At 46.5% G+C, this 72,089-nt stretch overlaps 1 pseudogene; it reads right to left on the reverse strand.

Annotated features, from left to right (window-relative positions):
• Positions 1-7,071: 7,071 nt before the first annotated feature.
• On the reverse strand, positions 7,072-44,997 carry LOC140385951 (nucleosome assembly protein 1-like 1-A; annotated as a pseudogene).
• Between the last annotated feature and the right edge of the window lie 27,092 nt (positions 44,998-72,089).

Raw genomic sequence — 72,089 nt, forward strand, 5'->3', positions numbered from 1 at the left:
GTTTCTGGGTCTTCTGCTGTAATAGCTGTTTCTAGATCTTTTGCTGTAGTTGCTGTTTCTGGATATTCTGCTGTAGTAGCTGTTTCCGGATATTCTGCTGTAATATCTGTTTCTGCACCTTCTGCTGTAGTAGCTGTTTCTGTGTCTTCTGCTGTAATAGCTGTTTCTAGATCTTTTGCTGTAGTTGCTGTTTCTGGATATTCTGCTGTAGTAGCTGTTTCTGGATATTCTGCTGTAATAGCTGTTTCTGGATCGTCTGCAGTAGTAGCTGTTTCTGGATCGTCTGCTGTAGTAGCTGTTTCTGGATCGTCTGCTATGGTAGCTGTTTCTGGATATTCTGCTGTAGTATCTGTTTCTGGATATTCTGATGAAGTATCTGCATCTGGGTCTTCTGCTGTAGTATCAGTTTCTGGATATTCTGCTATGGTAGCTGTTTCTGGATCTTCTGCTGTAGTATCTGTTTCTGGATCTTCTGCTGTAGTACTAGTTTCTGGATATACCTCTGTAGTAGCTCTTTCTGGGTCTTCTGCTGTAGTAGCTGTTTCCGGATATTCTGCTGTAGTAGCTCTTTCTGGGTCTTCTGCTGTAGTAGCTGTTTCCGGATATTCTGCTGTAGTAGCTCTTTCTGGGTCTTCAGCTGCAGTAGCTGATTCTGGGTCTTCTGCTGTAGTATCTATTTCTGGATATTCTGCTGTAGTAGCTGTTTCTGGATCTTCTGCTGTAGCATCTGTTTCTGGATCTTCTGCTGTAGTATCTGTTTCTGGATCTTCTGCTGTAGTATCTGTTTCTGGATATTCTGCTGTATTAGCTGTTTCTAGATCTGCTGTAATATCTGTTTCTGGATCTTCTGCTGTAGTAGCTGTTTCCGGATATTCTGCTGTAATATCTGTTTCTGTATCTTCTGCTGTAGTATCTGTTTCTGTATCTTCTGCTGTAATAGCTGTTTCTGGATCTTCTGCTGTAGTAGCTGTTTCTGGATATTCTGCTGTAGTCTCTGCATTTGGATATCTTGCTGTAGTATCTGTTTCTGTATCGTCTGCTGTAGTATCTGTTTCTGGATATTCTGCTGTAGTATCTGCATCTGGATATTCTGCTCTGGTAGCTGTTTCTGGATCTTCTGCTGTAGTAGCTGTTTCTGGGTCTTCTGCTGTAGTATCAGTTTCTGGATATTCTGCTATAATAGCTGTTTCTGGATATTCTGCTGTAGTAGCTCTTTCTGGGTCTTCTGCTGTAGTAGCTGTTTCTGGATATTCTGCTGTAGTAGCTCTTTCTGGGTCTTCTGCTGTAGTAGCTGTTTCTGGATCGTCTGCTGTAATAGCTCTTTCTGGGTCTTCTGCTGTAGCATCTGTTTCTGGATATTCTGCTGTAGTATCTGTTTCTGGATATTCTGCTGTAGTATCAGTTTCTGGATATTCTGCTATAATAGCTGTTTCTGGATATTCTGCTATAATAGCTGTTTCTGGATATTCTGCTGTAGTAGCTCTTTCTGGGTCTTCTGCTGTAGTAGCTGTTTCTGGATATTCTGCTGTAGTAGCTCTTTCTGGGTCTTCTGCTGTAGTAGCTGTTTCTGGATCGTGTGCTGTAATAGTTCTTTCTGTGTCTTCTGCTGTATCATCTGTTTCTGGATATTCTGCTGTAGTATCTGTTTCTGGATATTCTGCTGTAGTATCAGTTTCTGGATATTCTGCTATAATAGCTGTTTCTGGATATTCTGCTTTAATAGCTGTTTCTGGATATTCTGCTGTAGTAGCTCTTTCTGGGTCTTCTGCTGTAGTAGCTGTTTCTGGATATTCTGCTGTAGTAGCTCTTTCTGGGTCTTCTGCTGTAGTAGCTGTTTCCGGATATTCTGCTATAGTAGCTGTTTCTGGATATTCTGCTGTAGTATCTGTTTCTGGATCTTCTGCTGTAATAGCTGTTTCTGGATCGTCTGCTGTAGTATCTGTTTCGGGATCTTCTGCTGTAATATCTGTTCCTGGATCTTCTGCTGTAGTAGCTGTTTCTGGATCTTCTGCTATAATAGCTGTTTCTGGATATTATTCTATTTAAGCTGTTTCTGGATATTATTCTGTTTAAGCTGTTTCTGTATCTTCTGCTGTAGTATCTGTTTCTGGATCGTCTGCTGTAATAGCTGTTTCTGGATCGTCTGCTGTAGTATCTGTTTCCGGATCTTCTGCTATAATAGCTGTTTCTGGATATTCTGCTGTAGTAGCTCTTTCTGGGTCTTCTGCTGTAATAGCCGTTTCTGGATCGTCTGCTGTAGTAGCTGTTTCCGGATATTCTGCTGTAGTAGCTGATTCTAGGTCTTCTGCTGTAGCATCTGTTTCTGGATATTATTCTATTTAAGCTGTTTCTGGATATTATTCTGTTTAAGCTGTTTCTGGGTCTTCTGCTGTAGTATCTGTTTCTGGATATTCTGCTGTAGTATCAGTTTCTGGATATTCTGCTATAATAGCTGTTTCTGGATATTCTGCTTTAATAGCTGTTTCTGGATATTCTGCTGTAGTAGCTCTTTCTGGGTCTTCTGCTGTAGTAGCTGTTTCTGGATATTCTGCTGTAGTAGCTCTTTCTGGGTCTTCTGCTGTAGTAGCTGTTTCCGGATATTCTGCTGTAGTAACTCTTTCTGGGTCTTCTGCTGTAGTATCTATTTCCGGATATTCTGCTGTAGTAGCTCTTTCTGGGTCTTCAGCTGCAGTAGCTGATTCTGGGTCTTCTGCTGTAGTATCTATTTCTGGATCTTCTGCTGTAGTAGCTGATTCTAGGTCTTCTGCTGTAGCATCTGTTTCTGGATATTATTTTATTTAAGCTGTTTCTGGATATTATTCTGTTTAAGCTGTTTCTGGATCTTCTGCTGTAGCATCTGTTTCTGGATCTTCTGCTGTAGTATCTGTTTCTGGATATTCTGCTGTATTAGCTGTTTCTAGATCTGCTGTAATATCTGTTTCTGTATCTTCTGCTGTAATAGCTGTTTCTGGGTATTCTGCTGTAGTATCTGTTTCTGTATCTTCTGCTGTAATAGCTGTTTCTGGATCTTCTGCTGTAGTAGCTTTTTCTGGATATTCTGCTGTAGTAGCCGGTTCTGGATATTCTGCTGTATTCGCTGTTTCTGGGTCTTCTGCTATAATATCTGTTTCTGGATATTCTGCTGTAGTATCTGTTTCTGGATATTCTGCTGTAGTAGCTGTTTCTGGATATTCTGCTGTAGTCTCTGCATCTGGATATCTTGCTGTAGTATCTGTTTCTGTATCGTCTGCTGTAGTATCTGTTTCTGGATATTCTGCTGTAGTATCTGCATCTGGATATTCTGCTCTGGTAGCTGTTTTTGGATCTTCTGCTGTAGTAGCTGTTTCTGGGTCTTCTGCTGTAGTATCAGTTTCTGGATATTCTGCTATAATAGCTGTTTCTGGATATTCTGCTGTAGTAGCTCTTTCTGGGTCTTCTGCTGTAGTAGCTGTTTCTGGATATTCTGCTGTAGTAGCTCTTTCTGGGTCTTCTGCTGTAGTAGCTGTTTCTGGATCGTCTGCTGTAATAGCTCTTTCTGGGTCTTCTGCTGTAGCATCTGTTTCTGGATATTCTGCTGTAGTATCTGTTTCTGGATATTCTGCTGTAGTATCAGTTTCTGGATATTCTGCTATAATAGCTGTTTCTGGATATTCTGCTGTAGTAGCTGTTTCTGGATCTTCTGCTGTAATATCTGTTTCTGTATCGTCTGCTGTAGTAGCTGTTTCTGGATCGTCTGCTGTAGTAGCTGTTTCTGGGTCTTCTGCTATAATATCTGTTTCTGGATATTCTGCTGTAGTATCTGTTTCTGGATATTCTGCTGTAGTAGCTGTTTCTGGATCTTCTGCTGTCGTAGCTGTTTCTGGATCTTCTGCTGTAGTATCTGTTTCTGGATCGTCTGCTGTAGTAGCTGTTTCTGGATATTCTGTTTAAGCTGTTTCTGTATCTTCTGCTGTAGTATCTGTTTCTGGATCTTCTGCTGTAGTAGCTGTTTCTGGATCGTCTGCTGTAGTAGCTGTTTCTGGATATTCTGCTGTAGTAGCTGATTCTAGGTCTTCTGCTGTAGTAGCTCTTTCTGGATATTATTCTGTTTAAGCTGTTTCTGGATCTTCTGCTGTAGATCTGTTTCTGGATATTCTGCTGTAGTATCTGCATCTGGATATTCTACTCTGGTAGCTGTTTCTGGATATTCTGCTGTAGTAGCTGTTTCTGGATCTTCTGCTGTCGTAGCTGTTTCTGGATCTTCTGCTGTAGTACCTGTTTCCGGGTATTCTGCTGTAGTAGCTGTTTCCGGATATTCTGCTGTAGTATCAGTTTCTGGATATTCTGCTATAATAGCTGTTTCTGGATATTCTGCTGTAGTAGCTCTTTCTGGATATTCTGCTGTAGTAGCTCTTTCTGGGTCTTCTGCTGTAGCATCTGTTTCTGGATATTATTCTATTTAAGCTGTTTCTGGATCTTCTGCTGTAGTATCTGTTTCTGGATCTTCTGCTGTAATAGCTGTTTTTGGATCGTCTGCTGTAATATCTGTTTCTGTATCTTCTGCTGTAATAGCTGTTTCTGGATCTGCTGCTGTAATAGCTGTTTCTGGATATTCTGCTGTAGTAGTTCTTTCTGGGTCTTCTGCTGTCGTATCTGCATCTGGATATTCTGCTGTAGTAGCTGTTTCTGGGTCTTCTGCTGTAGTAGCTGTTTCTGGATATTCTGCTGTAATAGCTGTTTCTGGATCTTCTGCTGTTGCATCTGGGATCTGGAACGTCTACTGGAATAGCTGTTTCTAGATCTTTTACTCTAATAGCTGTTTCTGGACCATCTGCTGAAATAGCTGTTTCCTGATCTTCTGCTCTATTATCTGTTTCTGGATATTCTGCAGACGTAACTGTATCTGGATCTTCTGCTGCAGTTGCTGGTTCTGGATCTTCTGCTGTTATATCAGTTTCTGGATCTTCTGCTGTAGTAGCTGTTTCTAAATCTTCTGCTGTAACAGCTGTTTATGGACCTTCTGCTATAATAGCTGTTGCTGGATATTCTGCTGTAATAGCTGTTTCTGGATATTCTGCTGTAGTAGCTGTTTCTGGATATTCTGTTTAAGCTGTTTCTGTATCTTCTGCTGTAGTATCTGTTTCTGGATCTTCTGCTGTAGTAGCTGTTTCTGGATATTCTGTTTAAGCTGTTTCTGTATCTTCTGCTGTAGTATCTGTTTCTAGGTCTTCTGCTGTAGTAGCTCTTTCTGGATATTATTCTGTTTAAGCTGTTTCTGGATCTTCTGCTGTAGATCTGTTTCTGGATATTCTGCTGTAGTATCTGCATCTGGATATTCTGCTCTGGTAGCTGTTTCTGGATATTCTGCTGTAGTAGCTGTTTCTGGATCTTCTGCTGTCGTAGCTGTTTCTGGATCTTCTGCTGTAGTACCTGTTTCCGGATATTCTGCTGTAGTAGCTGTTTCCGGATATTCTGCTGTAGTATCAGTTTCTGGATATTCTGCTGTAGTAGCTCTTTCTGGATATTCTGCTGTAGTAGCTCTTTCTGGGTCTTCTGCTGTAGTAGCTCTTTCTGGGTCTTCTGCTGTAGTATCTATTTCTGGATATTCTGCTGTAGTAGCTGATTCTAGGTCTTCTGCTGTAGTATCTGTTTCTGGATATTATTCTATTTAAGCTGTTTCTGGATCTTCTGCTGTAGTATCTGTTTCTGGATCTTCTGCTGTAATAGCTGTTTCTGGATCGTCTGCTGTAATATCTGTTTCTGTATCTTCTGCTGTAATAGCTGTTTCTGGATATTCTGCTGTAGTAGCTGGTTCTGGATATTCTGCTGTAATATCTGTTTCTGTATCTTCTGCTGTAATAGCTGTTTCTGGATCTTCTGCTGTAGTAGTTCTTTCTGGGTCTTCTGCTGTCGTATCTGCATCTGGATATTCTGCTGTAGTAGCTGTTTCTGGGTCTTCTGCTGTAGTAGCTGTTTCTGGATATTCTGCTGTAATAGCTGTTTCTGGATCTTCTGCTGTTGTATCTGCTTCTGGAACTTCTGCTGGAATAGCTGTTTCTAGATCTTTTACTCTAATAGCTGTTTCTGGACCATCTGCTGAAATAGCTGTTTCCTGATCTTCTGCTCTATTATCTGTTTCTGGATATTCTGCAGACGTAACTGTATCTGGATCTTCTGCTGCAGTTGCTGGTTCTGGATCTTCTGCTGTTATATCAGTTTCTGGATCTTCTGCTGTAGTAGCTGTTTCTAAATCTTCTGCTGTAACAGCTGTTTATGGACCTTCTGCTATAATAGCTGTTTCTGGATATTCTGCTGTCGTAGCTGTTTCTCGATCTTTTGCTGTAGTATCTGTTTCTGGGTCTTCTGCTGTAATAGCTGTTTCTGGAACTTCTGCTGCAGTAGTTTTTTCTGGATCTTCTGCTTTAATGGCTGTTTATGGATGTTCTGCTGTCGTAGCTGTTTCTAAATCTTCTGCTGTAATAGCTGATTCTGGATCTTCTGCTGTGACAGCTGTTTCTGGCTCTTCTGCTATAATGGCTAATTCTGGAGCCTTTGCTGGATTGCGGAATTTTGGTTGATCCATGATGCTTATCCTTGAATGTTGTACTGTATGCCCATCAATTGGTGAGGCATCCAATGTCAGCATACTTTTGGATGCTTTTGAAGTTGTAGGCAGGTTTGCAACTTCAGTAATGATCTGCAAACCCTCGCATTATTGTATCGTAGCTGGATCAATGTCCTAAACTGTAGGCATTACTTCTTCACTTTATGTTTTAGTCTGAATTAGTGGCTCATCCTCATCTGATAGAATGATACATGCTTCGCCTGTTGCTGGAGAACTGCACGAAGATGTATCCATCTGTTCTTCCTGCAGGTTTTTTGGTGGACAGGCTTAGAATACTTGGCAATCCACTGCAGGAACCATTCCGTTGGCATAGGATAATTCACCGTACTTCCCCGGAGCCAACTTCTCCAAAGTGGAGTTTATTTCTTCAGTTATCAGTTGGTTGTTCTCAGTTGATTTGCCCTCAGCTAATTTGTCTGCTGTTGCATTCTCACTTGCACAGTGGTTGGCACTGTTGCTTCACAGCATCAGGGTCCCAGGTTTGCTTCCCGTCTTGGGAAGTCTGTGCGGTTCTCTCTTTGTCTGCGTGCGCTTCCTCCGGCTGCTCCGGTTTCCTCCCACAAGTCTTGAAAGACGTACTGTTAGGTGAATTGGAGATTCTGAATTCTCCCTCTGTGTACCCGAACAGGCGCCGGACTGTGGCGACTAGAGGATTTATTACAGTAACTTCATTGCAGTGTTAATGTAAGCCGACTTGTGACAATAATAAAGATTATTATTATTATTACTTTCAACCTCTGCACACTCCATCTTAGAGCTTTCACACTCATCGTTCTCCTGCATTGATTGGATGCTTCTTGTTATCATCTCTTCACTAATGTCAAATAAGCTAAATAACCTTTCATGCTCTTCCTCCTCTGGCTCATCATCCGCTTTTCACTTTCCTCATCATCATCATCATAATCATCATCATCGTCCGCAATAGCTTCTCCTGTGAAGTATAACTTTGCTCGTGGAATTATGTGTTCCTGCAAGAAGTGACCAATTTTGAAGTCAGCAACGGATCTTGCTGCAGAACCTTCATCCAGTTCCCCATCCTCTGGAACTGCAAGACATCTAAAAAACTTGATGAAAAAATAATTTGGTACAGTTTTCGTAGTGTTCTCCAGTGCACTGACCCTTATGCTTCTGCTGCATTTTAATGATTTTCAAAGTGATGGTTTTTCCTTTCTTCCAGTCGACCTGGCACCCTGTGCATCCCGTGATTTCCGGTTCATCAAAGTAAAAAAAACCTGACTCATCAGGCTTCATCTTGGATGTTTTTGTCACTGCTTCATTTGTGAAACACTCATTTAGCTCAAACCTAAACTCCAGAGTAAAACTCATTGGCTTTCTAGGATCTGAAAATTTCACTTTTAAGCTTTGTAAATGCTTCAAGATAGGCTCATCATGCTCCTGTATCACGTCACTGAGCAAACCCACAGTTTTGAAGACTGTCAACCAGAATTCTAGAATTCCTTTTGGCTCCTCCATTTCATCACCTCGTTGCCATTTGCATTCATCCTCAGTCACAGTGCTGTCTGGAATGTACAGCTGCTCAATGAGCTCAAGTGCCTCACACACTTCCGCTCCTATGATAGACTCGCATTCTGCGACCACAATGGGAAATAGTATGATTTGGCTTCTGTTGCGTATCCATGCTTCGAGCTCTCATACTCCCAATGTTGCAATCTCATTCCCATTGTAGTCTTTCAGTTGTCTTGTTTGATTGACGACTTTTGGTTTAACTCACAGCCCGTTCAATTCTAATAAATTGATAAGGTTGGCTCTCACTCCAGTTCACGTTGACTGATCCTGTTTGGTCCATTGTTGGATGTGAAAAACATTGTCTCGCAAAGTGATTTGTTCTGCCACACTTTGAACACACCTTCTCACACGCAGGATATTATCGTGGCCCATGCCGTTTGACGCATTGCAAGCACAAAATGGCGGATCCGAGCCAGCAGATTATAATGGTCGATCGCACTGGGACCACGTTACTTATTGGAATGCGTCACTAAGCTTATGGCGCTGATTTCTTCTTCCATGTTGGCGCCAAAATGTTTCAGGTTGAGCGTAGTAATCTGCTAGCTTCATTGCATGACAAATCTTGACAGCGTTTTCTAATTTAATCTCTTCTTCCCTCAATAGCCTCTCACGAACCTTATCATCCAATATCCCGAGCACTATCAGATCGCAGATCATCGACGACTTTAATGTACTAAAATTGCACGACCACGCCTTCAACCGTCAGTCGGTTAGAAAACTATCGAAAGATTCGCCCACCTTCTGTGTGGGTGTGTGAAAGATATACCGCTCGAATGTTTCATTTCTTTTCGATTGTGGCGTACAAAGACTCCGTGAGACAAACAGAGTGAAGTCGATGAGGCATCGACTTCACTCTGTTTGTCTCATGGAGTCTTTGTGCGCCACAATTTATTAAGCGTGTCTGTTCCCCAGCAGCCCGATAGTAAACTGGCATGCGGGGGAAGGCACCGGCTTCTTATACTTCGCCTTCAGGGCGGAGTATGAGGTCAACGGCCAACCAGGACCCGGGATCTGTCAGCCAATGACATTAGGGCTTCCAGTCCCACATGACCCCCAATACATACTACCACATTGGGGAGCAATGGTGATAAAAGTATTTTATTACTTCATCAAAGGTTTTGTTTTCTGACTAGCTTTTGAACGCAAAGGATTGTAAATTTTGATGGCTTGAGGACCTGCTACCGTGAGCCACAACACAATACGCCTCTCATCAGGCTATGTCTGCAGGCCAGGGCTGTAACATAGGGCTTGAATTGCTGCTTAAATACACGGCAATTCTCGTCTACACTATTGATGATTGAAGCTGGTGAGGTGCATTCACACTTTCCATCTCTAACTTCAGTCTTTCCGTGCGTTGAATTCCAGCTGAGGTAGTTTACCAGGTAGGTGGAAGAATTTTCTTTTTTCTTTCTTCAACCCATTTCGTCCTGTCTTCTCCATAGTTATCGTCAATTGTTCTACACACTTGGTACCACATTATGTTCTGTGTTATGGCCATGGTAAAGATGCACACAGAACACCTAGTTCTTTGACTGGTAAGATAGTTTATTAACAAAGTGAACGTGGAAAGATAACTAACGAACTATAATACAAACGATAATGAATAAGTGAATTCTTCTGGAACTGCTTCTAATGCGACTATCCTCTAGTACAACTTACTACCAATTGCCACCTGTGGACTCACATGGTGGATAACCATCCCCACCTTCTGATCAGAGGTCATGCATCCAATTATATACACTGCTTTGCATATGCGTATCACCACACATGTCGCTACCTCCAAGGAGAAGGCGAAGGAGGATGAGGAGGTGCCGGACCAAGAGGGGCTGGAGGACAAGCCCAGAGAGAGCTGAACCAGAGTATGGGGGTCAGGTGGCGAGGGTCTGGACGCCGGGAGGGTCAGGGAGGCCCTCATCGTCACATAGGATGCGGCCTCTTACATCATTCCCCCTCCCGCCTCTCCCCCGCTCTCCTCTTGCCACACCCAACCCTAAGCCTTCCCCTCCCCCTCTTCCCCCTTCCTCTCCTCTCCCTCCCTCCCCGAACAGGCGCCAGAATGTGGTGACTAGGGGCTTTTCACAGTAATTTCATTTGAAGCCTACTTGTGACAATAAACAATTTTCATTTTTCATTTCATTTTTCTCTCTTCACCTCCCCTTCCCCACCATTCCTCTCCCACCCCACCATATTCCACCCTCCCAGGGTCTGTGTAACATCACTCCAGGGCAGTGGATCTTTGCCAACGCTGCCAGCAGGTCATTGTTGAAGGCAGAGGTAATGATAGCTTGCTGGGAGCTTTGCGCAGGCTCCACTCAATCTATGCCACAGTCTGACTCATGCCTGTCTACTGACACCCATCACCTGCACATGGTGTGTCTGGGGCTGGCGGGGAGTGGGGGGTGGGGTGCTCATGGAAGAGGCATCCAGGGCCTCCATGCCCAGAGAGCTGGGGTCGGGTATTGGAGCTTGGCCCGCATTGTGGAAGAAAGTGCCAGAGGCGTCATATGTATCGAGTGCAATGTTTTTTAATGCTGTACATATGTGTCCCCAACTGCCCCAATCATCCAATGGTGTCACTCCACCTTTCCCACTCTTCACAGCACTTCCCTCCACCCCTCACCCACTTCATTGCACCCTCAACCCCTTACCCTAACCACGCTCCCCCCCACCGAGCCATCACAGTGATCCTCAACCTGCTTAGTCTTCTGTGTTCTACCGTTGCATCCAGGTGTGCTCTTTGAATGTGGAGTCGTCGGGGGTGGCGGGTCGGTGCCAGGAGGCTGGTGCCAACTCACCTGTGATACCCAGTGAAGGTCGTTAACCTTCTTACGGCAGTGGGTTCCAGTCTTCCCGGTGACGATCCACAAGCTGACAGCCGCTTTCACTTCCTCCTAGCTGGCACTGGCTGCCCTGTGAATTACCCTGAGAGCCCTTGGGGGAACAGGGCACCCCGTCTGATTTTGACCATGTCCAAAGTCTTGCCAGGTCGGCTTGGGTCATTGTCTGTGCGGTGTCTGCACATTCTCCCCGTGTCTGCCTGGGTTTCCTACGGGTGCTCCGGTTTCCTCCCACAGTCCCAAAAGACGTGCTGGTTAGGTGAATTACACATTTTGAATCCCCCCTGTGTACCCAAACAGGCGCTGGAATGTGGCGACTAGGGGATTTTCACAGTAATTTCATTGCAGTGTTAATGTAAGCCTACTTATGACACTAACAAAGATTATATTATTATTATCCCTGAATCGTGGGGCTGGTCTCTTCAGTGGCATGACTATGATCTGTGTGGGTTGGCTGTACAGAATCGTGCTGCTGTCCCTTGTTAGGTGGGGGGCTGGCGAGCGCAGTCCCGGTGAATCAGCCGGTGGGACTATAGCCCATGGGCCCTCTTTAAGTGGTCCAATTAACATTTATAGCGGTGACGGCCTCGCCGTGCCCTCGATCGCGCCATATGTTTGAAAGTGAGATCAATCAATTTGACGAACTGGGGCGTCATTCGCCGCCCCCCGCCGGGTCGGAGAATGGCCGTTGGCCACCGTGAATTCCGCCCCGCCGCCCGCCGAAGTCTCCGAAGGGAGAAAAGTCGGCGGGGCGTCAATGGCGCCGCAGACCTCAGAGAATGGCACGGGCGGGCGCAAGGCAATCGATTTTGGGCCTCCCGATATTCTCCCGTCCGGATGGGCCGAAGTCCCGTCGACGTGATGACGGGTCACGTCGGCGTAAATCAAACCGCCTTTTAATCGACGTCAACCTGTGCTCAAGGTTTACGCCGACCAGCGTGGAGGTGGGTGACGGCCTGGGGGGTTGGCCGCTGGACAGGCGATGGCGTGGCCGCAGTCTGAATGTGTGGGAGAGGTGTGTCGGTGTGTCTAGGGTTTTGTGTGTGTGTGTGTGTGTGTGGCGGGGGGTGGGGGGGTGGTTAGAGTGGGCTGGTCTCCGGGGGAGCGCCGGGAGGGGGGTTGCGTGCCGAGGAGGGAGGATGGGGGGGTCCGTGCCGGGGTGGGGGATGGGGGGGTCCGTGCCGGGGAGGGGGATGGGGGTTCCATGTCTTGGAGGGAGGATGGGGGGGGGGGTCCGTGCCGGGGAGGGGGATGGGGGGGGTCCGTGCCGGGGAGGGAGGATGGGGGGGTCCGTGCCGGGGAGGAGGATGGGGGAGTCCGTGCCGGGGAGGAGGATGGGGCGGTCCGTGCTGGGGAGGGGGGATGGGGGGTTCTGTGCCGGGGAGGGGGGATGGGGGGGTCCGTGCCAGGGAGGAGGATGGGGGTGTCCGTGCCGGGGAGGGAGGATGGGGGGGTCCGTGCCGGGGAGGGGGATGGGGGGACGGGGACCGTGCCAGGGAGGAGGATGGGGGGGTCCGTGCCGGGGAGGAGGATGGGGGGGTCCGTGCCGGGGAGGAGGATCGGGGGGTCCGTGCCGGGGAGGGGGATGGGCGGACGGGCTCCGTGCCGGGGAAGAGGATGGGGGGGTCCGTGCCGAGGAGGGAGGATGGGGTGGTCTGTGCCGGGGAGGAGGATTGGGGCATCCGTGCCGGGGAGGAGGATGGGAGGGTCCGTGCCGGGGAGGGGGATTGGGGAGTCCATGCCGGGGAGGGGAGATGGGGGGGTGTCCGTGCCGGGGAGGAGGATGGGGGGGTCCGTGCCGGGGAGGGGGAATGGGGGCATCCGTGCCGGGGAGGAGGATGGGAGGGTCCGTGCCGGGAAGGGGGATGGGGGAGTCCATGCCGGGGAGGGGGGATGGGGGGGTGTCCGTGCCGGGGAGGAGGATGGGGGGGTCCGTGCCGGGGAGGGGGGATGGGGGGGTCCGTGCCGGGGAGGAGGATGGGGGGGTCCGTGCCGGGGAAGGAGGATGGGGGTGTCCGTTCTGGTGAGGGGGATGGGGGGGGGGGGGTCCGTGCCGGGGAGGGAGGATGGCTGCTCCATGCCGGGGAGGAGGATGGGGGGGGTCCATGCCGGGGAGGAGGATGGGGGGTCCGTGCCGGGAAGGGGGGAATGGGGGGGTCCGTGCCGGGGAGGAGGATGGGGGGGTCCATGCCGGGGAGGGGGGAATGGGGGAGTCCGTGCCGGGAAGGAGGATGGGGGGTCCGTGCCGGGGAGGGAGGATGGGGGGTCCGTGCCGGGGAGGGGGATGGGGGGACGGGGTCCGTACCGGTGAGGAGAATGGGGGGGGTCCATGCCGGGGAGGGAGGATGGGGGGGTCCCTGCCGGGGAGGAGGATGGGGGGGACCGTGCCGGGGAGGAGGATGGGGTTGTCCGTGCCGGGGAGGGGGATGGGGGGACAGGGTCCGTGCCGGGGAGGAGGATGGGGGGGGGTCCATGCCGGGGAGGAGGATGGGGGGTGATCCGTGCCGGGAAGGAGGATGGGGGGTCCGTGCCGGCGAGGGGAGGTGGGGGGGGTCTGTGCCGGGGAGGGGGGATGGGGGTGTCCGTGCCGGGGAGGAGGATGGGGTGGTCCGTGCCGGGGAGCAGGATGGGGGGGTCTGTGCCGGGGAGGGGGGATGGGGGGTCCGTGCCGGGGAGGGGGGATGGGGCGGTCCGTGCCGGGGAGGAGGATGGGGTTGCCCGTGCCGGGGAGGGTGGGTGCGAGGGCAAGTGAGTTGGTCCACCTGGCCAGGTGCCAGCCTCCAACAGTTGGACCCATGCAGTCCATGCCACCTGGCTGGGGGGAGGAGGGGGTATGGGCAATGATGACATGTCGTCGTTTCCCTCCCCCCCCCACACCAGGCCGTCATGTTTTCCGGTCAGCCAGCGATGTTGGCCGCCGTGGCGGCAGCCGCTAATGTCTATGTTGCCCTGGATGAGGAGGAGAAGCGTTCCAGAGAGGCGGCGCAGGCTGCCGCAGAGAGGCAGGCGGCAGCCGGCCAGGCTGGAGGGACACCTGACAGACAAGACGAGGAGGGGGAGGAGGACGTCGCGGCCCCACGGCAACGGAGGCACCCGAGGGCGCCCTGTGTGAACCGGCCCCGGCAGTCAGACCAGGACCTCACGGACCGGGAATGGAGGAGGAGACTCCGGATGAGGTGGGAAACCGTGGCACACATCTGCCTGTCACCGCGTGGCACTGGTGGGGGACCATACCAGCTGTTACTGCCACCACAGGGCTCGCACCCTGTTGTGCGGAAGGTAGGTAGCACAGCAGGGGTTGCAGGCGGGGATGGGGGGTGGCATTGGGATGCGATGTCCGTGCCCCTGGCCAGTCCCCACCCCTAGTTTATGAACCTGGAGGCAATCAGAACGTCCCGTGGGCTCTGGCGCAAATGTCTTGCGGCCTCCCTTGCCTGCCTGGGCTCCATGTCCAGCCCATCCTTGTCCTCCCCTGCATTCTCCTTGTCAGATGAGGCCTGACGTTCCTCCTTTTCCTCCAGCACATCACCCTTCTGCTGTGTTGTACGGGAGGGAGAATTTCGAACATGTCAGGAATCGTCAAGTGTGTCAGGATGAAGGCGTCGTGCACACTGTTCAGGTATCGGCAGCAGACATGCATGATGTGCAGCTGATGATCACATATCAGCTGCACATTCATTGAGTGGAACCCCTTGCAGTTTGTGTGGAGTGGCCTGTTATTTGCAGGTGCTCGTAGGGGGACATGCATCCCATCGATCATCCCCTGGAGCCGGGGCATCCCATCCATGGTGGCAAACCCTGCTTCCCGGGCATTCTGGTGGGCTTGGTCCAGGTTGAAATGGTTGCATTGAGCTGCCTGGGCATATACGGCCGGTGTCACTCTCAGAATCAGGGACCAAGGTGGATGGTCAGTGGGGTGCGCAACAAGATGGCTGCCTTGCAGGCCGCAGCAATGGCGACCCATGTCTGGACACCGCCTCAGTCCCATGGGGGCGGGTCATCCCGGCCACTCGGCGCTTCTCCCAACACCGCGGACCCCCGGCCCAGGCAGGGCTCCCCCCCACCCCAGCCAGTGTCCAGCCCCGCAGCCCACAGTCATGCCTCTCTGTGTCCTACCTCCTCTCTCTCCCTCATCAGCCAAGACGTCGGTTTCATGATTTTTAAAAGCAAAAGTGAACCACACCGCCGGAAACTCGGCCCATCGGATAATCGCAGAGGTCCAGAAAATACTGGGTCGGGCCAGCTAATGACATGCAAATGGTATTTATTGTACACACGTTCCAGAACACACTGATGCCACTATCGAGGTGAGGGAGAATCGCGATTTGCGTCAAATCGGCGCCCGTCGCAATTTTGGCGTCGGAACCTATTCTCCGCCCAATCCCGTTTTGCAGTTTCAGCATCAGCCAACGGAGAATCCCACCCAACATATTTCAGGGATTGAGGTAGTGATCTTGCTCCATACTAGAATGTACCATGTGCCGTCTTTGGTTTTTCAACCTTTAGGGTACAATTCTGGGTTAGCAGTCGACTGAATTGTGGCACATGCTCTGAGTCAATAAATAGTTTATACTGAAGTCTAACATGTATATTGTCATGTGAGAGTGCCTTTAAGAAATGGGTATTTAAAAAATGTACCCTTACGAAATGGGTGTTTATCAGTGATGTCAGAGTGTGGGTGGAGCTGGGCTGTCTGTCAGCTTTTACTTTCGGTTTAGGCTGTTTGCTGCTGCAGGGTGTGTTTTAGTTTTGTTTTCAGTGTTGGTGCTGAAGCCAGACCAAGCAGATGTACTGTTGATCTCTCTGCCATCAAAAGACTTGATCATTTGGTGAATTCAGAATTTTAAATGTTCTCAGTAGTGAATGTAAACCTAATGTGCTTCTGTTAAAAGATGTTTATTTTGTCTTCTGGATGTTGTTTGGGAAGTTATTAAGGATTACTTAGTGTTGTATTCATTGGGGGTTGTATTTGAATTGATGGTTGCTAAGGTGTTCACTGTATGTTTTAAAAAGGTTAACTTGAGTTCACAGAATAAACATTGTTTTGCTTTAAAAAATATTTTTCGATTTCTCCTGTACCATACCTGTAGAGTGGGCCGTGTGCTCCCTATACCACAATCTATTAAAAGTTGTGGGTCAGGTGAACTCCATGATACACTTTGGGGTTCTCTAAACCCTGGCTCCATAACAAATTGGGGGCTCATCCGGGATAAATGTCTATCTATTGGATTGGCTTAGTGAATTAAAGACAGTGAAGGGTGAGCATATTGTGGTTGCTTATCAGGTGTGGTAGTATAGGTTAAGTGGGGAGTGGGTTGTGGACAATGGTTCTTTCAGAGGCTCTGAAGTTTTTGGGGGTGGAGACGGTCACACGCAGTAACTTACGGAGACTAAAAGCAGACTGTTAGATTTGGCAAAATCATTGCAGTTAACATTACCTGACAAAATGCGAAAAGATGAGGTAATTATGACGGTGGCTAAGCATTTAAAGTTGCCTGAGATACAGTTTGACTCATTGGAAATGGCAAAAAAAGTTACAAATTAAACAAATGGAACATGAGGAAGAATTAAAGCAGCTTGAATACAAAAGAGAGGAAAAAGAAAGAGAGAAAGAGGAAAAAGAAAAGGAGGGTGAAGAAAGGAGAAAAGAAAGAATAGTCCTAGCAGAACAAAAAGAAAGAGAAAGGGAGATACAGGGAATTTTTCAGGGAAAATGATAAAAAGAGAGAGTTTGAACTTCAGAAAATGACCTTGAAACATGACAGTCAGTTAAAATTGGCAGACATAAAGGGAAACGTATAGTTGGATGATAGTGATGAGGATAGTGAGAAAGAGCGTCAAAGTCGAAGGATTGGTGGGGATCTATTTAAATATGTCCAAGCATTGCCAAGGTTTGACGAGAAGGTGGTGGAAATCTTTTTCATTTCATTTGAAAAGGTGGCTGAACAAATGAAATGGCCACAGGACATGTGGGTATTGCTGATTCAAACAAAGCTGATAGGTAGGGCTAGTGAAGTGTTTGCATCACTACCGGAGGAGGTATCTGGGACGTGTGAGGAGGTGAAAAAATCCATCTTAGGTGCATATGAACTAGTGCCTGAAGCTTACAGACAAAGGTTTAGAAATTTAAAGAAATAATTTGGTCAAACATACATGGAGTTTGAAAGGCTCAAACAGAGTGATTTTGATAGGTGGATAAGGGCTTTGAAAATAGACCAAACGAATGAAGCTCTCAGAGAAATTATGCTTTTGGAAGAGTTTAAAAATTCAATTCTTGATGTAGTAAGAACTCATGTGGAAGAGCAGAAGGCGAAAACTGCGAGATTAGCAGCAGAAATGGCAGATGATTATGAATTAGTTCATAAATCTAAGCTTGCTTTCCGACATCAGTTTCAGCCTGTGAGGGATAGAAACTGGGGACATGGTAATACTCAAGTGGAAAAAGTAATGGTGATCTGATGGGAGATAATAAGGAGAGGAAAGGCCAAGTGAAGAGAAGGAGGTACAAAAGAGTGTACAGCCTGATCAAGCGGTGATCGATAAGAAGGTGCCAGATCTCTTTAAAGAATTTACTTGTGTGGGTAAAGTTTACTCATGTGTATCAGGAGGAGCAGATAAAGAAGTCACAATTTTAAGGGATACGGGAGCTAGTCAATCTTCAATGGTAAGAGATGAGGAGTTATGTAGTTTGGGAAGAATGTTGCCAGATAAGGTGCTAATATGTGGAATGCAGGGTGAGAGGAGTAGTGTTCCATTATATAAGGTAAGGTGGGAAAGTCCAGTGAAGAATGGTGAAGTGGTAGTAGGAGTAATAGAGAAATTATCTTGTCCAGGAATGCAGTTTATCTTTGGTAATTATATACTGGATCGCAGGCGGGAGTGATGCCTACTATGGTGGATAAGCCAGTGGAAAATCAGACAACTGAAATTCTGAAGGACGAATATCCTGGGATTTTTCCAGATTGTGTCGTAACAAGGTCGCAAAGTCACAGGTTAAGACAAGAGGAGAAATCAGAGAGTGAAGATAAAGGTGAAGTGCAATTATCAGAAACGATTTTTGATCAGATGGTTGGAAAAGAACAGGTGGAGGATGAGGCGGATATTTTTAGTTCAGGAAAATTGGCGGAGTTACAACAGAAAAATGTAGAAATAAAACGGATGTATCAGAAAGCATACACGGAAGAGGAATCTGAGTGTATACCAGAGTGTTATTACCGGAAAAGTGATGTCTTGATGAGAAAATGGAAACCTTTACATATGCAGGTGGATGAAAAGTGGGCAGAAGTTCATCAAGTAGTATTGCTCGTCGGGTATAGAAAGAAGGTGTTGCGAGTTGCACATGAGGTACCAGTGGGAGGTCATTTGGGAATAAAGATCCACCCTGCACTCTCCCTCCTGCAAACAGTCGCCTACTTATGTGTTGTAAATAATTTTGCCAGCTGTACAGATTTGCTGCTGTTGAGCTGGTGCACAATACCCTGCCAGTTAATCTATTTTTTAATTAAAAATTTTTTTTTTACTATTAACTATTTTCTTCTCTTTGTATGTTTTCTTCTCTTTGTATGTTTTGTGTGCCCTTCTCTTCTATATACGTGTGTAGATATATAGGTATATGTTTCTTATCCTGTGTACATAACGGTAAATATACTTTGTTCAAAAACCCAATACAAAACATTTATATATAAAAAAAGAAAACTCAATCTAAAATACAAAAACATTTTTATTGGCCTGGACTACATAAAGATGTAGTTAAAGTTTGTCAATCATGTCACACATGTCAAGTGATAGGGAAATCTCAAGCAGTGATAAAACCAGCGCCCTTAATACCCATTCCAGCATTTGAGGAACCTTTTAAAAGGGTCCTAATTGATTGCGTAGGACTGCTTCTGTTGCTAACTTTTGCCTTAGATTAATAGCTCTGTGTTATCACCTTTGGTCTTGAGTCGCCAGGTATCTTTATGATACCGCCACGTGGTTCAAGTCCGAGTAATGATCAATAATCCAATACACCGCTTAGTAAGATTTAAATCAAAGCACATTTATTATACACAGTAATCACTACTCATGTACAAATTCTACGTCTAAGCTACTTCTACAGCTAACAGGCCGTTACTTAACTTGGAACTGGCCCACCAGGTCAGGGAAACGAATGGCCTTTCGTTCGGGTTCTGAGCCTGCGGGATTCGAAGTTGGTACAGATTGGTAGCTAGGAGCGCCTAACTCGTCGCGAGCGTTGAAGTAAGGCTTACTGGATAATTCCTAAAACGAAAAGTGGGAATCAATATCTTTTGACGATAACGGATGTGTCTACTAGGTTTCCAGAGGGCATTCCTGTACATAATATTACAGCTAAAAAGATTGTGGAGGAATTACTTAAATTCTTTACTAAATATGGACTACCCACAGAAATCCAATTGGATCAAGGATCAAATTTTACCTCAAGATTATTCAAAGAAGTTATGGAGAGTTTAGGAATAAAACAATTTAAATCAACTGCGTACCATCCAGAATCACAGGGAGCGTTAGAAAGGTGGCATCAGACATTAAAGACAATGTTGAGGGCTTATTGGCACGATTATCCAGAGAATTGTGATAACGGAATTCCATTTGTACAGTTTGCAATTAGGGATGCTCCTAATGAGTCAACCAAACTTATTCCTTTTGAACTAATTTTTGGTCGCCATGATGTGGAGATGCTGGCCTTGGACTGGGGTGAGCACATTAAGAAGTCTTACAACACCAGGTTAAAGTCCAACAGGTTTGTTTCAAACACTAGCTTTCAGAGCACTGCTCCTTCCTCAGGTGAATGCCTGAGGAAGGAGCAGTGCTCCGAAAGCTAGTGTTTGAAACAAACCTGTTGGACTTTAACCTGGTGTTGTAAGACTTCTTACTGTAATTTTTGGTCATGAGTTAAGAGGACCACTTAAATTGATTAAGGAATAATTGGTGAGTGAGAAGTCGGAAATTAAATTATTGGATTACATGTCAAATTTTAGAGAACGATTAAATAGAGCAGGTGAATTGGCTTGACAACATTTGAAAGTTGCACAAAATGTGATGAAACGGGTAGCGGACAAGAAATCCAAAGTTTGTAGCTTTGCCTGTGGAGATAAAGTTTTAGTATTGTTACCAGTGATAGGTGAACCTTTAAAAGCTAGGTTTTGTGGATCTTATCAGATTGAACGGAAATTAAGTGAGAACAAAAGAACAAAGAACAAAGAAATGTACAGCACAGGAACAGGCCCTTCGGCCCTCCAAGCCCGTGCCGACCATACTGCCCGACTAAACTACAATCTTCTACACTTCCTGGGTCCGTATCCTTCTATTCCCATCCTATTCATATATTTGTCAAGATGCCCCTTAAATGTCCCTATCGTCCCTGCCTCCACTACCTCCTCCGGTAGTGAGTTCCAGGCACCCACTACCCTCTGCGTAAAAAACTTGCCTCGTACATCTACTCTAAACTTTGCCCCTCTCACCTTAAACCAATGCCCCCTAGTAATTGACCCCTCTACCCTGGGAAAAAGCCTCTGACTATCCACTCTGTCTATGCCCCTCATAATTTTGTATACCTCTATCAGGTCGCCCCTCAACCTCCTTCGTTCCAGTGAGAACAAACCGAGTTTATTCAATCGCTCCTCATAGCTTATGCCCTCCATACCAGGCAACATTCTGGTAAATCTCTTCTGCACCCTCTCTAAAGCCTCCACATCCTTCTGGTAGTGTGGCGACCAGAATTGAACACTATACTCCAAGTGTGGCCTAACTAAGGTTCTATACAGCTGCAACATGACTTGCCAATTCTTATACTCAATGCCCCGGCCAATGAAGGCAAGCATGCTGTATGCCTTCTTGACTACCTTCTCCACCTGTGTAGCCCCTTTCAGTGATCTGTGGACCTGTACTCCTAGATCTCTTTGACTTTCAATACTCTTGAGGGTTCTACCATTCACTGTATATTCCCTACCTGCATTAGCCCTTCCAAAATGCATTACCTCACATTTGTCCAGGTTAAACTCCATCTGCCATCTCTCCGCCCAAGTCTCCAGACAATCTAAATCCTGCTGTATCCTCAGACAGTCCTCATCGCTATCCGCAATTCCACCAACCTTTGTGTCGTCTGCAAACTTACTAATCAGACCAGTTACATTTTCCTCCAAATCATTTATATATACTACAAAGAGCAAAGGTCCCAGCACTGATCCCTGTGGAACACCACTGGTCACAGCCCTCCAATTAGAAAAGCATCCCTCCATTGCTACCCTCTGCCTTCTATGGCCTAGCCAGTTCTGTATCCACCTTGCCAGTTCACCCCTGATCCCGTGTGACTTCACCTTTTGTACTAGTCTACCATGAGGGACCTTGTCAAAGGCCTTACTGAAGTCCATATAGACAACATCTACTGCCCTACCTGCATCAATCATCTTAGTGACCTCCTCGAAAAACTCTATCAAGTTAGTGAGACACGACCTCCCCTTCACAAAACCGTGCTGCCTCTCACTAATACGTCCATTTGCTTCCAAATGGGAGTAGATCCTGTCTCGAAGAATTCTCTCCAGTAATTTCCCTACCACTGAAGTAAGGCTCACCGGCCTGTAGTTCCCGGGATTATCCCTGCCACCCTTCTTAAACAGAGGAACAACATTGGCTATTCTCCAGTCCTCCGGGACATCCCCTGAAGACAGCGAGGATCCAAAGATTTCTGTCAAGGCCTCAGCAATTTCCTCTCCAGCCTCCTTCAGTATTCTGGGGTAGATCCCATCCGGCCCTGGGGACTTATCTACCTTAATATTTTTTAAGACACCCAACACCTCGTCTTTTTGGATCACAATGTGACCCAGGCTATCTACACCCCCTTCTCCAGACTCAACATTTACCAATTCCTTCTCTTTGGTGAATACTGATGCAAAGTATTCATTTAGTACCTCGCCCATTTCCTCTGGCTCCACACATAGATTCCCTTGCCTATCCTTCAGTGGGCCAACCCTTTCCCTGGCTACCCTCTTGCTTTTTATGTAAGTGTAAAAAGCCTTGGGATTTTCCTTAACCCTATTTGCCAATGACTTTTCATGACCCCTTCTAGCCCTCCTGACTCCTTGCTTAAGTTCCTTCCTACTTTCCTTATATGCCACACAGGCTTCGTCTGTTCCCAGCCTTTTAGCCCTGACAAATGCCTCCTTTTTCTTTTTGACAAGGCCTACAATATCACTCGTCATCCAAGGTTCCCGAAAATTGCCGTATTTATCTTTCTTCCTCACAGGAACATGCCTGTCCTGTATTCCTTTCAACTGACACTTGAAAGCCTCCCACATGTCAGATGTTGATTTGCCCTCAAACATCCGCCCCCAATCTATGTTCTTCAGTTCCCGCCTAATATTGTTATAATTAGCCTTCCCCCAATTTAGCACATTCATCCTCGGACCACTCTTATCCTTGTCCACCAGTACTTTAAAACTTACTGAATTGTGGTCACTGTTACCGAAATGCTCCCCTACTGAAACATCTACCACCTGGCCGGGCTCATTCCCCAATACCAGGTCCAGTACCGCCCCTTCCCTAGTTGGACTGTCTACATATTGTTTTAAGAAGCCCTCCTGGATGCTCCTTACAAACTCCGCCCCGTCTCAGCCCCTGGCACTAAGTGAGTCCCAGTCAATATTGGGGAAGTTGAAGTCTCCCATCACCACAACCCTGTTGTTTTTACTCTTTTCCAAAATCTGTCTACCTATCTGCTCCTCTATCTCCCGCTGGCTGTTGGGAGGCCTGTAGTATACCCCCAACATTGTGACTGCACCCTTCTTATTCCTGATCTCTACCCATATAGCCTCACTGCCCTCTGAGGTGTCCTCTCGCTGTATAGCTGTGATACTCTCCTGAACAAGTAGCGCAACTCCGCCTCCCCTTTTACATCCCCCTCTATCCCGCCTGAAACATCTAAATCCTGGAACGTTTAGCTGCCAATCCTGCCCTTCCCTCAACCAGGTCTCTGTAATGGCAACTAGATCATAGTTCCAAGTAGTAATCCAAGCTCTAAGTTCATCTGCCTTACCCGTAATGCTCCTTGCATTAAAACATATGCACTTCAGGCCACCAGACCCGCTGTGTTCAGCAACTTCTCCCCGTCTGCTCTGCCTCAGAGCCACACTGTCCCTATTCCCTAGTTCTCCCTCAATGCTCTCACCTTCTGACCTATTGCTCCCGTGCCCACCCCCCTGCCATACTAGTTTAAACCCTCCCGTGTGACACTAGCAAATCTCGCGGCCAGGATATTTATGCCTCTCCGGTTTAGATGCAACCCGTCCATCTTATACAGGTCACACCTGCCCCGGAAGAGCTCCCAGTGGTCCAGATAACAGAAACCCTCCCTCCTACACCAGCTGTTTAGCCACGTGTTTGTCTGCTCTATCTTCCTATTTCTAGCCTCACTGGCACGTGGCACAGGGAGTAATCCCGAGATTACAACCCTCGAGGTCCTGTCTTTTAACTTTCTGCCTTTTGAGGTGAATTATGTGGTAAAAACACCAGATAGAAAGAAGACTCACCGAGTGTGTTGTGTGAATATGCTTACAGGTACTTTGAAAGGAAAGGAGAGAAAAAGGAGGAGGTTTTAATGATTCTATCTCAAAGTGATGAACCAATTCCAGAGGACTGTGAATTTGACATACCTCAAATTAAATTGGAAAACGAGGATGTTCTTAAACATTGCGATAAATTATTGAGTTACCTTCCAGAGGAAAAACAAACTGACCTGAAAGAGTTATTGATATCACATGGGCAAGTTTGTAGAGATAAATTGGGAAGTACTAAAATGGCTATACATGATGTAGGTGTGGGAAATGCTGTTCCAATCAAACAACATCCATATAGACTTAACCCTTTAAAATTGGCAAGGTTAACAAAGAGATTGAGAGTGTGCTTAAAAATGGCATAATTGAAGTGGGCTGCAGCCAATGGAGCTCACCCATAGTGATGGTACCTAAACCAGACAGTACCCAACAGTTGTGTGTGGACTATAGAAAGGTTAATGCCGTTACAAGAATGGACTCTTATTTGCCTGGCTGAATGGGCATGGTAGCATATTAATTCTCTGATGGGATTTGGCATCATTGACAAGGCCAGCACTTGTTGCCCATCTCTAATTACCCTTGAATTAAGTGCCTAAATAGGCCATGTCAGAGGGTTGTTAAGAGTCAACCACGTTACTGTCAGACCAGCATCACATGTCAGCCAGACCAGGTAAAGCAGATTTCCTTCCCTCAAGGATGTTAGTGAATTTGAGTTTTTTTTGTGTCAATCAATAGTTTCATGGTAATTGATTCCAGACTTTTTCTAATTAATTGAATTTGATTCCACCAAATTGACATAGTGGGATTTGAACTCATATCCCCAAAGCATTAGCCTGCATCACTGGATAACTAGTGGAGTGATTTTACCACGATGCCATCATCTTTCCACCATCTTCTCCTTAATAGTGTGCAGTGATTATCTTATTGGAAAAGTTATCCAGTGGCTTTGGTTAAAAAAAATCAAGTAAAAATGACTTTGAAGTTTTAATTTTTTAGAAATACCTGGAAATATTAAGACGGTATCAGTAAAAAGTGACTGTGAAACTGTTTATGAATTGTGGCACATGTTCTGAGTCAATAAATGGTTTAGACTGTAGTCTAACACAGCATAAAAAACACACCTAATTTCTAGTGTCCTTTCGACCGGGTGTCGGAATGGTCGCGGAGTGATCGGTCGTGGGGAGAAATGTCTAATGACCACCACCTGCATTTTTATTGAGAATGGCGGCCACTGCCACCTTTCAAATGAGAAGGAAATGAAGCTGCATGCAGTCTTCTAGCCAGAGGTAGCAGCAGTGAGCAGGTCACATGTTTTTGGCACCAAATCACAGCGGAGACCTTCTTCCATTTTTCAACTGTTGGCAAGCAAGAAATGAGGACTGTGAAGATGAATCTTTTTTTACAATTAAGAGACTGCCAGAGACACAAATAGGCAGTGTACCTACTGGCAGGATGCCACAAATGAATCTGATGAAGAGAGCCGTGCAGGAGAGTCCAGGGCAGGACAGAACAGTGCTAGTGTAGCTCTGTATGGAGCTCTATGGCCTTTGGTTAACAGCCTACAGAGAAGAATCTTAACTTGGGAACAAAGCAGTATAAAGTTGATTTCTTGAGGTATGGTTTTGTCAATTGTACTAATGCAAAAAAGTATGCGAAGCCCATGTGCAGGGAAGTACAGGCAAATGAGAGGAGATGTTTCAGATTTCAGTTTCAGCACAGTAGCATTGTGGGGCAGCACGGTAGCATTGTGGATAGCACAATTGCTTCGCAGCTCCAGGGTCCCAGGTTCGATTCCGGCTTGGGTCACTGTCTGTGCGGAGTCTGCACATCCTCCCCGTGTGTGCGTGGGTTTCCTCCGGGTGCTCCGGTTTCCTTCCACAGTCCAAAGATGTGCAGGTTAGGTGGATTGGCTATGCTAAATTGCCCTTAGTGTCCAAAATTGCCCTTAGTGTCTTAGGTGGGGTTACTGGGTTATGGGGATAGGGTGGAGGTGTTGACCTTGGATAGGGTGCTCTTTCCAAGAGCTGGCGCAGACTCGATGGGCCGAATGGCCTCCTTCTGCACTATAAATTCTATGATTAATTTTGAAGAAGTGGTGGGTGAAAAATTTATTTTGTGGTTGAGACCCCAGAGTCAGTTATTAACTTACAGTGGACTCCAAATGAAAATAATAAGCTGCTGTAGGAGCGGCTCCATGGCACAGCGGTTAGCACTGCTGCATCACAGCTCCCCTTGTCCGTGTGGAATTTCTCCGGGTGCTCCGGTTTCCTCCCACAGTCTAAAGATGTGCAGTTTAGGATGATTGGCTATGCTGCATTACCCCTTAGTGCCCCAAAAGGTTAGGTGGGGTTATTGGGATAGGGTGGAGGCGTAGGCTTAAGTGGGGTGCCCTTTCCAAGGGTCAGTGCAGACTCGATGGGCCGAATGGCCTCCTTCTGCACTGAAAATTCTATGATTCTATGTACCTGACCTGTGACAGCACATTAAAAACACACCAAAAGCCCATGTGGCTGTCAGCATTCTGGAGTAGTACCTCCTAGGAGTTACAATGCTGCATAAAACAAGCATTTTGTTCCTATTGTCCTTCATGACCACCTACATGTGAGAGGTTGGATTTTCCGTTCTCACAAAGATGAAGATAGCACAAAGGAACTAGCTGAGGTCTGCACCTGATATGCGCATAGCCTTCTCCTCCTGTGAATCTGATTGGAGGGAGATTGTGAGGACCAAGCTGGTTCCCCTTTCACATTAAAGGTAAGCAAATGTGGCCTGTGGCACGAAGGTTAGCTGGCATGTGTTGTGAAAGACGGTCCGCATGGGTCCCAAAAGTTGGCCGGTTGGCAAAAGTTGATCCCAGGGAAATAAAAGTTTGAATAACACTGCTTTATAAAAATAAATCTTCACCCTTATGCTATTTGTCCTGTATGCAACTGCAGCCTCACATCAAAGAGATTGATTCTTAACTATCCTCTTGTGTAGACTTGCTAAGCCAGTTAGTTGTATCAAATCAGGACAACTAAGGATGGTGGCAAATGTTGGTGATGCCAGCAACACCTATGTCCCAAGAGTGAATTTTAAAAAGAAATAGCCTCATGTTGTATGGATTAAATAAAACATCTCAACCAAACAGATGTCACAATGGTTCTCCTGAGGGACCATGCAACTATTGCTCACAATGCACAAGATGTTTGAATTTCTAAATTGTGGTGACTACTGGGATGATTAACTAATTAACACTTCAAATAATTATTGTGTGAGCCAAAAAGAAAATGCCCCTTGAGGGAAATCAAACAGACAAACAGACAAACTCAGGTTGTTGTTTTCCTTTATGAAAACAATGTGAAAAGCGTTGACAGTTAACCACGTATATGCTAAATCAAATATTTCAACAATACATATGTAAAAACTCAATACAGACAAAATCCACTTTGCCATACCCTCATAACATTCTCATTGAGTTTGTTGCAAGACAGACTTTCGAGGGTTGGTGGTGTGGGAGGGTAGTGTGAGGGCAGTTGGTATTTTAATTCGAAGAGTGTGTAGGTTTAGGTATGGGTAAACAGCTACTTTCTTACCCTCCAATGGAAAAAAGCCTTTTCACAGTATTTTTGTTGAGTTATTACTCGCTAGAATTAAGAGATTTGTACCAAAATGTGTTGAGGACTTGTTCCTCTCTTAGAATAGAATCTCCAAGCCATGCTTGCCACCTTCGGGGTCTCAACCTCAACCTCAAGAAGACTCAAGCCCTTTACCAACTCCCCCCAGGGCAAGATCTGGTCTCTCCCTCCATCAGGATCAATGGAGGAACCGTCCAAAATGTGGAACATTTACCATTCCTGGGGAGCCACCTCTTCTCTAAGGCTCACGTCGAGCAGAGATCCAATATCATATCTAATCCATGAGGACCTCCTTCGTCGCCCAAGGACACGAGTCTTTGATGACCGTGGCTTCTGTGCTGACACCAAGATCCTTGTGAACAAGACAGTCATCCTTCCAACTCTTCTCTATGGCTCAGAAACTTGGACTATGTACAGACACCCCTCAAAGCCCTGGAAAGGTACCATCAACGCTGTCCAAGATGGATTCTCCATATCAGCTGGGAGGACAGGTGTACTAACATCAATATCCTTAAAGGAGCCAAGAACACCAACTTCAAGGCCATGATCACCCAAAACAAATTCCATTGGGCCGGCTATGTGCTTAGGTTGTCAGAGTCCCAACTTCCAGAGCAAATCTTCGTTGCTCAGATCAAAGAAGGTTTCCGAACAAGAAGAGGACAAAGCAAGCACTTCAAAGACACCCTGAAGGCTTACTTCAAGAAATGCAACATCAATGTCAATGCCTGAGAGACCCTTGCTCAGAAAAGACCTACTTGGAGGAACCTCCTGATTGAAGGGACATAATTCTTCAAGGACATCCGACGGCAAGAGGAGGCCTGGAAAAGGAGCCTGAGAATGGACTACCAATGATCTAGAGTTCAAGCACCGATGTCACCTCCTGGAAACACCTACCAAGTGTGCAATCGAAGATGTGACTCTAGGATTGGGCTCAACAGCCATTCAAGAACCCACAGATCCCATGACCAGTAACAAGAGTTTCTTAGGTGAACAATCATACTCATTCGTGAGTGATCACCAAAGAAGGAGACCAAAATGTGAAGGTCTGATCTACACATTCAAGGTCTGACCAACATACCAGGATGGATGGTACATATAGTGCGAGATTGGACTTTAGAGAAAGACCAAAAAGACAGGGAGCATCACCGTGCCATCAACATTTGTGGCAACAATCTGCTCATCACAAGCCAGTGGCTCCACATACGTCAGGGAGGTGTGGGAGGTGCATTGTGGGAATGGGATCAGAGAGAGGCGGCAGCAGGAGGCCTGTAAAGATGTACTTTTGCAGACTTCATTAGTGAACACAAAAGGTATTAATAAGAATTGTATAACAGAAGCATGGCTGTAGCAGGCTCCCAAAAGGTCTCTACCTCGGAGCCAGTCTCCCCATGGGATGATTCCACAGTCTGAGTCCCGATTTATCACACTGGCCATGTAACCCTTCCTCTGCTGTGTTACCGTTAAAGGGACATTCACCACAGGGCCATAACCTACACACATAGAATACGAGCAGAGAATAAGCTTTTTTGATATATCTGAACAATATAGCATAGACCTTGCAGAGACACAGTGCCCTCTTCAAGCTAGTATCATAGAATCACAGAATTTACAGCGCAGAAGGCGGCCATTCGGCCCATCGAATCTACGCCGGCCCTTAATAATAATATAACAATAGCTTATTGTCACAAGTAGGCTTCAATGAAGTTACTGTGAAAAGCCCCTAGTCGCCACATTCTGGCGCCTGTTCGGGGAGGCCGGTACGGGAATTGAACCCGCGCTGCTGGCATTGTTCTGCATTACAAGCCAACTGTTTAGCCCACTGTACTAAACCAGTCCCTTGGAAAGAGCACCCTACCTAAGCCCACACCTCCACCCTATCCCCATAATCCAGTAACCCCACCTAACCTTTTTGGACACTAAGGGCAATTTAGCATGGCCTCCACCTAACTTGCACATCTTTGGACTGGTGAGGACAACCACATATGGTACTGCTGCCATGCTACATGGAATAGGTAAAAAGCAAATTTAGCAGCTAAAAACTGGGAATTCATGTGGCACTTTTGATAATCTGCAACCTCATGGGCCGGCAGATCTACAACATTACCATTACCATCAAGGCAGACAACCAACATTATGTCAATGAGAATGTTGGACAAATACACCAGGGACAGCATCAAGCACACTGAAAAATGAGGTGCTAACCTGGTGACGGAACAATTCAGGTCGAGAGGCATGTTAAACAGTGAAAGCAGCAGTCTATAGGCGGGGAAAAGTGTTCCCACAAGTTACAGATTGAATCAAACCTTCGCAATCCTATCACATTCAGTCATGAATGGTGGTAGACAAACAAAAGAAGGTGGCTTTGTGATCACCCCTATCCTCGATGATGCTGGCACCCAGGACATGTTTGAAAAATACCAGGCTGAAGTGTCTGCAACGACCTTGTGCCAGAAGTGGGTGATCTTGGCCTCGTCCTGAGGCCCTCACCATCCTAGAAGCCAGTTCTCAGACAACTGAATTCAGAAACTGAATTCATTCATTGCATGTGGTCATCGCTTGTGATCCCAGCATATATTACCATCCATAATTGTCCTTGAGAAGGTGATGGTAAGCTGCCTTCTTGAATCACTGCAGTCCTTCCAGTGGGGTTACACCCATAGTGCTGATTCACTCTGTGTGATATGAAGTGGCATATGTTGTATCTTTAGACTAACAGTACAAAACAAAGGAGTGCCAAAGCGCGTGGGTTTAATGCAAGGTTAGAAGAGGTTTATTGAATAGGTCTTGTTGCTAATTTTCTCCTTGGTTTAATTGCTCTGTTTTATCACCTTTGCTCTTGAGTCACCAGGTATCTTTATGATACCGCCACGTGGTTCAAGTCCGAGTAATGATCAATAATCCAATACACCGATTAGTGAGATTTAAATCAAAGCACATTTATTATACACAGTAATCACTACTCATGCACAAATTCTACGTTTAAGCTACTTCTACAACTAACAGGCCTATACTTAACTTGGAACTGACCCACCAGGTCAGGGAAACAAATGGCCTTTCGTTCGGGTTCTGAGCCTGAGGGATTCGAAGTTGGTACAGATTGATAGCTAGGAGAACCTATCTCGTAGCGAGCGTTGAAGTAAGACTTATAGTTTTGATCAGCTGCTGAAGAGTGAAGAGCTGGAGAAGCGGTGGAGAAGAGAGCGATTTGACCCTGGGGCTCAATTCTTATAGTTCCCAGGGGCTTCCTGCCTTTCGGGGCGGACCCTGTACCTGGTCCCAAGTGATTGGACTTTGTCCCAATCGCTTGGTTCGATTTTCTTCAATGCTGGAGCGGTTCCCTGATCGATGGGTGGTCTTGAGGTGCTCGTTCATAAGAACATAAGAACTAGGAACTGGAGTAGGCCATCTGGCCCCTCGAGCCTGCTCCGCCATTTAATGAGATCATGGCTGATCTTTGTGGACTCAGCTCCACTCTCCGGCCCGTACACCATATCCCCGAATCCCTTTATTCTTTAGAAAGGCATCTATCTTTTTCTTAAAAACGTTTAAAGAAGGAGCCTCAACTGCTTCACTGGGCAAGGAATTCCAGAGATTCACAACCCGTTGGGTGAAGAAGTTCCTCCTACACTCCGTCCTAAATCTACCTCCCCTTATTTTGAGGCTATGCCCCCTAGTTCTGCTTTCCCCGACCAGTGGAAACAACCTGCCCGCATCTATCCTATCTATTCCCTTCATAATTTTATATGTCTCAATAAGATCCCCCCGCATCCTTCTAAACTCCAATGAGTACAGTCCCAGTCTACTCAACCTCTCGTCATAATCTAATCCCCTCAACTCTGGGATCAACCTAGTGAATCTCCTCTGCACTCCCTCCAGTGCCAATATGTCCTTTCTCAGGTAAGGAGACCAAAACTGAACACAATACTCCAGATGCGGCCTCACCAACACCCTATACAATTGCAGCATAACCTCACTAGTCTTGAACTCCATCCCTCTAGCAATGAAAGACAAAACTCGATTAGCCTTCTTAATCACCTGTTGCACCTGCACACCAACTTATTGACACTCGTGCACCAGCACACCCAGGTCCCTCTGCACAGCAGCATGTTTTAACATCTTACCGTTTAAATAATAATCCATTCTGCTGTTATTCCTCCCAAAATGGATAGCCTCACACTTGGCAACATTGAATTCCATCTGCCAGACCCTAGCCCATTCACCTAACCTATCCAAATCCTTCAGCAGACTTCCGGTATCCTCTGCACTTTTTGCTTTACCACTCACCTTAGTGTCGTCTGCAAACTTTGACACATTGCACTTGGTCCCCAACTCCAAATCGTCTATGTAAATTGTGAACAACTGCGGGTCCAACACTGATCCTTGAGGGACCCCATTAGTTACAGGTTGCCAACCAGAGAAACACCCATTTATCCCCACTCTCTGCTTTCTGTTAGTTAACCAATCCTCTACCCATGCTACCACTTTACCCTCAATGCCATGCATCTTTAGTTTATGCAGCAACCTTTTGTGTGGCACCTTGTCAAAAGCTTTCTGGAAATCCAGATATACCACATCCATTGGTTCCCCATTATCTACTGCACTGGTAACGTCCTCAAAAAATTCTACCAAATTAGTCAGACACGACCTACCCTTTGTGAACCCATGCTGCGTCTGCCCAATGGAACAATTGCCCTCCAGGTGCCCCGCTATTTCCTCCTTAATGATAGATTCCAGCATTTTCCCTACAACCGAAGTTAAGCTTACCCGCCTATAATTACCCGCTTTCTGCGGACCTCCTTTTTTAAACAGTGGTGTCACGTTTGCTACTTTCCAATCCTCTGGGACCACCCCAGAGTCTAGTGAATTGTGATAAATTATCACTAGTGCATTTACAATTTCCCTAGCCATCTCTTTTAACACTCTGGGATGCATCCCATCAGGGCCAGGAGACTTGTCTACCTTTAGCCCCATTAGCTTGCCCAATACTTCCTCCTTAGTGATTACAATCATCTCAAGGTCCTCACCTATCATATCTTTATTTCCATCAGTCACCGGCATGTTATTTGTGTCCTCCACTGTGAAGACTGACCCAAAAAACCTGTTCAGCTCCTCAGCCATTTCCCCGTCTCCTATTATTAAATCTCCCTTCTCATCTTCCAAAGGACCAATATCACTCTTTTTTGTCTTATATATTTGTAGAAGCTTTTACTCTCTGCTTTTATGTTCTGAGCCAGTTTACTTTCCTAGTCTACCTTACTCTTCTTTATGGCTTTTTTAGTAGCTTTCTGTTGTCCCCTAAAGACTTCCCAGTCCTCTAGTCTCCCACTAATTTTTGCCACTTTGTATGTTTTTTCCTTCAATTTGATACTCTCCCTCATCTCCTTAGATATCCACGGTCGATTTTTCCCCTTTCTACCGTCTTTCTTTTTTGTCGGTATGAACCTTTTCTGAACACTGTGAAAGATCGCTCGGAAGGTTCTCCACTGTTCCTCAACTGCTTCACCATGAAGTCTTTGCTCCCAGTCTACCTTAGCTAGTTCTTCTCTCATCCCATTGTAATCGCCTTTGTTTAAGCACAAAACACTAGTGTTTGATTTTACCTTGTCATCCTCCAACTGTATTTTAAATTCCACCATATTGTGGTCGCTCCTTCCAAGAGGATCCCGAACTATGAGATCATTAATCAATCCTGCCTCATTACACAGGACCAGATCTAGGACCGCTTGTTGCCTTGTAGGTTCCATTACATACTGTTCCAGGAAATTATCCCGGGTACATTCTATAAACTCCTCCTCAAGGCTGCCTTTACCAACCTGGTTAAACCAATCGATATGCAGATTAAAATCTCCCATGATAACCGCTGTACCATTTCTACATGCACCCGTTATTTCTTTGCTTATTGCCTGCCCTACCATCCTGTTACTATTTGGTGGCCTATAGACTACTCCTATCAGTGTCCTTTTTGCCTTACTATTCCTGATTTCCACCCAACTTGATTCAACCTTGTCCTCCATAGCACCAATATCATCCGTTACTATTGCCCGGATGCCATCCTTAAACAACAAAGCTACACCACTGCCCTTACCGTCCATTCTATCCTTTCGTATAGTCTGATACCCTTGGATATTTAACTCCCAGTCGTGACCATCTTTTAACCATGTTTCAGTCATGGCCACTAAATCATAGTCATTCACGATCATTTGCGCCATCAACTCATTTACCTTATTTCGTATACTACGAGCATTCAGGTAAAGTACACTTATGCTGTTTTTTATGTCTTTGTTATGAATCCTAACACCTTGATCAGTAACTTTTCGCAATTTATTTTTCCTCTTACCCTTTCTCCTAATTTTCCTTGTCTTTGAACCCATATCTCTACAAAAAAACCTGTCACGTAACCTGCTGCCTTGATCTCCATTAACCATTATACTGTCCATAGCTTTACATTTCCCTTCCCCCCCAACTTGCTAGTTTAAAGTCCTTGTGACCAACCTATTTATCCTATTCGCTAGAATGGTTCTGGTGTACACCGTCCCAATGGTACAGGTCCCTCCTGCCCCAGAACTGATGCCAATGCCCCATGAAATGGAATCCCTCTTTCCCGCACCACTCCTTTAGCCACGTGTTAACTTCTCTAATTTTCTCAACCCTATGCCAATTGGCACGTGGCTCGGGTAGTATTCCAGAGATTATAACCCTAGAGGACCTGTTCTTTAATTTAGTCCCTAGTGTTTGATAATCCCCAAACAAGTCCTCTTTCCTAGTCTTACCTATGTTGTTAGTCCCAACGTGGACCACAACAACTGGATCCTCCCCCTCCCTCTCCAAAATCCTTTCAAGCCGATCAGAGATGTCCCTCACCCTGGCACTGGGCAGGCAACATACCATGCGGGACTCTCGATCTAGTTTACGAAGGATGCCATCAATCCCCCTAATAATAGAATCCCCGACAACTACCACTTGTCTTTTTGCTCCCCCCTCTTGAATGGCTTCCTGTACCACGGTGCAGTGGTCAGTCAAAGCATCCTCCCTACAGCCCTCTTCCTCATCCACACAGGGAGCAAGTACCTCATACCTGTTGGACAAGGTCAAGGGCTGAGGCTCCTCAACTCCTCAACTCAGGATCCCCCTACCTGCCTCCCTTGCAGTCACACCACTCTGTCCCGGACCACTGTCCGAACTAACAGTACTTATTCAACCGGTTGTGACTGCCTCCTGAAACAAAGCGTCCAGGTAATGTTCCCCCTCCCTGATGTGCCGCAGTGTGTGCAGCTCGGTCTCCAGCTCATCAATTCTGAGCCGAAGTTTCTCGAGCAGCCAACACGTGCTGCAGATGTGGTCACTGACGGCCTCAATGGGATCCACCAGTTCCATCATTACAGTAACAGCACATCTCCTGTCCAGCCATCTTCAACTAGTTAATTAATTTAAATATTATTTTTTTAAAAAAAATTCTTTATAGAACCTCAAGGATAAACCCGAACACCAACAAAAACACAGCCCTCTCTCGCCACTCACCCGAACTCAGTCACTCACCTAAACTCAGATGCACTCTGTTCCAATTAGCACTCCGTGACTAAAGGCACTCCTGCCACACCTTTTGTGCACTCACCTCTCCCAGCACTTTTTAAATCTCCCGGCTCTCTTCTCCGGCGCTGTTTTCGCTGTCCCGGCTCTCTCCTCCCGTGCTTTTTAAATCTCCCGGCTCTCTCCTCCGGCGCTGTTTTCGCTGTCCCGGCTCTCTCCTCCCGCGCTTTTTACATCTCCCGGCTCTCTCCTCCGGCGCTGTTTTCGCTGTCCCGGCTCTCTCCTTCCGCGCTTTTTAAATCTCCCGGCTCTCTCCTCCGGCGCTGTTTTTGCTGTCCCGGCTCTCTCCTCCCGCGCTTTTTAAATCTCCCGGCTCTCTCCTCCGGTGCTGTTTTCGCTGTCCTGGCTCTCTCCTCCCGCGCTTTTTAAATCTCCCGGCTCTCTCCTCCGGCGCTGTTTTCGCTGTCCCGGCTCTCTCCTCCCGCACTTTTGTGTAGGCTCCTGCTGGCGCCGAAGAGTCTGGTTTTTCTTTGTGTGTCTAAATGTTGCTTATTGTTCCCGCGGATTGCTCATTAGTATGCAGATGGCTGGTGTTTTGTTATGCTGACGGTTGCTGGTATCGATAGTGTCTGGCCTTTCCAGAGTTAAATACACAGCCAACCTGCAGCTGCTCATTTTTGTCTTGTTGGCTGACTTTCCATCAGCCTTTGCCGTTCGCCATTTTGAATCGGGAGTTGGCCATTTTAAGTGGCTACAACCCTCCTTGTGATCCTAATGCGAAGCGTGAAGGATCACATAACTATGTTGCTTTCCATTCCCTGACTTGGTGGGGGGGGCACTTCCTTCATGGCCTCTACACTGACCATAGCTATGCAAAAAAATTTTAACTGACAATTCTAAGGGCGCTATGTCAAACAGGGACATGCATTACAAAACAATAAACTGGCAACCTCTAACTATTCTTAATACACTACACTCACTTAAACATTTCATTATCCTAACTTCCTCAACCATACAAACAAAATCATAGCAGTTTATAGACAGCTTTCCTGGCTTGGCAGTCAAGCTCAGGATCGTACAATTTGCTCATGAACAGTTCTTTACATTTCTTTATTTACAATAAAAGGCAAGTGAATGCTCTTTATTATAGATTGCGGGGGTCGGTGGTCTGGTCGTATCTGAAAATAGGGGATCTGCTCCTATATACCAGGGTTTGAGCGCGGTAGACTCTCCTTCTCCATTTCCTTAGATGCATAGTCTGCACGATGCAGCAGAGTATCGCAAATATCAGTAAGGTTTCTATTACATATGACACAGAGTACCAGGTTATAAACCTGGCACACCAAGATGATGTGGTGTCGCTGGTGACTGGGCTCTGGGTACTGTGGGGAAGTGAAACATTAACGGCTGTGGGGCTTGAAGTCATGAAGTTCGCAACCAAATGTCCATAAAGATGATGATCCATGTGAAGGAAGTCCTCATGGCCGTTCTCTTTCCATTTCCTTTCTTTTCTTCTCCGGTCCTGGAGCTTCTGGAGTTCTGTGGAAACAAGCATAGTGCCTGTAACTATCTTTGTTTAATATCTCATACAATAGTCTGTCTGTCCTTTAGTGCCAATTACTCCCTTTCTAATTGGTCACTATGTGTGACTCCCTCATTTTTTTTTCTCCCAAAATCAAATTTTAGGACAAGACACAGTGCCCAATAATGAACCAGTGCGCGCCGTCTCGCAGACCTTGCAATTTACCATCCAAATGTTTCAGGATGTAAATAGCATGTGGTTGGCAACCTAAAGGTTACCTAAAATAAAACAAAACTTTTTGAACGAAAAGTGCCAAAATGAGGTGCGAGTTGGATGGAGTCCCCGGGTAGGACGGCTACCAATGCCGTGTCTCCCCTACCCAAGCGTAGTTGACCAGAGGGGGGGTTCCCAGGCAGGGCGGGTCCCAAGCCGTTTCTCCACTGCCTGAGCAACCGATAAGAACAGGCAAGAAATGTAGTCATCGTGGTGGGGCTGCCGTAGTGGTTCTACCTTCGAACCAGAAGGGCAGTTATGAACGGGCATCTCGTACCTTAACTAATCTCTGCAGACAAGCTAGTTCCACTGAACTAGTGTCTGGCAATGGTGAGTCTCTGCAGGCAAGTCCTCAGAGGTTTCGGCCGAATAAGCGTGGGGCAGTGAAAAATATTTTTCCTGTCGGACATACAACATTTAACAAACTTACAAACAACATAAAACATGCTGCAGGTTCCATCAGAAAGGACACCACTTCTCCCAAGTGGTTCCTTTTAACACATCATCTGAACACCTCAGTTCTCGGTTGCGAACAGGGTCGCAAAGGGGTTCTCGGTTTGGGAGTCAGACCCACGATCATCATCTTCTCCCGGGTGCCAAACTCTTGAGTGTATCAGGGCTGAAAGGGCTGCGTGGTGTGAGGTGGGGTCGCTCTCGTCGTTGCGGACGAGTCGGAACAAGTTATCTCGGTACCAATAGTTGTTGTCTAGTTGTGTGGGGACGGAATCGGGGTCGTCAGTGTAGTTCGGTGGTCGGTGGTGGGGTTTATTTAGGAAAGTGATCATGAAGGGATCACTTGAATCGTAGTCGGAATCGCTGGGTGTGGGGCCTGTTGCATGGGGATAGTAGGGAGGCGTGCTGTGGCTATCGTCCGAGTCACAGTTGCTGTCTCTGCTGCTGTAGTCTGTGGGCGTTCTGGGGCGGAGTATATATTTCAGGGGTGGAGTCGAGGTCGAATCCGTGGCTTGGTTGGACGTGGTGGGTGTTGGTAGGGTTACGTTGGCTGTGGGCGGGGCGTGGTGTGCTGCGTCAAGCATGACGTGGTGTGCGTGGTTAGACTGTGTTCCATGTGCCTTCAGCTGGTTTATATGGAACCACGCAGTCTTACCGTTGGGGTACTTTATTTTATACACGGAAGGGCTTACTTTATCCGCAATGGAGTACGGACCCGAGTATTTTGGTGACAGGAATGTACTGGGGCTATATACAGAGAGCATAACTTGCTGTCCGAAACTGTACTCAGTCGCATGCACTGTCTTGTCGAAACAAGCCTTGCTCTGTTTCTTTCTGGTGCCCAATTTTACTGCGGCTGCCAGCTGAGCCGTTTTAAGATTTTCCACTAATTGCTCTACTGCTTTCTCGTGTGTGAGGGCCGTCACTTCGGGGCTGGTCAAATCTAAACCTAATAAATATTCTGTGCCTTTCATGGGGCGTCCGGTCATGAGGGTGTGTGGGGTGTAACCTGTGGAAATAGAAATTGTATTACGCAGAAACATCAGCGCAAAAGGGAGAACTGAGTCCCAAGTGGTGTTGTTCTGCTGGACCATTTTTCTGAGGGTGGATTTTAGGGTCCGATTCATGCGCTCCACAATACCACTCGACTGTGGGTGGTATGCTATGGGGAATTTTTGGGTGATGCCAAATATCGTGAGGACGTTCTGCATGACACGTCCCGTAAAATGGGAACCTTGGTCTGATTCAATGCTGCGGGGGAGTCCCCATCTTGTAAAGATGTGGTGGGTCAACATCTTGGCTGTGGTTTTTGCAGTGTTTGTGCGGGCTGGGAATGCTCCCACCCATTTCGTAAAGGTGTCAATTACCACAAGTACATATTTATAGCCATTCATGCAAGGGGGCAATGGTCCTATAAAATCAATCTGGAGGTTAGTCCAGGGGCCATTAACAGGTCGGGTGTGGCTGAGTTGAGCCTTTTTGGTATATCTGTCCGGATTATTCTGGGCACAGATAAGACAATTCTCGATGTAGTGATTTACATCATCCTTTACATTCGTCCACCAACAAAGCTACTTGAGATGGGCTGTAGTGGGATTGGTTCCCTGATGTGCATGACCGTCATGGAACAAACAAATCAGTTGATTCCTGTCCTGTTCAGGAACCACATAAAGGGCGTCTTTTAACACCACACCGTCATGTGTGGTCAGTGCATTTTTAAACTTCTCATAGGGAGCTGGATATTTTCCTTTTACAATCTTCCTGAGATTGCTGTCCTGCTTCTTGGCCTCCACTAGATCCTCGATCTTTGTCTGTGAGACCTGAACTGCGCTCACTGGTGCGCTTTCGGGGCTGTCCAAGAATATCCATGCCTGGAACGTGTCTTAGCCAGTGCGTCGGCTTTCACATTTCCAGGGGGGGAGGAACGATGGTGACTGCGAACTTTGATTATCCCAAAAGTCCTGTTCTGTGCTCTCTGTAAAATATGACAGAGCAATGATGCTGAGGGGAGGGGTTTCCCATCTGCAGAAACAAATCCTCTTGCTTTCCACAGGGGCAGGAATTCCATGAGGCTGTTGCAGACATAGAGGCTGTCCGAGAATATGTCTGCTGGGCTGGGGAAGGAATCTGGGTGTTCCACTATATACGTGATGGCCGCGAGCTCTGCTGCCTGCGCGCCTAAGTGGCCTGGCTGTTTTATTGATATTTCCTCGAGGGCGCGTCCCTGCACGTCCTCGACATAGATACTGCAACCTGTTATGCGCTTTCCATCCAAGACTGTGGAAGATCCATCCACATAGATCTTTATGGGCTCACACGTGTCTGTGTGCTGGGGGCTCTGGGTTGAACTACCTATCTTTCTGGGGGTGTTTTAGCAATAAAGGGGCCTGTGTTGTGATGTGGCAAGATAATCTCACATTCATGGGGGGTTCCGGGGTACTGTAAGTTGTCGGCCAAAAAGGTGTGCGTCTTTGTCCTTTTAACAGTGATGTCCCGTCCCTGCAAGAGAAGGGTCCATCTCGCTGCTCGAATCTGGCTTACTGTACCGTCCTTGAGTCGTCCGTCCAGTAAAGTTTGGGTGGGGGTGTGTTCGGTGAGAATTGTAATGGGGTTCAGTCCGGTAATATATGAAAAATACTGCACTGCCCAAAATACTGCAAGCAGGTGCCTCTCACAGGCGGAAAATCCCTGCTCCACAGCATCTAAATGTCTGGAGACGTAAGCTACGGGCCTTAACTGGTCGTGCCGTTCCTGGAGGAGCACGGCCGAAAGGATGCAGTCTGTTGTCGCTACTTCTATGGCGTAAGGGGAAAGCGGGTCTGGAACTTGTAGTGCGGGGCTGCTATGAGTGCCTGTTTTAAAGAGTCGACAGCATCCGTATGCTGCGGAAGCCACTCCCAGGGGGCTCCTTTCTTTAGGAGGTCTGAGAGGGGCGCTGCCTTGCTGGCGAAACCGTCAATGTGGTTTCGGCAGTAGCCAACCAGTCCTAAAAACGACGGGAGGGCTGAAACGTTCTGGGGAAGGGGCAATTTAGCAATCGAGTCAATCCTTTTATGCTCGATCTCGCGTTAACCTGTGTGATAATTGTTCCCAAATATATCACCTTTTCTTCCAAAATCTGGGTCTTTTTGGGGTTGACTTTACAACCAATTGAGTGTAAGAGTTCCAGGAGTTCAGACAGAAGCTCAATGTGCTCTTCCTTGGTGTCTGTCTGCAGTAGTAGGCCGTCTACATACTGAACCAGACATTAGGGGCGAGAGAATTTGGCGAAACCATTTGCCCGCTGTCGGTGGAAAATGGAGGGAGAGTTGTGGAATCCTTGTGGCAGGCATGTCCACGTGTACTGCTGTGCTTTAAAGGTGAAGGCAAATTTGTACTGGCACGCCTTTGCCAATGGAATGGACCAGAATCCATTACTGACGTCCAAAACCGTAAAGAATTGGGAATTGAGTCCCTGCTTGAGCATGGTCTTGGGACTTGTTGCTACTGTGGGGGCTGCTGCGGGTGTGATTTTGTTGAGTTCCCGGTAATCGATGGTCAGTCGCCATGATCCATCGGGCTTTCTCACTGGCCAAATCGGGGCATTATTAGTGGAGGCTACTGATCTAAGTTCGCCCTGCTCTAATAAGCTTTCTATTACCTTGGAGATTTCTCCCTCTGCCTCTTGGGGAAATCCGTACTGTTTCTCGGGTCTAGGGTCAGGTCCTATTATTTGTACGGAGCCAGTCATCCGTCCACAGTCGTGCTTGTGGGTCGCGAATGCTGCCTTGTTCTTTTGCAGAACTGTCCTAACCTGCTTGTCCATACTTAGCATAGGTCGGATTGAACCAAAATTCGCCTACTGCGCTAATTTTGTTTGCATACTCTCCTATGTTGAACGTTGCGGGGCTCTTGCGGATTTTGCCATCTTCCAGACACACTGGTTGACTGGATCGAATGAAAGATTATGGGAATTCATGAAATCGATTCCCAGGATGTGTTCTGCTGTGTGGGGCAGGTCAACTAAAACTACGGGGTGCTTGGTGGTGATGGTACCGATTTGAATGGGTACAGGGGCTGTGATGTGTCCCTGCTGTAAGTGGCCTGTAAAGCCGCTGAGGGTGATAGTGGCTGCAGTGGGCCACGTGTCTTTTTGGAACACGGTGGAGGAATTTATTGTGGCGCGGGACCCTCCTGTGTCCCAGAGAAATTCGATGGGCTGTCCCCGAATTTTTGCCGCAAGTACCGGTTGACCGGACCTATCCCAAAGGGTGTCGCAGACCCAACTGGGGGAGCCCGTACACCGTCAGTCCGTTCCGGTCAAGTCCGTCTGATCTGAACGGACGCTAACTCCATGAATGGGCTCTGTCTTTTTCTTACTCAGAGTGCCCGTCGGCTGGGCTCTCTGTGGCTTTTTAGGGGCATTGCATTATCTTGCGAAGTGTCCCAACTGCCCGCAGTTGTAACACTCCTGTGACTTGGGTGGGGGGCTGTTCTTTCCCTCATTCACTCATGCCGGGTTCTGGTGTGTTTTTACTGCCTGCATATCTGCTCCGGCCTGCTTTTCCTCGGGATTCTTGACTGCGGGTTTACTTTGTATAGATTGCTCCCAAGCGCGGGACAATCTTTTCACTACCCACTTCTCATTATGGGCCTCCTCTGAGGGATCATAACTCGCGCAGGCTTTCTGTCCTGTTTCTGTGGCATGGGAGATAAGGGTGCTGGTTCATTTGGCCATGCTGTCTGGGGACAAATGGGCGCGGTCTAAGTCTCCAAAGACTGCTGCAAAGTGGATCCACAGGCGTCCAGCAAACGCTGTCGGGTGCTCGGATTTCTTTTGCCTACATTTGTTGAGGCCATCTACGGCGTCACCCCGGTTATACCCGGTCGCATCCAGGATCGCGGTATGCATTTCTGCAAGGGTGCCTCCTCCTACATTCTGTGGGTCGGGAAGGGCGCTGCTGCTACTGAAGGATCTAAACTTAAAACGGTGAGCTTTACATGCTCTCACTCATCCAGGCCGTACATGGTCGCCTGATGCTTAACTGTGGCAAAGAAATGGTGGGGGTCTGAGGTGGGGAGGAACGGTGTGATCTTATCGCACGCGTAACATAATTGGGTCACTGTTAAGGGGGTGGAGTATAGAAATTCCGCATCGTCCGATGTGGCTGTGCGGTGGGTGGTTACTGGGTTCATTGGAGCTTGAACTATCTGCTGTCTGGGGGGTTGGGGCGCTTTCCTTTTTGTGGCTTTCCCTGAGCACATGTTCCCTGAACATATCTCTGTGCTGTTTCATTCAATTCGTCCCAATCAGAGCCGTCTTCCTGATCTAATTTTTCTCCAAAGATTTCCTGGAAACCTTTCTGAACTGAAAGCAGAGATTGCAGCTCTGCAATCTGCTTCCGGCACTTTGCGTGATCTAGCGGGCTTTGTCTTTGTTCTGTGGTGGAAGCATGGAGCGCTCTTGATGCTGCCTTGAGGTCACTACACTGTCTCTGTAAAGCTTCTACCTGCTTTTCCGTTTCCTCACGTACCAGGACTGCACGTTGCGTGTCCTGATAGGTCTTTTCGTATTGAGACTGGAAGCTGCTTAAGTGCGCCAGACAAGACTGGTGAGCCCTTTTGGCGTCATCCACCTCTCCATCTTTTGCTGCCAACTTCCTTCTCAATTTCAAATTCTCCCTTTCTACCTCGCTTACATCGACCTTACTCATTCAATGTATGCCCTCAACTTCTTTCCGGAGCGTCCTAACGACCTCCTCTGTGCCTCGCAATTGTGCCAAGCAGGACACGATTGCCATCGGCTTGCGAGCTTTCCCTCAGCTCTTTTTGTGGATCTCGCTCAGGTTCTCCCACCAAGTATGTCCTATACTCCCGGGGACTGATTCCTCGTTATTACAGAATTCATTCCAAAGGGGCCATCCTTTCCCTTTGAGATATTTCCTGATCTCTTCCTCCCAAACCTGGGGCTCAATTCTTATAGTTCCCAGGGGCTTCCCGCCTTTCGGGGTGGACCCAGTACCTGGTCCCAAGTGATTGGACATTGTCCCAATCGCTTGGTTCGATTTTCTCCAATGCTGGAGCGGTTCCCTGATCGATGGGCGGTCTTGAGGTGCTCGTTCACCTCATTTTGTGTAGGCTTCTGCTGGCGCCGAAGAGTCTGGTTTTGCTTTGTGTGTCTAAATGTTGCTTATTGTTCCTGGGGATTGTTCATTAGTATGGAGATGGCTGGTGTTTTGTTATGCTGACGGTTGCTGGTATTGATAGTGTCTGGCCTTTCCAGAGGTAAATACACAGCCAACCTGCAGCTGCTCGTTTTTGTCTTGTTGGCTGACTTTCTCATCAGCCTTTGCCGTTCGCCATTTTGAATTGGGAGTTGGCCTTTTTAAGTGGCTACTGTCTTCACTGTACAAGATTTGGCACTAGACTCCCCAAAAGACCGTGAAGTAGCTGATGATGTCACGTGACTCCGCTCTTAAAGAGACATTGCACACAACTATAGAACTGCACACAACTACAATAACCCACATATGTAACATCCTTCACCCTTTCCTTCTAAGATCCCACACAATTAGTATCTAGTATTTTAGTATAGTCATTTACAAGTGCTGACATATTATTACAGTGTAATAACACAGTCAATAAGGTAGGTGATCAGGTGAGCATCTATTTCTCACTGGTTGTCTGTGCACTTCCGGAACTTTGTCATTCTTGACCCTAGATGTATTTTCTGGTTCTCCAGTAGATGTCTCTACACTGGAAGGCATTACAGTCACTTTTTCCTAGGGAAGACTAGTAGTACCAGATACTTCTGATGCAATCTCTGTAGATGGTCAAGAAGTTACAGTCGGATGGAACGGAGACCGTTACATCTTAAGGTAGTTCTGGCTTTGACACACAAACACATGTTGACAATAATTGATCTGCATGGTGTTTTGGGCCAGGGTTTAGAGAACCCCAAAGTGTATCATGGAGTTCACCTGATCCACAACTTTTACTAGATTGTGGTATGGGGAGCACACGGCCCAGTCTCCAGGTGTAGTACAGCAGAAATGGAAAAGTATTTTTTAAAGGAAAACAATGTTTATTCTATGAATTCAAGTTAATCTTTTTGAAACATACAGTGAACATCTTAGCAACCATTAATTCAAATACAACCCCCAAAGAATAAAACACTAAGTAATCCTTAATAACTTCCCAAACAACATCCAGAAGACAAAAGAAACACCTTTGAACAGAAGCACATCAGGTTTACATTCAATACTGGAAACATTTATAATTCCGAAATCACAAAATAATCAAGAGATAGTCTTTTCATGGCAGAGAGATCAACAGTACACCTGCTTTGTCTGGCTTCAGCTCCAACACTGAAAACAAAGCTAAAACACACCTTGCAGCAAACAGCTTAAAGCGAAAGTAAAAAGCTGACAGACAGCCCAGCTCCACCCATGCTCTGACATCACTGATAAATACCCATTTCTTAAAGGTATATTTCTTAAACGCCCATTTCTTAAAGGTACTCTCTCATGACAATGGTGTCTTAACACAAGTTTTTCTGTTGTTTAGATTAGTTAGGATATTGGACAAGACTGAGCCAATACCTTCACAGGGACCCACTTCTCACCAATGGTGTAGCTGGGTGCCAACACTTGTTTTTGTTGAAGCAAGCGTTTCCTTGAGTTACTGTGGGTTTCAGTCCATTATTTCAGATGTCTCCTCTGGCAAGAGTAAATCAAAGGTTGTCTTCAGCTTCGTTTTCATCAATAGCAAAGCTGGTGAAATTTGTGTAGTTGCATTTCGATATGGTCGCTGAAACTTTATTCACATGGCGTTGAAGTGAACTTTGGGCCTTACAAGCTTTCAGTGCATGCTTCAAGGATTGCTCAAACCTTTTGGCTAAACCAGTCGTGGATGGGTGGTGAGATGCTGACTTTATATGTTGAACTCTACACAACCTTTAAGTAGTCATCAAACCTCTTGGCTGGAAACTGTCGCCATTGTCATTCACATGCTCTGGATTTCCAAATCTCGCAAAGATCTCATCGGGTTTCTCAATGGTTCGTTCTGCAATGGCCGATTTCAGAAAGACCATCTCAGGCCACTTTGAGTGTGTGTTCACAACAATGAACATGTGTCCTTCGACTGGACCAGCAAAGTTAATGTGCAGATGTTGCCACGGCAATTTAGGCCACTCCTATGGATGTAATGGGAGCATTAGCAGTGAGTTCCTTACCCATGCACATGACTGGCACAGTCCTGTTTTTTCTTCAATTTGAGCATCAATTCCTTTTTTAAAAAAAAATATATTTATTAAAGTTTTTTAACAAAACAAAACAATTTTTTCCCCTTACAAACAATAAACCCCCCCTCCCCCTGTAACAAAATAACGCAAAATCGCCCTGAGCAAGATATATACATGGTAAGATGATATATTTACAGAGCTTTATACACTGGCTCTCGCCCGTTCATGCCAGTTTCCTCCACCCTCCATGTTATCCCCCGCTCGTCCGTCCCCTCAAACAATCTCTCGTCCCCCCCCCCCCCCGCCGCCAGCCCCAGGGTTGCTGCTGCTGCTGCTGACCGACCTTCCTCTAATGCTCAGTGAGGTAGCCTAGGAACGGTTGCCACCGCCTGTAGAACCCCTGCGCAGACCCCCTTAAGGCAAACTTAATCCTTTCCAACTTTATGAACCCAGCCATGTCGTTTGTCCAGGCCTCCACGCTAGGGGGCTTCGCCTCCTTCCACATTAGCAAGATCCTTCGCCGGGCTACTAGGGACGCAAAGGCCAGAATGCCGGCCTCTTTCGCCTCCTGCACTCCCGGCTCGTCCACTACTCCAAATATTGCTAGCCCCCGGCTTGGCTTGACCCGGACTTTCACCACCTGAGAGATTGCTCCCGCCACTCCTCTCCAGAACCCCTCCAGTGCCGGGCATGACCAAAACATATGGACATGGTTCGCCGGACTCCCTGAACACCTTCCACATCTATCCTCTACCCCAAAGAACCTACTCAACCTCGCCCCCGTCAAGTGCGCTCTGTGAACCACCTTAAATTGTATCAGGCTGAGCCTGGCACTTGAGGAGGAGGAATTGACCCTACCCAGGGCATCAGCCCACAAACCTTACTCGATCTCCTCCCCCAACTCCTCCTCCCATTTACCCTTCAACTCTTCTGCTAGCGCTTCCCCCTCTTCTTTCATCTCTTGGTGTATTGCCGAAACCTTGCCCTCCCCGACCCACACAAACCCCATAATACTCCTACCTACTCTCTTGAAAAAGCCTTTGGTGATCACGATGGGGAGGCACTGGAACACAAGCAAAAACCTCGGAAAAACCACCATTTTTACCGACTGCACTCTACCCGCCAACGAGAGCGGTAACATGTCCCATCTTTTGAAGTCCACCTCCATTTGGTCCACCATTCTCGTCAGATTCAGTTTGTATAGGGCCCCCCAGCTCCTGGCTATCTGGATCCCTAGATACCGAAAACTCCCCTCCTCCCTCCTCAGCGGTAGGTCTCCTATCCCTCTTGCTTGGTCCCCTGCCTGTAGTACAAAAAGCTCGCTCTTCCCTACATTGAGCTTATAGGCCGAGAACTCCCCAAACTCCCTCAAAGTCTGCATGACCTCCACCATCCCCTCCATTGGGTCCGCCACGTACAGCAGCAGGTCGTCCGCGTATAGCGATACCCGATGCTCTTCCCCCCCCACGGACCACCCCCCTCCATTTATTAGACTCCCTCAGTGATATGGCCAAGGGTTCGATCGCCAATGCAAACAACAGGGGGGACAAAGGGCACCCCTGCCTCGTTCCTCGGTACAGCCGAAAGTACTCCGACCTCCGCCGGTTCGTCACCACACTCGCCACCGGGGCGCTGTAAAGGAGCTAATAACCCTCCCCCAAACCCAAACCTACGCAACACCTCCCAGAGGTACTCCCACTCAACTCGGTCAAAGGCCTTTTCCGCGTCCATGGATGCCACTATCTCCGCCTCTCCATCCTCCGATGGCATCATTATCACGTTTAAGAGCCGCCGCACATTCGTATTTAATTCCCTGCCCTTTACAAATCCCGTCTGGTCCTCATGTATCACCCCCGGGACACAGTCCTCAATCCTCGTGGCCAGCACCTTTGCCAATAGCTTAGCGTCCACATTTAGGAGCAAAATCGGCTTGTACGATCCACATTGCAGTGGGTCCTTGTCTCGCTTCAGGATCAGGGACATTGTCGCCTCCGACATTGTCAGGGGCAGGGACCCCTCCTCTCTTGCCTCGTTAAAGGTCCTCACTAGTAACGGGGCCAACAGGTCCGCATACTTTCTATAGAACTCCACCGGGAACCCATCCGGCCCCGGGGCCTTCACCGCCTGCATGCTCCCCAAACCCTTACTCAGCTCCTCCAACCCGATTGGTGCCCCCAAACCAGCCACCTCTTGGTGCTCCACCCTCGGGAACCGCAGTTGGTCCAGGAATCTTCCCATCCCCTCTTCTCCCCCTGGGGGCTGGGATCTGTACAGCTCTTCGTAGAAGGCCTTAAATACCTTATTTATTTCCGTTGCATTCTGGACCATAGCTCCCCCACCATCTTTGACTCCCCCTATTTCCCTCTCTCTGCGCCCTCTTACGGAGCTGGTGTGCCAGCATCTGACTGGCCTTTTCCCCGTACTCGTAGGTCACCCCCTGCGCCTTCCTCCACTGTGCCTCCGCCTTCCCCATGGTCAACAGGTCAAACTCCGTCTGGAGCCGTCACCTTTCCCCAAGTAATCTTTCCTCCGGGGCCTCTGCGTATCTCCTGTCCACTCGCAAAATCTCCCCCACTAACCTCTCCCTTTCCATGCCCTCTGTCTTCTCCCTATGAGCCCTGATGGAGATTAGCTCTCCCCTGATCACCGCCTTCAACGCCTCCCATACCACCCCCACCCGCACCTCCCCATTGTCGTTGGCCTCCAAGTACCTTTCAATACACTCCCTCACCTTCCCACACACCACCTCATCAGCCAGCAGTCCCACATCCAGCCGCTACAGCGGGCGTTGGTCCCTCTCCTCTCCCAGCCCCACTTCCACCCAGTGCGGGGCATGGTCCGAAACGGCTATGGCCAAATAATCTGTCCCCTCCACCCTCGGGATGAGCGCCCTGCCCCAGCACAAAGAAGTCTATCCGGGAGTATGCCTTGTGCACGTGGGAGAAGAAAGAAAATTCCCTGGCCTGCGGTCTTGCAAACCTCCATGGGTCCACTCCCCCCATCTGGTCCATAAACCCCCTGAGCACCCTGGCCGCCGCCGGCCTCTTTCCCGTCCTTGATCTGGAGCGGTCTCGTGCTGGATCCAGCACTGAGTTGAAGTCCCCTCCCATTATCAGGCCTCCTACCTCCAGGTCCGGAATGCGCCCCAACATGCGCTTCATGAATCCAGCATCATCCCAGTTCGGGGCGTATACATTTACCAACACCACCCACGTCCCTTGCAACCTACCGCTCACCATTACATATCGCCCTCCATTGTCCACCTCAATAGTCTTGGCCTCAAATGACACATGTTTACCCACCAGAATTGCCATCCCTCTGTTTTTTGCGTCCAGTCCCGAGTGTAATACCTGTCCTACCCATCCCCTTCTTAACCTAACCTGGTCCGCCACCTTCAGGTGTGTTTCTTGGAGCATAGCCACGTCTACCTTCAGTCCCTTCAAGTGCGCGAACACTCGAGCCCTCTTCACCGGTCCGTTCAGGCCCCTCACGTTTCACGTTATCAGCCGAATTGGAGGGGCTCTCACACCCCCCCCCCCACCCCGCCCCCCCCCCCCCCCCCATCACCCACCCGCCGACTAGCCATCTCCTTTTCTGGCCCAGTCCCGTGTCCGCGCCTCCCTCACTTCCGTCCCGGCCACCTCTTCTGTGTCCCATTCCCTTTCAGCCAATGCAGCAGCAACCCTGTTTTCCCCCCCTCCCCCCCTTCCCTCCCCCCCGCTAGACCCCTGTCTAGCTTTTTTGCTCCCCCCATATCACTCCCGTAAGTCAGCTGATGCCTGCTGACCCAGGCTCCCCCCGCCATCCCTTTGACCCCCCCGTGTGGGAATCTCCCCATCAATAGATGTTTCTACACTCCCCCTCCCACCTTTCTTCCCGCGAGCGGGAGAAAAACCCCGCGCTTTTCAGAGCCTGCCCCGCCCCCCCGACGCAGCTTCTGTTGCGGCCTTGTCTCTCGTCCCCAGCCCATATAACATTCCCTGCGCGTGCTTACCCCCCTATATACAACCGCCATCATGCTTCAACCCTCAAATACCCCCCACCCTCACAAACCCTCAATTAGAGTCCAACTTTTCAGTTACTATAAAGGGCCACGCCTCTTCGGGCATTTTGAAGTAGTGGTGTTGGCCGTTATATGTAACCCACAGTCGCGCTGGCTGCAACATTCCAAATTTCACTCCTTTCCGATGCAGCACCGCTTTGGCCCGGTTGAAACCCGCTCTCCGCTTAGCGACCTCCATGCTCCAGTACGGGTATATTCTAATCTCAGCATTGTCCCACTTGCTGCTCCGCTCCTTCTTGGCCCATTTCAGGACCCTCTCTCTATCGGTGAACCGTTGAAATCTCACCACCATCGCCCTTGGCGGCTCGTTTGCTTTGGGCTTCCTCGCCAGCACCCGGTGCGCCCCTTCCAGCTCCAGCAACCCCGGGGGGCCTCCGCGCCCATCAGCGCCCCGATCATCGTGCCCGCATATGCCGCGGCGTCGGCCCCCTCCACTCCTTCTGGGAGACCCAGGATCCTCAAATTGTTTCTCCTCGACCTGTTCTCCAGGTCTTCGAGTCTTCCCGCCCATATCTTGTGTAGCGCCTCGTGCCGCTCCACTTTCACCGCCAGGCCCAAGAGCTCATCCTCATTCTCACTCACTTTGTCCTGGATCTCCTGGATCTTCACCTCATGGGCTTTCTGGGTTGCCCCAAGTCCTTCAATTAATGCCAGCATCGGCGCCATCATCACCTTGCGCAGCTCCTCGAAGCAGCGCTTAATGAATTCTTGCATCTCTTCTTTGTCCCCGGCCGCCGCATTTTGTTTATTTTACCCTTCTTCTCCCGCTGCTCCAGTGCCGTTTTTTGTGGCCGTTTCGCTGCGGGTCCGGTCCATACAGGTTAGTGGTGGACCTCTCTCCTCTCTTCCCCACGGGTTGGCTGTGTAAAAAATCCCGTTGCGGCTCTTCTATCGAGCCCGAAAGTCCGTCTTCGCGGGAGCTGCCGATTCGTGCGGCTTAGCTCCGCATAGCTGCAACCGGAAGCCTTGAGCATCAATTCCTGGCCACCAAAAGTAGCTTTGTGCGAGTTCCTTCATTTGTATTCTGCATGGGTGTCCTTCATGTAATTGTTCCAATGCTCTTTGTCGCAAATTTTGAGGAATGATTACTCTGATCCCCACATCAGGCGTTTGCCCTGTGCTGTTAATTCGAGGCTTCTGTACCGTTTAACTTCAGGATGTTTTCCTGCTGTCCTCTACTTTAATACCATTTCCAGTACCTGCCCCATCACAGGATCATTTTTGGTAATTCATTGGATAAATCTGCAGGACTGGAACATTCTCAATCTGTGAATGGTAAAAAGTATTATCATCACTTGGTAGTATTTGTCCAGCTGATAATGGCAGATGTAATAATGCATCCACAATAGTATGATTTTGGGATAGGCAGTATTTTATCTCGTAGGAATGCACAAATAGTATTAATGATCGTCGTTGGAGTTTACTTGTAGCCAACAAAGGGACACCTTGTGTGGCCCAAAAATAGATGTTAAGGGCCTGTGGTCCATCAGCAATGTGAAGTGACGACCATACAGATATCGTTGAAATTTTCATACACCAAATATAATACTCAGTGCTTCCTTCTCCAACTCAACATAGATTCTGCACTTGTTAACGTACAAGATGCAAAAGCTATTGGTCTTTCTTCCACTGAATGTAGTACATGTGACAGCACTGCTCCAACACTATATGGTCAAGTGTCACAGGTAAGTGGTAATGGTAACTTCAGATTGAAATTACCAATAATTCTGACTTTTTCAGTGCTTCTTTTGCTGATAGATTTGCTTTTTCAAATTCAGATGTCTATTGGCATGCCTGTTTTATGCATGATGTGGAGATGCCGGCGTTGGACTGGGGTGAGCACAGTAAGAAGTCTTACAACACCAGGTTAAAGTCCAACAGGTTTGCTTCAATATCACTAGCTTTCGGAGTGCTGCTCCTTCCTCAGGTGAATGAAGAGGTATGTTCCAGAAACACATATATAGACAAATTCAAAGATGCCAGACAATGCTTGGAATGCGAGCATTAGCAGGTGATTAAATCTTTACAGACCCAGAGCTAGGGTAACCCCAGGTTAAAGAGGTGTGAATTGTGTCAAGCCAGGACAGTTGGTAGGATTTCGCAGGCCAGATGGTGGGGGATGAATGTAATGCGACATGAATCCCAGGTCCCGGTTGAGGCCGCACTCATGTGTGCGGAACTGTTTTATGCACAACAACATATGTAACAGTTTCAACGGGGATGCCAGATTCTGGATGAATTTTACATGGCAGTTGATTGATCCTAGGAATTACCTAAATTGAGTGACATTCATTGGTCATGGAGCTTCCATATTTTAGGTGTTTTTTGGAGACCTTTACTGTCAATTACACGACCAAGATATTGTATGGATATCTGTAAGATATCACAATTATCTTTCATAACATGAAGCCAATACATTTGAAGTCGGTTCAGTGTTGGAAATGTTCTGAATCATTTGTGTCGGTTATCAATATATTATCTAGGTAACACTGTACCACTTTAAGTCACCAAGGATCTAGTCTATTAAGCATTGAAATAAATCTGGCACTGACGTTATTCGAAAAGGCAATACCTTGTAGCAAAAAAGACCTTTGTGAGTGATGATAGTGAGTAGGTGTTGAGATGCAGTTGCCACATGCGGAGTCTGCACGTGCTCCCCGTGTCTGCGTGGGTTTCCTCCAGGTGCTCCGGTTTCCTCGCACAGTCCAAGGATATGCAGGTTAGGTGGATTGGCCACGCTAAATTGCTCCTTAGTATCCAAGACGTTAAGTGGGGTTACTGGGTTAGGGAAATAGGGTTGAGGTGTGGGTTTGAGTAGGGTGCTTTTTCCAAGGGCTGGTGCAGACTTGGTGGCACGAATTGCCTCCTTCTGCACTGTAAATTCTGATTCTATGATTTGCACGTAAGCCTGCGATAGATCAATCTTACTGAACTTCTGCCCTCCTCTTCCTCCTAGGCCTGTAAACAAGTCTTCAATAAATGGTATCAGGTATTGATCCGCACATAGAACCAGATTGATTGTTATCTTAAAACCTCTAGATATGCATTGTACCATTCTGTTTCATGAAAGGTTACATTAGGGATTGCCCAGTCACGAGTAATGATGCGTTCTAAGACTTCTGTTTCCACAAGTCTCAGTATTTCAGATTCTACCTTCGGATATATTGAATAAGGTACGGCTTTAGCCTTGAGTTATTTCAGTTGGCTATTTTCTTTAATCTTCAGGGATACTTGTACACCTTTCATAGACCACAATGTGTCTTCAAAAACACGACTCTATTTTTCCATTATCATCTGTAAGTCTGACTTTGGATCAACTAAGTTGCCAATTCAGTTTAATCCTTTCCAACCAAGAGCGACCAAAGAGAATTGGAAAACTTTCTCGCTTCACATAGATTGATAATTCTATTCACTTCACTCAGCCTTGACTGTGATGTAACCTCTCAGTGGCATTGTCTCTTCAGTATAGGTCCTCAAGATCACATCTGTTAGCTTTAAAGGCCGATGGTTAAGTTTCTGTTCATAGATGGTCTCAGGAATTAGGCATCACCCGTACTGACTTCCATTTTAATTGGTTGCCCATTCAGTTTTGGCACTATCCAAAAATGGTGTGATTCATCTGAGAGCATGTTCAATATTAATTCTTCATCAGAATGAATCTCCTTAGTTTCATTGTGGTTGCATTCTTTCATATTATGAATTTTTGCCCCAAAACGTTACTGGTTCTGATGCCAGCAATTTCTGACTGTCTGTTAATCTGCTAATCAATTTATCTGTTGAAGCGGCTCTGCTCTGATAGTTTGAAAAGGAACATTTTTTCTTTCCTTTGATCCATTCCTTGTCGCCAGTTTTTTTTTGGTCAACTGTTATATCTTTACATTAACAGTACAAAAGAAATAGATTGCCAAAGCACATGGGTTTAATACAAGATTAACAGAGGGTTATTGAATAAGTCTTCACTGTACAAGGTTTGGCACTAGATTCTCCAAAAGCCTGGGAAGTACCTGGGGCGGGATTCTGTGATCGTGAGGCTAAGTGTTGACGCCATCAGAAACGCTGTCGTGTTTCCTGACGGCATCAACATGGCCTCAGGATCAGCAATTCTGGTCCCTACAGGGGGCCAGCATGGCCCACGGCGCTCCAGCTGCTGATCACGGCATCAACTGGGCATCGCAGAGTCTACGCATGAGCAGTGGCAAGGGCGGCGCATGCGCAGTGGCTCCCTTCTCTGCGCCGGCCCCGACGTAACATGGCATAGGGCTACAAGGGCCGGCGCGGAAGAAAGGAGGCCCCCAGCATTTGAGGCCGGCCTGCCAATCGGTGAGCCCCGATCGCGGGCCAGGCCACAATGGAGGCCCGCCCGGGGTCGGACACCCCTCCCCCCCGACAGGCCGCCCCCGGACCCTTCTACGCCAAGGTCCCGCCGGCTGACAGCAGGTTAGAATGGCGCCGGCAGGACTCGGGATTTTTGCTACGGCCGCTCAGCCCATCCCGGGCCGAGAATCCGCAGGGGGGGGGCGCATAGACGGCCCCCAACCGGCGCCGCACTGAACACGCCAGCGCCAATGGCACTGATTCACCGCTCTGTGGAGAATTGCATCCTTGCGTCGGGGTGGCGTGGAGCGATTTGCACCGGTCGCGGCGATTCTCCAGCTTCACATAGCACTCTCAACCATACTGGTAAGTTGCGGGATGTGGGCAGTTCAAACTCCCCTGCAATCTTGGTGACGTCAGGCCCATTCTGTAAATAAGCCTGGTTCATGGCCTCGCAGAGGAGTCATGAGCTATGGGAGAGCCCCAGTCTCAAGTCATCAAGCAAAAATAAGTCATTCAACATACCCATTGAAATACATTGCTCTCTTACCTTCGCATAAAGCTATCAATCAATCACAGCTATTATGATCCCAGACCAGACCCCAACAGTGGCTAAGATATTTGACAGAAACCCCAATATTTTAGTTTTGTAAGATTGTGAGGAAAGGATAGTTCGCTCTATGAATGATTGAACAAAGAAATAGGGATATTGTATATTCAAACAAAACGTTTTTAAAATCTTTAACATCACACCAGAAAATAAGCTTACAATTAACGTTTAACAATACTACTCAATACAGTGAATACAATACCCTTGATTGCTATCTTTATTCCCACTTAAACAACAAGAAAACAACCATCTCAGCTCTCAATCCATCTTAAATACCAATGACGCAGAGTAATACTTTCTTTGCAGAGTTATACTTTGACACTGCTTTAACTCCTGTCAGAAATTATGGCTGTATGTCTTCAAAAGCTGTTTCAACTGGCTTATTTCAGCTCCCCCTTGTCCTCAGAGAAGTCTGCACTGCTTTAAAGACTGTTAATCTCTTTTTAACTAAACTGCAGAGAGCAGAACCTGACTTGCGGTCCCAGCTTCAGCCAGAACAGAACTGAACTGAAAATCTTTTCTCAAAAAGTAGGGATGTCTCAGCGACACCCAGGAATTACATCATCTCACCAAGCTAAAAGCTACTTAACTCCCTAGAGAATCCCTTAATCAAAACAAAATTGCCTTAGCTCAAGCTTTTTGTGATGACTAATTGCATCTCTGGCTCCCAAAAGCTTTGTTGTCTTTCAACCTAAGACTGTTTTGAAACATGATTTCAACAGTCAAACATACTCTAACCCAAGGTTTTAACCGTTACTTCACCAAATACTTATAATACAATATATCTGAAGTGGACCTCAACGAAGCACTCAATCTGTTCAGCCTGATTTTATTGCTACATTTAATAGAACAGAAAAGGAACTCCTTAATCGAGATGGGTTTGTGGAGCCAGTAACTTTCCCGACTCCCAATACCTGTCTCCTTCACAAATCCCCGGCCCCACATGTCCATTGTATTCAATCCCTCATCTTGGACATCCATTCTCATTCAATCTAGTGCACATTTATTACACAGCTCTAAGGAAAATATATCCTTCCTAAGGTACAGAGACCAAACTATACACAGTATTCCACTTACAGTGTCTTTAATGTGCTCCACATTTGTGGCAAGTTTTTCTTACTTTTGCATTCCAATTCACTTGCAATAAAGGCCAACTGCCATTTACCTTTCTAATTGATTGCTGTGCCTGCCTGTTATCTTCCTATATTTCATGTACAAGGACACTTAAGTCCTTCTAAAAAATACAATGGGCGCAAATCAGTGCCCGACTTGGTGCCAGGACGAGGATGTTGAATCTTGCGAGAGGAGTTTTGCTGAGAATCGCGATACTCGAAACGTCTTACAAGATTCAACGGAATCTTGAGAAACTTCGCGATTTGGGGCTGGTTTAGCTCACTGGGCTAAATTGTTGGCTTTTAAAGCAGACCAAGGCAGGCCAGCAGCACGGTTCAATTCCCGTACCAGCCTTCCCGAACAGGCGCCGGAATGTGGCGACTAGGGGCTTTTCACAGTAACTTCATTGAAGCCTACTCGTGACAATAAGCGATTTTCATTTCATTTCGTTTCATTTCATTTCATTTTCATTTCATTTTCATTTCAGCTGGGAGAGATCCAGGCATGCATATTTAAATAACCATAGTCTCATTTAAATATTCCTTTGTTGGATTCACCTGGGGCCCAGGATTCATTAGCTGGTTCTGCGAGACCTCACCAGCGCGCTGTTTATTACTAGGCCACACAAACGTGGACCAGTTGTAAAGGCACCTCGAGGGGTTTCCAAGGCTATTGGTAACCCCCAGGTGGCCGGGAACAGGGCAGCGTGGAACCCTTTTACTCCCTCTGGCACCTGCGTACCTTGGTATTACCAGCTTAGCAGTTCCAGGGTGCCACTGGCATAAGCACTGCCAGGGGGCCAGGCTGGCAGTGCCAAGGTCCCCAGAAACCAGGTTATCCATGCTATGGTTTAGGCCCAAGGGGGTGGGGGTGGGGGGGGGGGGGGTGGGGGTGTGTGTTCTTGTCCATAAGAGCAGGGGTGAGGGCTGATTTACTTATGAATCTTTTCAGTCAACTCAATGGTTCTCAGTATGTCTGAGACATCCAGTGCTTTTTCCTCTACTAATGTCTTGGACTTCAGTGTCAGACTTACAGTTTCCGATCTTATTTCTGTCTTCTCTTTCTCAGTCCGCAACTGGGAAAGTTCTACAGTTTTTCCTTTCAATGCCTCCTCCTTGTTATTCAACTGCTCCTTCAGCTCTTCAGTCTCATTCTTTTAGTTTTAGGCTGCCTCCTGGAATGTTGGACATTGCGGACTCTTCTCTGCCAACTGGTTCTTCAGTTTGTCCAGAGTGCTGTGAAACTAATTTTTCTCTTTGAAATCTTCCAGAGGTATAAATCTTTACCTCAGGAATTCTTGTAACATGTGAAGATACTTCAACTGGAATCTTTTTCCCTGCAAAGCTTGCTTACTTTATCTTGAGCTTTCCTGTAGTCCAGTTGAATCACCTTGAGTTTCCATTGCTGTGCTTCCATTCTGCTGTTTAAGACAGTTTTCAATTTTTCATGTTTCTTTTTACATTCAATCTTGAAGGACAACCAACTTTTCCTTCAACTGTTTATTCTCTCATTGCGCTACCTCTGGAGTCTCTTGTTACCCTTGGTGGCGTTGCTCTCTCTCTGGGATCTCTTCTTAACCTTGACACTTTAAGGGGAGTGTGCTAAACCATTCTTGTGGCTGGTGTCACCATTTCATTTTCTTATCTGTCTTTTCTAATTTTCTGTCCATGACCATTGTTTTTTTCTTGTATTTACCGCTTTAAATGAATTGCTGCTTTAAGACTGTCAAGGGTAGTCTTTTTTTCTCAGGTTGTCTGCAGCTGTTAACTTTCTTGATCTTTGATCTTCCTGCATCTTTGATTTTGGTGGACTCCCAGGTGATCATGACAGCTTCGCTTTTTGTAAGCTTTTTAAACTTATAAAAACTATTTTTAACTGTAACAACTCTTCTTGGGCAATTCTTTATTTTTATATTTATTGTGCAGGTCTGCATTTTGGATGTTCCGCACTCCAAGACTTTTGGCAGACTCATGGTCCGACTGGGCCTTGCTTTTCTTTTCAAATTTAAAGCTGCAGCAATTTTCTCTTAATCTCTGAAGGTTTTTTTTAACATTTTTAACTCTGCCAGCCAATTTCTACAGGTTTTTAAAAATCTTTTTGTTTACTTGCAGCTGAGTTCCAGCTTCTCTGTGTACTGAGCCTGTGAGATTGCTACCTATTTTGCAATGTAAGTGTGGCTTTTTAAAATTTTTGCTCACCGTCTCGTGAACTCCAATATTTATTGCATCATCATGTGACTCTATACATCATACTATGGGTGATGATATGCTCCAGTCCCATGTTTACTCTTGCTTTGCTGAGCACTTTTACATTACAATGGCAGGCACACAACACCACAACACCTACCCAAAAGGGCCTCAATCCATAAAAATAGCAGGGCTCTAAAATGCCCCACCACAATGGAGCAGGCAAAGGAGGGATTTCTGAGTCCTGACTCGCTTCCTACACCCTTAGCCCGGGGCCATAACATTCCCATATAATGGGTATGGGGGCAGGTATTGTGGACACCATTTTTAAATTTCCCCTACCTCCATTCCAGCATGGATGGAGGCATGAAAATCCAGACCTTATTATCCATACAGTATACAACCTCCTTATTCGTCCTACCTTTCCGGCACTGGGAGCTCAACACACGAGTTGGAACGGGGCAACATTTTGAAAGCTGACTTCATCTCTACACCGCCCTTTTAGGAACCCCCCCTTTCAGGACCTCCTTTCACACCCCAAACCTTTCTCTGGCCCCCTCAAACCCAACCCCCTTCACCTGCCCTTTCATGGACACAGACCCCCAGGCCTCAAATCTTGGCAGTGCCAACATGGCAGCCAGAGCCTTGGCAGTACCAACCGCAGTACTATCCTTCCTTGTCCCCGGCCACACAGGGGCTCTAAGGTAGGAAAGGAGATGAGGTCCTGAAAGCAGAATTTCAGAGCTAGCAGGGAGATTGCAAAGCAACATCTCAGTAATCTTAGGATTACTCCCAGTCCCACATGCAAGTGAGTATAGAAGTAAGAAAATTGAGCAATTAAACATGCGGCTTGAAATCTGGGGCGGGATTCTCCATTTCTGAAATTAAATGTTGACACTAACGCAGAATCCGTGGGCTGTTATGACAGAAAAACCGCCGCTACACCTGGACTGATTCCGCTACTATTGAGGGGCTAGCACCGGTGCCACGTGGAACACAATTGATTCTAAGGAAAACAGTGTGAGATTCGCCGGGTCCATGATTGACACTCGGGAGGCTGGCAAGCTGCAGCCGCATATACACATTACACTCTCCACACTGATCCCAGCCAAAAAGATGGCACTGGTTGTGCGGGAGCGCGCCCGTACAACTGATGGGTCGGCTGGAGCCAGGTGCCCTGGGGGGACACCTATAGGACCTGTGGCACTAAGTTCAAAGTGGGCTGTTAGCGGTGTGCGCAGCTGCATGGCTGACTTGCCGGCTGCGGCAATGGTGTTCTGTGTCCGTGCATCCTGACCCCACAGCCCACCTGCTGGCTACTCCCCCGGCCCTGGCAGTCGCCCTCGGCCAGCGGCACAACGATCAGCGATGTTGGGCACTTGGACCTCTCTCTCCCCCAGCAGCCACCACGCCGGTTTCACGATTTTTAAAAGCACAAGTGAACCACTTTGTTGGGAACTCGGCCCATCGGAGGCGGAGAATCACGGAGGCCCTGGAGAATACCGGGTCAGTCCCGCTAATGATATGCAAACAGTGTCTACTGTACGTGTGTTCCGGAACGCATTGACGCCGCTGTCGAGGTGCTGGAGCATTGCGATTTGGCGTCAAATCGCCGCTTGCCATGATTTTGGCATCGGAATGGATTCTCCGCCCAATCACCTTTCCTGATTTCAGTGTCGGCTAACGGAGAATCCCCCACCTGGTGTTGGAGGGAGAGCATCAGATTTGGACCAGTTCTGGAGAAGGTGAGACCTGTATAAACTGAATGGTCAACACCTGAACAGGACTGCAGTGAATATGCTCACAGGGAGATTTGCTAGTGTAGTTCGGGGTTTAAACTAAATTGGCAGGGGGATCGGAATCTGAGGACAAATTCAGAGCTCAGAACAGGAAATGGAGAATCAATGAGTGACTTTGAAAGACAGAAACAGCACAAGACAGGGTGGCTAACACTGCTGCCTCATAGCGCTATGAAAATGAAATGAAATGAAATGAAAATCGCTTATTGTCACAAGTAGGCTTCAAATGAAGTTACTGTGAAAAGCCCCTAGTCGCCACATTCCGGCACCTGTTCGGGGAGGCTGGTACAGGAATTGAACCGTGCTGCTGGCCTGCCTTGGTCTGCTTTAAAAGCCAGCGATTTAGCCCTGTGTGTTAAACCAGCACCTCATGGACCTGAGTTTGATTCCTTGAGTGACTGTGTGGAATTTGTATGTTCTCCCAGTGTCTGGGTTTCCTCCGGGTGCTCTGGTTTCTTTCCACAGTCCAAAGATGTGCAAGTTTAGTGGATTGGCCATGATCAATGCGCGCAGTTACGGGGATAGAGCAGGAGAGTGGGCAGAGGTAGAGTGCTCTTTCGGAGGGCCAGTGCAGACTCGATGGGCTGAATGGCCTCCTTCTGCACTATATGGATTTTATAGATTCCAAAGGTTAAAAATAGTACAGCACAAGAATTTGGCAGTGTTTAAAGGTATATTTGTAAATGCAAGAAGGATAGTAAATAAAGCCAACGAGCTGAGGGCACACATAGACACGTGGCTGCATCATATCATCACTATCATAGAAACTTGGCTTAAGGAGGGGCAAAGATGGCAGCTCAGCATCCCTGGATATAGAGTGTTCAGGCAGGATAGAGAGGGGGATAAAAAGGATGAGGGTGTAACCATATTGGCCAAAGAATCAATTATAGCTGTGAGGAGGGATGATATACTAAATGAAGCATCAACTGCGGCCATATGAGTTGAGCTCAGAAATAAATAATAGGAGCACTCTGTTAGGACTGTACTTGCTGTGCATCAGAGTATACATTCCTGCTGGTATAGCATCATGTGATATATAGTGACATCAGCAGAGTGTTTACGCAGGCTTTGAGCAGATCACCATCTTTGATTGTATGAGCAACATCTCTTAATAAATCTCTCATCGTGTTTTACAAGAATCCAGAGTGTGGTTACCTCCATATCCTTTTTCTATGTGGCAACAAAGAAATATAACTGAAGAGAAAAATGACGACAAGGATTGAGGCAGGAAAAGTCGCTGGAAGAAGAATTTACTAAACAATGAAGACAGGGGCAGCACAGTGGCGCAGTGGTAGCACTGCAGTCTCATGGCGCCGAGGTCCCAGGTTCGATCCCGGCTCTGGCTCACTGTCCGTGTGGAGTTTGCACATTCTCCCCATGTTTGCGTGGGTTTCGCCCTCACAACCCAAAGATGTGCAAGGTAGGTGGATTGAACACGCTAAATTGCCCCTTAATTGTAAAAAATTAATTGGGCACTCTAAATTTTTTTTTAAAAACAGGGAAGACAGCATCGGGAACAAAGGAAAATTCTTACGCCCATAAGACATAAGAGCAGAATTAGGCCACTCGGCCCATCAAATCTGCTCCGCCATTCAATCATGGCTGATATTTTTTTCATCCCCATTCTCCTGCCTTTTTTCTGTAACCCCTGGTCCCCTTATTAATCAATCGGACTCACACACACACACACACACACAAACATCGGGCGAAGCATTGCTGCCGATGCTGAAGGTTTAGAAAATAATTTTGACTGCAATTGTGAGGAAGAAGATCGACAGTCAGGGAAGACTTGCTTGCATTGAAGGGAGTGGGGACTGGACTGCAGGGACCTTGCATGTGGCAAAGCTAAAAGGCTGCAGGGAACAAAGATTTTGAAGTTGACTCTGCACGGGTCACTACTTGAGGGAAAAGTCAAACTATAGTCAAGCAAAATGGGAACAAAACGTTGTAATTGCTTGTTGGGAATCATTTGTGCCATACTTACAATAAAAATTGAACGGGAAGAAGTTCGTTGAAGTATAAACCCTTGGAGTTGGGATCCGAAAATGGCAGGAAAAATGGGTGCCTTGGATGCATTTGGTGAAGACTGAGATTCAGAACCCATATGAGGAAAGATTCCAATTACTCCTCATAGCAAATCAGTCATCAGAGAACCTAAAGGTCGCAACATCTCTCAGCTCAGTAGGGCATAAACCAGAATTTATTTTACCCAGCAAACCAGGAGATAAGTTCTACATTGAATTAATAAAAATCTGAAAGGGGCATTTCTCTCCAAGATCATTATTGATTGTCGAAAGGATTATGTTCCACCTCTGTAGTCAGAAAGAAGGTGAAAGCATTTTACAGTTCGTAGTGACTTTATAATAATCTTTATTAGTGTCACAGGTAGGCTTACATTAACACTGCAATGAAGTTACTATGAAAGTCCCCTAGTCGCCACACTATGGCGCCTGTTCGGATACACTGAGGGAGAATTCACAATGTCCAATTCACCTAACAAGCGCATCTTTTGAGACTTGTGGGAGGAAACCGGAGCACCCGGAGGAAACCCACGGAGACACAGGGAGAACATAGAACATAGAACATAGAGTGCAGAAGGAGGCCATTCAGCATATCGAGTCTGCACCGACACACTTAAGCCCTCACTTCCACCATATCGCTGTAACCCAATAGCCCCTCCTACCCTTTTTGGACACTAAGGGCAATTTATTATGGCCAATCCACCTAACCTGCATTTCTTTGGACTGTGGGAGGAAACCGGAACACCCAGAGAAAACCCACGCTGACATGGGTAGAACGTTCAGACTCCACACAGACAGTGACCCAGCGAGGAATCAAACCTGGGACCCTGGCACTGTGAAGCCACAGTGCTAGCCACTTGTGCTACCGTGCTGCCCATAGAATGTGCTGACTCTGCACAGACAGTAACCCAAGCCGGGAATCAAACCCGGGTCCCTGGCACTGTGAAGCAGTAGTGTGACCATGCCTGCCTTTAAGAAGCTTGGCTAAATATTTTGAATTTGGTCCAACACTTGATAATACTCTTTGTGATAGGCTGGTTTGTGGACTCTGAGGTGAAGCTATTCAGAGGAAACTGCTTACTGCAAGTGATTTAAATAAAAGCTGCTGTGGAAGTTGCCACATCAATGGAGCTAGCAACAAGAGAAGCTTCACAGATAGAGCTGGAGAAAAGATCCACAAATGGATTCCACAAGGAACAAGGCTCTAAAGTGCAACCATCTCACCGATGCACACAGGTTGAAAACTAAGCAGGGGAATACTGGAGTAAAATAAATACATGAACGAAATGCGGCAAGAAGAGCCACATTGCCAAGGCGTGTTCAGCTCAGAAAACTTTTTCTGCGCCAAGAATGTTCAAGAAAACAAATACAGCTAAACAATCTAGTCATGTTTACCAATTAGTGGATGAAGCCCAAGATCACTCAAAAGACAACATAACCGAGCTGCAGCAAGAGCTAATGCAAAGTGTCTTGTCAATGCAGAATGATCAGCAATATTTTTGGGCATATCCAAAACTTGAAGGTCATTTTAATAAGGACACAAGAGTCCACACTGTTGTTGAAAACTCACCACTATTCTTAGAAGTCCCCCATACCAAAAAGGGCCGACATTCTAAATGGTGAACAGGGATTTTCACTCCCTGACTCCTATGCAGACTTAGCTGGGTGCTATTCAGGTCAAACTATATTTTCAAATTATCCCCAGGTATAACCCATATCTTCATAGAAGAATTTTACCTACTTACCACTAAGTAGCATCGATGTCCTGGGTCCCGCGTTGCTAAGTAAGTAAAGTAGGCTTAGGAATAACCACTGTTTGAGATTAAAACTTTGAAGTTATTTTATTATATTTTTTCTTTTAAAAGCTGCAATCACTGTCTTTACAGAAAAGTAGAAAGATCTTGCTTCTGAATCCTTCTGGTTGGTTGAAGGGACCTTCAGGTCCACCTTGACAATCACTCTTCTTTAAATTCTTTTGGTCTTCCTCAGATGTATTTGCTGTTCTGCTTGGTTGCTATGCTCTATCATTCCCATGTACCGATCTGTGAGAGCTGGCTCTGCAGGCTGACTCTGAGCTGACTCTGAGCTGACTCTGCTTCCTCTTTAAATTCTGGTCTTCCTTAGATGTATTAGTTGTTTTAGCTCGGCTGCTTTGCTCTGTCCCATGACCGAGCTGACTGTAAGCTGACTCTGCTTGCTTCTCTTGTTCCTTCTCTGCTTCTCTGCCCTTTCCTCAGGGTTTATATATTTTGCTAACAGTTATTAAGTTTTTATGATTTTATTGTAAAGTAACTTTTATTTCACTTGGATTGTAAAAGGTACCTTTAATCTAAATGTTTCTAACATGACTAAGTATTAATTTTGACATGACCTCAGCTCATAGATCTCGGATTACATTGTTTCCTTTGTGATGTTCAAAATGCTTTGATTTCAATAGGGGTGTGAATTTTGGTTGCTGTCATTTCTATAGTTTTATTATCGGATTGTGTTCCCAGCTCATAATTTTGACTTTGATTTGGGTCTAATTTGTGTTCTTGTAGACAGGTTGTCTCCAGTTTTCTTTAATTTACCTGATGTCAGCACCATTTCACACCTAGAATTGTCACCTAATTCGACTGAACCTTTATCCATTCTTTTCCATCTGCTTACTAAGGTAGTTAATTTCAATGAAGGTGTGAAACATTGCTTTTAGCTGTATGCTAAAATCCACTTGGTTATGACTTGAAAGACCTTATGCTTCTCTTAAATCAGGTATTGCCAGACTTCCATGTTTCAAATGACACATCTTTCCATATTTTCAATTACAACACCGAGTAAAAATAAGAACAAAGTTTTATTTACAAACGATATCTATGCACTTCCCGGTAGACCCCTATTGGGTCCTTCTCTGGTCAATGCCTTATTGGCTGACCTTATATACATGTGTTAATTGAAATACCCGCCCCTAGCAGGGTAGCTCATACTCCGCAAGGAGCATGGGGAAGACAAGCATTCCCACCCCTTAGGTCCTGTGCGGGATATTACAGTCATAATATTAAAATGGAAGTGGAAATGGAAGGCATAGCAGTATCGTTAATACCGGAGATAATTTATCAAAAACTGAAGCATCTGCTTTTACGATTGTTCAATGTGATTCTGAGGATGTACACTGAAGAGGTTGGACCTTTAAAAGGATGTATTATGGGGAAAGGAGAAGCAAAATGGGCAGGCAGCAAAGTTGCCTCCTCCCCGTGTCCGTGGAAACTTTCCTGTTCTATTTGACAGAGCATGGTAGGCTAAGATTAGGCTTAACTGGAAAACAGTCAGTCAATTAGTGGATTCAAAGAGCAAGTTGCAGACCTTTGATGCAGTACAAGAAGGTATTAGAAGGTTTGTTAAGTTCAATGACTGGAGTTGAGCTACACATAAAAATCAAGCCAGACAGCACACCCAAATGTCTCAAATTTGGGCAGCACGGTAGCATTGTGGATAGCGCAATTGCTTCACAGCTCCAGGGTCCCAGGTTCGATACCGGCTTGGGTCACTGTCTGTGCGGAATCTTCACATCTTCCCCGTGTGTGCGTGGGTTTCCTCCGGGTGCTCCGGTTTCCTCCCACAGTCCAAAGATGTGCAGGTTAGGTGGATTGGCCATGATAAATTGCCCTTAGTGTCCAAAATCTCCCTTAGTATTAGGTGGGGTTACTGGATTATGGGGATAGGGTGGCGGTGTGGATCTTGGGTAGGGTGCTCTTTCCAAGAGCCGGTGCAGACTCGATGGGCCAAATGGCCTCCTTCTGCACTTTAAATTCTTTGTAAATTCTATGTAAAGCCAGAACCATACTGTACACCATCAGGCCTAAAGTTGGAAAAGAACTAGAAAGATTAGTATGAGCAGGATACATTGAACCTATTGCTACAAATGATTGGACAACACCAATAGTTCCTGCATTGAAATGGAATGGCTTAAAAAGAATTTGTGTAGATTCTAAAACTACTATTAACCCAATGTTATGCATTGATCATTATCCACTGCTGCTGATTGAAGACTTGTTTGCTGGACTTTCTGGAGAGCACAAATTTGGTAAAATTGATCTTTCACAGGTATATCTGCAGATGAATGTGGCTGCTGAATCACAGCCACTGCTCACCATAGTAATGCACAAGATTTTGTTACAGAAGACTTCTTTTTGGAATAATATCTGCGCCTATTCTTTTTCAAAGATCCATGGATCAATATCGAAGAGGATTGAATGGGGTGTAATGTTATTTAGATGACATACTCATCACCGGTTCACGTGAAAAGGGACACTTGGAGAATTTGGATGCTAACCTAAAGCATTTACGGAGTCACAATCTAAGAGTTCAAAAGGAAAAGTATGACTTTTTCAAGTCATCTATAAATTATCTTGATCATATCATCGACACAAATGGCTTGCACAAGGAGCCGAAGAAAATGTCAGCAATCTTTGAAGCACCACGTCCTCAAAATGTGACATAATTAAAGTCATTTTTGGAATTGATCAATTATTATGGTAAATTTGTGCCGAATTTAGCAACATAATTGAAACCTTTACACACTTTGCTCTGTATCAAACAGGCATGGCACTGGTCAGAAGAATGTGAAAATATGTACAATGAAATGTAAGAAGCTTTACTGAAGTTGGTTCATTATAATCCCAAGATAAAATTGTAACTTACTTGCGATGCCTATGGGGTTTGTGTAGTCATCTCGCACATTATGTCTTCAGGAGAGGAAGGACCGACTGCATTTGTTTCACGCACTCTTACTCGTGCAGAAATTAATTATGCTCAGCTAGAAAAAGAAGGTTTGAGCATCATTTTCAGTGTAAGAAGAATCCACCATTACCTTTACGGGCATCATTTTCTCTTTTGACGGATCATTGACCCCTGGCTACAATCTTTGGGCTGTATAAAGGTATACCTTCTTTGGCAGCTAGTGGATTGCAAAGGTATTGTCACTACACACGTACAACATCCAATATCACAAGTCAGAGCAGCAGGGAAATGCTGATGCTTTGTCATGATTGCCCTGAAGAATATTTCACCAATATTTTGTGTTTCTCGCTCATCAATAATGTATCTGTGACTTCATCTCAAGTTCAAAGATATGCAAGAACCAATCCAGTGATGGGAAAGGTGATGGATTTGGTCTAAAAAGGAACGCTGTCAGACAATCATATGGAAAACCCAGACCTCAGGTCCTACATCACACAAAGATTTGAGTTGACAGTACAGAATGGAGCTCTACTATGGGGAATCCTTGTGATTATGTCTCAATGCTTACAGAGTGAAGTCCTTGACCGACTGCATGTGGGACATCCTGGTGTGGTGAGGATGAAGGAATTGGTATGCAGTTATTTTTGGTGGCCGGGATTAGATGCTCAAATTGAAGAGAAAGTGGGGGGGTGGCATTATTAATTAGAGATAGTATAACAGCTGCAGAAAGGCAGTTCGAGGAATATCACCCTATTGAGGTAGTATGGGTTGAAGTCAGAAATAGGAAAGGAGCAGTCACCTTGTTAGGAGTTTTCTATAGGCCCCCCAATAGTAACAGAGATGTGGAGGAACAGATTGGGAAACAGATTTTGGAAAGGCGCAGAAGTCATAGGGTAGTAGTCATGGGCGATTTTAACTTCCCAAATATTGAGTGGAAACTCTTTAGATCAAATAGTTTGGATGGGGTGGTGTTTGTGCAGTGTGTCCAGGAAGCTTTTCTAACACAGTATGTAGATTGTCCGACCAGAGGAGGGGCAATATTGGATTTAGTACTGGGTAATGAGCCAGGGCAAGTGAGAGATTTGTTAGTGGGGGAGCATTTTGGAGATAGTGACCACAATTCTGTGACTTTCACTTTAGTAATGGAGAGGGATAGGTACGTGCAACAGGGCAAGGTTTACAATTGGGGGAAGGGTAAATACGATGTTGTCAGACAAGAATTGAAGTGCATAAGGTGGGAACATAGGCTGGCAGGGAAGGACACAAGTGAAATGTGGAACTTGTTCAAGGAACAGGTGCTACGTGTCCTTGATATGTATGTCCCTGTCAGGCAGGGAAGAGGTGGTCGAGTGAGGGAACCATGGTTGACAAGAGAGGTTGAATGTCTTGTTAAGAGGAAAAAGGTGACTTATGTAAGGCTGAGGAAACAAGGTTCAGACAGGGCATTGGAGGGATACAAGATAGCCAGGAGGGGACTGAAGAAAGGGATTAGGAGAGCTAAGAGAGGGCATGAACAATCTTTGGCGGGTAGGATCAAGGAAAACCCCAAGGCCTTTTACACATATGTGAGAAATATGGGAATGACTAGAGCGAGGGTAGCTCCGATCAAGGACAGTAGCGGGAGATTGTGTATTGAGCCTGAAGAGATAAGAGAGGTCTTGAACGAGTACTTTTCTTCTGTATTTACAAATGAGAGGGGCGATATTGTTGAAGAGGACAGTGTGAAACAGATTGGTAAGCTCGAGGAAATACTTGTTAGGAAGGAAGATGTGTTGGGCATTTTGAAAAACTTGAGGATAGACAAGTCCCCCGGGCCTGACGGGATATATCCAAGGATTCTATGGGAAGCAAGAGATGAAATTGCAGAGCCGTTGGCAATGATCTTTTCGTCCTCACTGTCAACAGGGGTGGTACCAAGGGATTGGAGAGTGGCGAATGTCGTGCCCCTGTTCAAAAAAGGGACTAGGGATAACCCTGGGAATTACAGGCCAGTTAGTCTTACTTCGGTGGTAGGCAAAGTAATGGAAAGGGTACTGAAGGATAGGATTTCTGAGCATCTGGAAAGACACTGCTTGATTAGGGATAGTCAGCACGGATTTGTGAGGGGTAGGTCTTGCCTTACAAATCTTATTGAATTCTTTGAGGAGGTGACCAAGCATGTGGATGAAGGTAAAGCAGTGGATGTAGTGTACATGGATTTTAGTAATCCATGTTTCACCTGAGGAAGGAGCAGCGCTCCGAAAGCTAGTGACATCGAAACAAACCTGTTGGACTTTAACCTGCTGTATTCGTACTGTGCTCACCCCAGTCCAACGCCGGCATCTCCACATCATGGATTTTAGTAAGGCATTTGATAAAGTTCTCCATGGTAGGCTTATGCAGAAAGTAAGGAGGCATGGGGTAGTGGGAAATTTGGCCAGTTGGATAACGAACTGGCTAACCGATAGAAGTCAGAGAGTGGTGGTGGATGGCAAATATTCAGCCTGGAGCCCAGTTACCAGTGGCGTACCGCAGGGATCAGTTCTGGGTCCTCTGCTGTTTGTGATTTTCATTAATGACTTGGATGAGGGAGTTGAAGGGTGGGTCAGTAAATTTGCAGACGATACGAAGATTGGTGGAGTTGTGGATAGTAAGGAGGGCTGTTGTCGGCTGCAAAGAGACATAGATAGGATGCAGAGCTGGGCTGAGAAGTGGCAGATGGAGTTTAACCCTGAAAAGTGTGAGGTTGTCCATTTTGGAAGGACAAATATGAATGCGGAATACAGGGTTAACGGTAGAGTTCTTGGCAATGTGGAGGAGCAGAGAGATCTTGGGGTCTATGTTCATACATCTTTGAAAGTTGCCACTCAAGTGGATAGAGCTGTGAAGAAGGCCTATGGTGTGCTCGCGTTCATTAACAGAGGGATTGAATTTAAGAGCCGTGAGGTGATGATGCAGCTGTACAAAACTTTGGTAAGGCCACATTTGGAGTATTGTGTACAGTTTTGGTCGCCTCATTTTAGGAAGGATGTGGAAGCTTTGGAAAAGGTGCAAAGAAGATTTACCAGGATGTTGCCTGGAATGGAGAGTAGGTCTTACGAGGAAAGGTTGAGGGTGCTAGGCCTTTTCGCATTAGAACGGAGAAGGATGAGGGGCGACTTGATAGAGGTTTATAAGATGATCAGGGGAATAGATAGAGTAGACAGTCAGAGACTTTTTCCCCGGGTGGAACAAACCATTACAAGGGGACATAAATTTAAGGTGAAAGGTGGAAGATATAGGAGGGATATCAGAGGTAGGTTCTTTACCCAGAGAGTAGTGGGGGCATGGAATGCACTGCCTGTGGAAGTAGTTGAGTCGGGAACATTAGGGACCTTCAAGCAGCTATTGGATAGGTACATGGTTTAAGGTAAAATGATATAGTGTAGATTTATTTGTTCTCAAGGGCAGCACGGTAGCATTGTGGATAGCACAATTGCTTCACAGCTCCAGGGTCCCAGGTTCGATTCCGGCTTGGGTCACTGTCTGTGCGGAGTCTGCACGTCCTCCCCGTGTCTGCGTGGGTTTCCTCCGGGTGCTCCGGTTTCCTCCCACAGTCCAAAGATGTGCGGGTTAGGTGAATTGGCCAATGATAAATTGCCCTTTAATGTCCAAATTGCCCTTAGTGTTGGGTGGAGGTGTTGAGTTTGGGTAGGGTGCTCTTTCCAAGAGCCGGTGCAGACTCAAAGGGACGAGTGGCCTCCTTCTGCACTGTAAATTCAATGATAATCTATGATTAATCTAGGACAAAGGTTCGGCACAACATCGTGGGCCGAAGGGCCTGTTCTGTGCTGTATTTTCTATGTTCTATGTTAAAGTAGGGCAATGTCAATCCTGTGCAAAATGAAGGAACACCACCATTACATCTTTGGGAATGGCCAACACAGCCACCACAGAGAATACACATCAATTCTGCTGGTCCATTGAAGGTCACATCTTCTTAGTGATTGTGGATGCATACTTGAAATGACCAGAAGTCACGCTAATGAAGTCAACACCGACTGTGTAGACCATTGAGAAACTAGACAAAATGTCAGCATGATTTGGAACACTGGAACAGATTGATGGTGATAGTGGTGTTCAGTTTACTTTGAAGGAGTTTGAGGATGACTTGAAAGGGGACAGTCTACACCATATCAAGTCAGCTCGAGCAATGAATGGATTAGCTGAGCATGTTGTGCAACCATTAAAGCATTCTAACAAAGCGTTGAAGGATCAGGGGACATTTTCAAAAAGAGTAAACAAATTCCAAATATCTTACCAGAACAATATACGGGTTATCAGGCAAAGTTTATCGACAATGTTGTTGTTGAAGAGGAAACTACAAACACAGTTTGATTTGTAAACTGCACCTAATACTTCAGATATTGTCAAACGACAGTATCAAACGCAAATTGACAGGAGAGGGCAAAACTCTAAAAAGCGAGTATTCAACCAGGGAGATTGAGTGTTAGCTAGGAGCTACACCACCAAAGAGAAATGGGTACCTGCTATGATCCTAGAAAAGACAGGTCAATATCGTACACTGTACAGATGGATGATGAAAGAATTTGGCGTTGTCATGCTGATCAGTTACTTGCTGCACAAAGTGAGTTCACAGAAACTTCTCAAGAGGTCATTCCCTTGGAAAATCTGGAGAGCTACTCTTCGGAACAAAAAACATAGACAGTGATGAGTTCAGATATCATTTCTGAGGACTTTCAATACCTATAGTGACAGTTACTGAAATGGCTACTCAAGAAGTACCATCTACAGAAAGGAATGAGGACACTTCTGAGGTTGCAGGTAGCTGAGTTCAAGAACAGTACCGAAAAGGAATAGACGTCCACTACAGAGACAGTCTTATTGAATTGTATATATGTATAGAAATAATACATCGTGGATCTGTTGCTTAAATGTTAATTGTTGTCGCTGCACTAATGAAGTAAAGGGGGAGAGGTGTTATGTATCAGAGAATATGTATTCCTGCTGGTTCTGCATCACATGATGTGCAGTGATGTCAGCAGAATGTTTGCCTGAGCTTTAGGCAGATAACCAGCTTTGATTGTATGAACTACACCCGTCACAAATCTCTCATTGTGTTTTTCAAGCATCCAGAGTGTGGGCACTTCCAAATGTTTTCTCTTTGTGGCAACAAAGAAATATAGCTGCACGATAGACCCCCAAAGTGTATAAGGGAGTTTGAAGAGCAAATATGTAGACAGATTTCTGAGTGCAAAACCAATAGGGCAATAATCATTGGGCACTTCAACTATCCTAATACCAATTGGGATACGAACAGTGTGAAGGGCAAAATTCTTGAACTGCATTAAGAGAACTTTTTTAGCCAGCACAGAACAAGCCCAATGAGAGGGTGCGCAATTATAGATTTAGCCTTAGGAAATTAAGCTGGGCAAGTAGCAGTGGGGGACAATTTTGGAGATACTGACATAATATCATTAGCTTTAGCATCATTATGGAAAAGGACAAAGATAGATCAGGGGTAAAAGTTCTAAATTTTGGTAAAACTAATTTGTAAAAGCTGAGAGGTGAGCTGCCAAAATGGACTGGATGCAATCAGAAGGAGAAACTGGGTCTGATCAGTGGGAGGCATTCAAAAGCGAGAGTCCACAGGCAGTGTAGACATGTCCCCACAAAGAAAAAGGCTTGTACTGCCAGGATAAAGCAGAATAACAAAGCTTGTGACAGTCACAAAAGACTTAACACTGTAAAAGCCTAGAGAAGTCTAGAAAGTAATAATGGGTTAAGTAATAATGGAAATTAAGAAAGCCAAGAGAGGATACAAAACATATTCACAAGTAAATTCCAAGACAATTCTATGATGTTTTATCAATACATTAAGAGCAAGAGAATAACTAAGGAAAAGTTAGGGGGCGGGATTCTCTGTCGGCCGATGCCGGAATCACAAAACACAATTGGTGGAGAATCGGATTTGACGCCATAATCGTGGTCGGCGCCGTGTTCACGCCAAATCGCAATTCTCAGGTGCCTCGGTAATGGTGTCAATGAGTTCCATCTGCACATACAGTAAACGCGTTGGCAGATCACTAGCAGGCCTGACCTGGTATTCTCTGGGGCCTCCGCGATCCTCCGCCTCCTGCG

Source organism: Scyliorhinus torazame, chromosome 11 (genome assembly GCF_047496885.1).
Source record: "Scyliorhinus torazame isolate Kashiwa2021f chromosome 11, sScyTor2.1, whole genome shotgun sequence".
In the NCBI taxonomy this organism is placed as follows: domain Eukaryota; kingdom Metazoa; phylum Chordata; class Chondrichthyes; order Carcharhiniformes; family Scyliorhinidae; genus Scyliorhinus; species Scyliorhinus torazame.